This window comes from Phragmites australis, chromosome 3 (assembly GCF_958298935.1).
Source record: "Phragmites australis chromosome 3, lpPhrAust1.1, whole genome shotgun sequence".
NCBI lineage: Eukaryota > Viridiplantae > Streptophyta > Magnoliopsida > Poales > Poaceae > Phragmites > Phragmites australis.
The window spans coordinates 42,985,160-43,049,333 of NC_084923.1; the positions used below are offsets into that span (position 1 = coordinate 42,985,160).

The 64,174-nt window shown below is 40.8% G+C and overlaps 5 protein-coding genes across 6 annotated transcripts; 3 read left to right on the forward strand and 2 right to left on the reverse strand.

Annotated features, from left to right (window-relative positions):
- The first annotated feature begins 4,928 nt into the window (after positions 1-4,928).
- LOC133913205 (tubulin alpha-1 chain) lies at positions 4,929-7,958 on the forward strand. Its single transcript, XM_062356278.1, has 4 exons — positions 4,929-5,168; positions 6,317-6,551; positions 6,638-7,008; positions 7,089-7,958. The coding sequence occupies exons 1-4, from the start codon at positions 5,076-5,078 to the stop codon at positions 7,743-7,745; spliced, it is 1,356 nt and encodes a 451-aa protein (XP_062212262.1). The 5' UTR covers positions 4,929-5,075; the 3' UTR covers positions 7,746-7,958.
- Positions 7,959-12,563: 4,605 nt separating this feature from the next.
- Positions 12,564-23,288, forward strand: LOC133913206 (inositol-tetrakisphosphate 1-kinase 3-like). Its single transcript, XM_062356279.1, has 10 exons — positions 12,564-12,940; positions 14,875-14,956; positions 15,093-15,125; positions 15,227-15,347; positions 19,567-19,659; positions 21,738-21,845; positions 21,932-22,108; positions 22,211-22,266; positions 22,349-22,433; positions 22,956-23,288. The coding sequence occupies exons 1-10, from the start codon at positions 12,774-12,776 to the stop codon at positions 23,060-23,062; spliced, it is 1,029 nt and encodes a 342-aa protein (XP_062212263.1). The 5' UTR covers positions 12,564-12,773; the 3' UTR covers positions 23,063-23,288.
- Positions 23,289-31,978: 8,690 nt separating this feature from the next.
- LOC133911225 (CSC1-like protein RXW8) lies at positions 31,979-36,387 on the reverse strand. The gene is made up of 10 exons (XM_062353432.1): positions 36,039-36,387; positions 35,264-35,410; positions 34,907-34,970; positions 34,594-34,803; positions 34,101-34,292; positions 33,650-33,948; positions 33,290-33,566; positions 32,885-33,160; positions 32,546-32,779; positions 31,979-32,414 (listed from the first exon to the last, which is right to left on the reverse strand). The coding sequence occupies exons 1-10, from the start codon at positions 36,320-36,322 to the stop codon at positions 32,151-32,153; spliced, it is 2,247 nt and encodes a 748-aa protein (XP_062209416.1). The 5' UTR covers positions 36,323-36,387; the 3' UTR covers positions 31,979-32,150.
- A 5,877-nt stretch (positions 36,388-42,264) lies between these two features.
- LOC133913208 (uncharacterized) lies at positions 42,265-45,176 on the forward strand. 2 transcript variants are annotated; one of them, XM_062356282.1, is made up of 2 exons: positions 42,265-42,347; positions 43,446-45,176. In XM_062356282.1, exon 2 carries the CDS (start codon positions 43,526-43,528, stop codon positions 44,759-44,761), a length of 1,236 nt encoding a protein of 411 aa, XP_062212266.1. In that variant the 5' UTR covers positions 42,265-42,347; positions 43,446-43,525; the 3' UTR covers positions 44,762-45,176. The 2 variants fall into 2 exon arrangements, with proteins under 2 accessions (XP_062212266.1, XP_062212265.1); XM_062356281.1 differs by lacking the exon at positions 42,265-42,347 and adding an exon at positions 42,354-42,679.
- A 1,168-nt stretch (positions 45,177-46,344) lies between these two features.
- On the reverse strand, positions 46,345-56,916 carry LOC133913207 (sulfite exporter TauE/SafE family protein 4-like). The gene is made up of 12 exons (XM_062356280.1): positions 56,590-56,916; positions 56,333-56,492; positions 56,014-56,214; positions 55,811-55,872; positions 55,658-55,712; positions 55,508-55,575; positions 55,166-55,252; positions 54,760-54,810; positions 54,179-54,418; positions 47,526-47,619; positions 47,284-47,424; positions 46,345-46,937 (listed from the first exon to the last, which is right to left on the reverse strand). Exons 1-12 carry the CDS (start codon positions 56,782-56,784, stop codon positions 46,861-46,863), a joined length of 1,431 nt encoding a protein of 476 aa, XP_062212264.1. The 5' UTR covers positions 56,785-56,916; the 3' UTR covers positions 46,345-46,860.
- Positions 56,917-64,174: the final 7,258 nt, after the last annotated feature.

A 64,174-nucleotide genomic window follows, 5' to 3' on the forward strand; every position in this document is an offset into this window, starting at 1 on the left:
ATAATTGATGGGTAGGCATGAGCCGTCCAAAGAAATTTAGGAGGGGCTCTCCAAGATTCCGCACTTTCTGTTGGCTTTCCTTTGAAGTTGATGATGCTTTGGAGAAAAAGCTCATGATCGGTACAAGTTGGCTGTTGGCTAGGGAAATGACAAACACGAGGCTCCCATAAAGGTGAATAGACAAAGGCATGAAGGCATCAGGCACCTCTAAACATGTGCGCTTAAAGCATCGATTAGACTGTAGGTAACATGTCATTTACTCTAACTGCAGTGAGCAGACAGATATTCTAATTACAATATAAGCAGCATAGTTGTACTTCCATCTGCACCTCCCAATGGCAACATGCAGTGGTTTCCACTGGCCACTGAATGATGCATGGTGCCACCATCCGGGACAACCTGGATTAGCTTAAACTGCATTATCAAGGATCTTCAAATTCCCTCTGCGAGCCCAAGCGATTACAACAGATCCTGAAGATCTCTAGCAAAGTGCTGATTAAGAACGTCATTATTCATTAACCATTTTTTATGTGGCAACGTGGGTGCCAGATTTTCTTAATACCTACTTCAGCTGGAGCAAAATTTGTTGGAGTGTCAGTAGTTGTTTGGTGTGCTGTATATATAGTCAAATCCTCGCATTGTATCGGTAGCCTATATTCTAGTACTAACAATGAAATAGATTTCACTCAGATAACATAAACCTACAGATGGAACTATATTCATTTGTTAAAAAGATATATTCGTCGCCAATCTTGATGCCTGTGTCAGGCCAACTAAGATTCCTCACCAATTCAGTTTGGCAAGAAGGAGGCCTGTCAGAATGTCAGGTCGTCTTGTATATTAGCACGATGCTCGTTCGATTGAACCTAGTTGCAGCACTTCATTGCCATGTTTTTGCCCCAGTTGATAGACACCACATGAATACCTCATCACGAGGAGATCTAGGGGTAAGTGTGATCTGTGGATGGCAAGTGGGGAGCATGGCAACAGGCGTGCAAGGAGGATCAAACTGGCCCTCATGGTGATCACTCGCACAGTCCATGTGCCAAAAGAGAATCGATCGCCCCAGGTAGTTGATGTGCAAGTGTCACAGTACTTGAGAACGAGCTAGCGCTCATTTGGTTAGTGCGCTAGCTGCGCCCATGCCAACCGGCTTTAGAGCCCAGCTCGACCCAGGTTCTCACCTCCTCCCCTTCTTAATGATTTAGCAGTGCTCCTATTTTTCTTCGTGTGAATTTAATTTAAGAAAGTTTTAGCCCTGGTAGTATTACGTTGAACTGAGTTTGATAGTAAGTGTCACTTTGAACCAGATAATTTGTTCACCAATGTTTCACTTCATACCATGTTTATGCATTAGGGCTTTTGATTGTGTTCTTGTGGGTAGACTAAGCTAAAAAAATGCACATTGCTTCCCAATTAGGCGCCATATGAGGTAGACACCGGTAAAAACATTTGCATACTCACATACTAATCAGTTCCTCGAATCGACCAGAGGTAGTTCTTCGGATCAGCACGGATAGAATGATGGCATCCACTCAAGGCGGTGCCGGTGGTTGCGAGGAAGGCATGGCTGCAAAGGAGCGGCATCAGCAACGTGAGTTGGCCCACAGATGAAGGAGACGAGGAAGAATCGCCGGCTGACAATGACGAAGATTTTTCAGTGAGCATATGAGAAGCATTTACCCAACCAATTTGGGAAATTATGGTAGGATTTTGGATTGTAGGCGATTGTTGATTTGGGCGTTCTTTCCCTAAAATTGCATCGTCGTGGCATCATAATAACGCCAGGCTTTGTAATAATCTATACTTAGTAAGTTGGTCATACTAATAGCGTAGCTAGCCTCGCTATAATATTTTTATCACGATAACTTTAATTAAAAAATAGTCTTTAGCTTTTTTATGATGCTAGAGTTATTTAGTTACAAAACGTATGAAATTATAAGAAGAGATAAAAATATGATAGCGGTTTAGAAATTTTTTTATGCTTTAAATTTGTACCGAATCGTATATATATATATTGGTTTGATTCATATACGTTTTGATCAACTATCAAAATTATGCGTTAGTTATAGATAACCCAACCAAAATCAGCATAGGTTTGACTTACCTATTGCCTATTTGATGCAACGACCTTTAGTTACATGGTGCTTCTTTATTTATTATTTTAGTAAAAAATTTAAAAATTTTATTATTTTTATTATGAATTTTAGTTATTGATTACTTATATTTTACTACCTCTGCTTTCGTTTACTTATCACCGATTTTTATTATAGCAATTTTGACCTTATGTTTTTTCTACGGAAAATTTACAAATACTTAAAAGTATATAATACTAATAAAATAAATTTCACGATGAATTTAATGATATAAAATTTTTAGGTATCTATAAACTTTTTAAAAAAATATATATAAGATCAAACTTTCTATGACAAGTAAATGAAAATAAAGGAAGTACGTAGACTTTTTATTTAGGTATTTTATTTTTATAATAATTTGAATTTTAAGACTATAATTGATATAGATCCTTCTTTTTTCTATTTTAACCCTAATTTTAATTATTATTTATTTTATTTGGACTCTTTATTTAGATATTTTACTTCTCAAACCGTATGGAAATTGAATGGCTATTTTTTTCATAATTTTAATTTCAAATTTAACTATTTATTAATCATATTTGATGTGAACTTTTTAGTTTAATTTAGACCATTAGATATTCATAATAATAAATGCTCTAGATTATTTTCTTTTTTTATTAACATCAACATTTCGTGACTTTGAAAGCGAACATGGTGGATCTTTTTAACACTTAAATAATAATATAGTAGATTACTTATTGTTATACAATTTAATAGTAGTAAAATAAGCTTTTGGGAAGGCAAATGAATAAGTTAATACAATCGTATTTTTAGGGTAAAGTTAATACAGTCATTAAGACTTCAATTTAGATTGTTGGCGATCTTCTTTATTTTCTTTTGTTCAATTGAGTTCTACTCACTGTTAGGTTGTTCAGCTGAGTTCCTATGTAGGTCTTGTTTGGCATATTTTATTTTTGACTTCGGCTTCTCGGAAATCATAAGCTAAAATAAACAAAGTTTTAAAAACCTTATTTTTGAAAAGCTAAAAACCTAGCTTCTAATGAAATGAACTAAAATCTGATAACCTGGCTGTGAGCGACTTTTCTGATTTTAAGTGTACTGAGAATCTAAAAATTTCTCACAAAAACCAACAGCCAAAAGCCAAAAGTCATAAGCAGCTTTCAGTAAAAACTATTTTCAATAAAAACTCATAAATTTCAGTTATATCAAATAGGACTATAAGCTAAACAAAATGTTTTTGAAACTGAGGTTTGCATTGGTTTGGTTGGCAAGAGACAAAGGAAAGATGAAAGGAGATGGAGTGCAAGCACGTGAAGCGAAGCTGCGACGGTCCATCCACCATATGCTTAAAGACAGCCTAAAGTAGAAAATTTGTGTAAAGCATCTACTCGTTTGATCATAAATATTGATGTTTTAGATATTGACACGTTGTTAATAGAACACGGATTTCACCATCACCTTTGTAGTTCGTAATTTTGTATATACACATACGATTTCCCTTTTTTCTGATATAAATATTTATAAAGATATTAACAATCAAAGTTTATGAAGCATAACCACATATATGTCCAAAACACCGAGTTTTATTACTGAGGCAGTAGTTCAAAGTGACATCTTATCAAACCGGTTTGAAATGCGCCGCCCAGCTGAAGTGAAATGTATACATTATGTTTTTTTTAATAAAAACAATAACCGAACCAGGGTCTGAATGACAAATGTTCGGTGAGCGGATGTCTTTTTTAGATATTTTTAGATGAGAGAGGATGTCTTTTCTTGAAGGGTGACAGGGTGGACAGAGAAGATCTTTTTATTTTTATAATTCTTAAATCAAAAAAATTATAAAATTAGACGTCCGTTTTGGAAACACCTATTTTTCAAAACAGAGGGCTGCAACGGTAAGTCTTTTCTAGATGTCTAGTTGGACGCATATTTTTACAAATTTTCGATTTAAGAAGTATTAAAATAAAAAAGTTCGTACAGAGGACATGTAAGGCCCATCATGGCAAAGCAGAAAGGCTCGAGAAGATCGAGGCCCAACTGCTACATTCACCACTCCCTTTGCAATTCTGATCCGGATTCTAATACGCCGACGCGTCATACAAACTATGCAAGTAAAGTGGCCCAATAGTCCAAACCTGGTTTCTCACTAGCGGCCCATCGGCACGACCCAACCCGCCGAAATCCGGCAGACGAGAGCCCGCAGGACGAGCTGCCACAGAAAATCCGACGCGCAACGGCACTGCTACTGCTCTCCCGCTCCGACAATTCAAAATTCGAAAGTATCCAGCACGGCCGCCGGCGGAGGCAGAAACGGCGGAACCGCCCGTCCAAATCAACCCCCACCCCCCTCTCTCGTCTCACCTCTCCCACCTGCCAACGGGCCCGCCTGTCCTGTGGCCCACTTACAAGTGAGACGTCGCTCCGTGGTGTTCTCCGTCGCACCTAACGTGAAGCGAATGGGCCACCGACCGGTTTTCTTAGAGCAACGCAACTGGATCGTACCCAATTGCTTACACTCGCTAACCGCTTAAAAAAGAATTCACGGGCCCACTTGACAGCGGAGAAATTAGTGGCGTGTTGTCGCTACCCATGTACCAACAAAAAGCGATCTAGTTTCGAAATGTTTCGCTCCGAGGCCCCGTAACTTCTTTTATTTCTCATCCAGTACATGACAGCCTGGCCCAGGTCAACTGAGTTGGCGCAAGCCACCCGACCGTTGCGGGGCGGAGGAGGCCGAACCGCGTAAACGAACAAACTGCAGGGGCCTGAGCGGAAAAGCACCCATCCCTTCGCCTGCACTCCAGATCCAGGCTGTCCCGCTCAATAAAATGAGGTGAGTGTGGGGAGCGGAAGCCCTAAGCCGAGACCCGCAGATAGGCGTCTTCGTACTCGCCCCCCTCGCGCGACTCAAAGCTTTCCTCCCCTCATCTTCCCGTTTCCCCTAAGCAGCCGCCGCCGCCGCCTCACCCGCCAGACACCATGAGGGAGTGCATCTCTATCCACATCGGCCAGGCTGGTATCCAGGTCGGAAACGCGTGCTGGGAGCTTTACTGCCTCGAGCATGGCATTCAGGTACCGATCCGTCCGTTCCCCCATTTCTGTATGGCTCTGTAGCTATAGATCTGTTGTGGATCCGGGCGCTTCTGGGATTGATGTGTTCGGGACTCGGTGGATCTGAGCTGTGGGATGAAATGGCGTGTGGTGTCGGTGTATTTAGGGGTCTGGAATATTTTTTAGATAAGTGGCAAATCTGTTCATGCGGTTTGTGTAGTGGTAGATTTGCGTATGCGGGTGCTGTAGCTGTGGATCTCACTATTGATGTCTCGGAATTAGCCGAAATAGCTTACCATTTCCCTAGATCTGAGTTTGCTGTAGTTTATGTACCTGAAATTGTTCCTGTTTATGTGTGGTTCGTCCTCCATGTGGAAGATCTGGACAATGTAGGCTCTATATTTCGAATGCAGCCTCCTATGGTTAGGAACGCCATAAATTTTATGAAACGCTCTGTTAATTCATAGATCATCAAAATATTTAGTTCGTAAGTGATCTGCTTAGATCTGGACGTCTGCGATGCTGATCCGTATTTTCTAGATTGATTTGACGTTCATCCGCTAGTATTTTTATGCGATTTTGAATAATCTGTTTCGAGTTTTATTTCATAGGAAACTGCTGCTGGTTAGATCTGTTTATTTGACGTTTCTATGCATAGGAAACCATGAACAATCTGTTTCTATGCAACTTCCATCAATTTTAGGCTTCTATTTTTTCTGTTTCAATTTAGTTAGATCTAGTCGTCAAGGATTGTCTGCAATTTTTTGTTTTCTTTAGTTGATATCTTTGGATACGTAGGGTGCTCAGTCAATAGTTTATCAATCTGCCTAAAATGTATTATCATGGTTATATTATATGAAGCGGAAATGATGATTTGAAACAACGGTCAATTCACACATAATTAAGTTGCGATGCTTTTTAAGATGTTCCATATAATATTCCTTTATTTTGGGCGTAGCGTGTGTAGATCGATAAAATGGATATATATACCATGTGTAATTATAAATATGCACTGTTTATATGTTCACGCTAATCGTAGAAATAACAATCTGTTCTGTGTTACTGTTTTTTTTTTTGTGAACGCTTGTTTGTAATGTGTTACTTGCACTGAAATTTCTGTTGTTTGCTGTCGAGTGCATCTCTAACGCTGCTTTATTCGTCCCATTCAGGCTGATGGTCAGATGCCCGGTGACAAGACCGTTGGAGGAGGTGATGATGCTTTCAACACCTTCTTCAGTGAGACTGGCGCAGGGAAGCATGTCCCCCGTGCTGTGTTCGTTGACCTTGAACCCACTGTGATTGATGAGGTGAGGACCGGCACCTACCGCCAGCTCTTCCACCCTGAGCAGCTCATCAGTGGCAAGGAGGATGCTGCCAACAACTTTGCCCGTGGTCACTACACCAGTAAGTTATCTGCTCTTCACGTGATATTCTGGTGATAACAGCCTTGCTGAACTGCTGGTTGACGTTGGCCGTTGCTACTCTTGCAGTTGGCAAGGAGATTGTTGATTTGTGCCTTGACCGCATCAGGAAGCTTGCCGATAACTGCACTGGTCTCCAGGGCTTCCTCGTCTTCAACGCTGTTGGTGGAGGAACGGGCTCTGGCCTTGGTTCTCTCCTCCTTGAGCGGCTGTCTGTTGACTACGGCAAGAAGTCCAAGCTCGGGTTCACTGTGTACCCATCTCCCCAGGTCTCCACCTCGGTGGTTGAGCCATACAACAGTGTCCTGTCCACCCACTCCCTCCTCGAGCACACTGATGTCGCTGTCCTGCTTGACAACGAGGCCATCTACGACATCTGCCGCCGCTCCCTTGACATTGAGCGCCCAACCTACACCAACCTCAACAGGCTTGTGTCTCAGGTATTGGCTTGCTCCACTGAATCAATATTCTGTGTTCGTTGCACTGTCTTCACATGTGTGCTGTTTAAACTGTTGTGCAGGTCATTTCATCTCTGACTGCCTCCCTGAGGTTCGATGGTGCTCTGAACGTTGATGTGAACGAGTTCCAGACCAATCTTGTGCCCTACCCGAGGATCCACTTCATGCTTTCGTCCTACGCTCCAGTGATCTCCGCTGAGAAGGCCTACCACGAGCAGCTCTCCGTGGCTGAGATCACCAACAGCGCCTTCGAGCCTTCCTCCATGATGGCCAAGTGCGACCCCCGCCACGGCAAGTACATGGCCTGCTGCCTCATGTACCGTGGTGACGTGGTCCCCAAGGACGTGAACGCGGCTGTCGCCACCATCAAGACTAAGCGCACCATCCAGTTCGTGGACTGGTGCCCGACCGGCTTCAAGTGCGGCATCAACTACCAGCCACCCAGCGTGGTCCCCGGCGGGGACCTCGCCAAGGTGCAGAGGGCCGTGTGCATGATCTCCAATTCCACCAGCGTCGTGGAGGTGTTCTCCCGCATCGACCACAAGTTCGACCTCATGTACGCCAAGCGCGCCTTCGTGCACTGGTACGTGGGCGAGGGCATGGAGGAGGGCGAGTTCTCCGAGGCCCGTGAGGACCTGGCTGCGCTCGAGAAGGACTACGAGGAGGTCGGCGCTGAGTTCGACGAGGGCGAGGAAGGCGATGAGGGTGATGAGTACTAGATGATGCTTCCTGGTGCTCCGTCAGGCCAGTGCGCTGCTGCTATCCTATGATCTGCCCGTGGCTCTATCTTGTTATCGTGCCTGCTTGTTTGAACTATCCATCGTTGTGTGGTTTACAACACCTGATGTTGTAAGACTCGTTATGTTTGATCCCCCGCTTGGTACTCGTCTACATTGAAGTGTATAATTTTCCAGCACTGGGTTATTATTTTATCTGTCGTCTCAAGTTCTACTCTTCCGGCGACCGATCATCTCGCTGTCTTTGTGGTTATCCGTTTGTCCCCATGGTGTTCGGAGCCTGACAAATTCAGTGCTGCTTACCGCCTTGGTTACCGGTTCATTTGTCGCCTTGCTTCAGATATGCTTGGCTTGTTCGGAGTGGTGCATATCTCCTTGGTGTTTGACCTTATCACCTTAAGAAATTTCACCTGTGACTTTCCTCATCTTTGATTCAAATTGTGTTCATGCTAATCTTTAGTGATCACTCCATCTTGCTATCAACCTCAAGTGTGCTGTACCACCACTTCGTGTACTTCGTAGCGAGAGTGGCAGAAATATCTCTTCATGACTTGCTTGACCATAGCCATCCACGCCCAAGCAAGTAGTATAGTAGTACTCGTATTCATCTGTCTCATGAGTCATGATCTCATCCCCAAGCTGCCACGCAAGCCGATACCTCCACGGCCTGTTTCTATCGAAAAGGATCAATCGACGCGGCCTCAAGCTGCCGATCATATCCACTGACCCTAGCACTAGTAGACATTCCCATTGCTGTATTCCGCGTTCATGAAAAAATGGCAGCGAAAAACATGTGCTGCATGATTTGAGATGTTGAGAATAACCTACCATAAAGGATTTGTACCATTTTCTGGTTGTGCGTTTGTATCTTTCTCGAGATTCTGACGTTTCAGAAAATATCAAGAGGAGATTCTTGCTGTTGGTATGCCCATAAGTTTTTGAGCCTGAAAATATCAAGAGCAGATTCTTGCTGTTGTTATGCCCATAAGTTTACTGTCCATCAGGCTACCACGTGAAAAATTACTGGAGTATCCGGAGGCCACTTACACAGCAATCAGCTCTGGGCTAAGATGATATAATAAGTAACTCGGGTTGTATGCATTACCACATGCAAAAGGCCGGAGCAACTTCCATTTTCTAACAAAAATGTATTTAGTATTTGTGTTTAAAATGCCAAAACATGCAACTTGTGTTTTTTGATATGTAATGGGATATTCCATAAAGAACTAGTGAACAACTGACACTATCTGGAGTAAGTATTGGTTGCTATCTTTTTTATGGAACTACAAGTTGGTCCACGTCAATCGTAGCTAGTCTTGTTGTAATATTTTATTATAATAATATTTAATTAAAAATTAGTCTCTTAGTTTTGTTATGAGGTCAGTGTCATTTAGTTACATAACGCGTAAAATTAGAAGAAGAGATAAAAAAATATGTTAGTGGAAGAAAAATTATTTATACTTTAAATATGGATCCGAATCATATACATGTATTGGTTCGATTCATATATATTTTGGTCAACTGCCAAAATTATGTATCAGGTATAAGCAGTCTAACCAAAATTAGAATAAATTTGCCTTACTTGCTATCTACTTGATGCTTCGACCTTGAGCTATACAGTGCTTCATAATAATATTAGTAAGAATTTTGATTTTTTTTACTATAAATTTTAGCTATTGATTAATTGTATTTTACATGAACTCTTTATTTAGGTATTTGATTTTTATAATAATTTGATATTTTTTCTAAGACTATATCTGATATGGATCTTTTTTTTTTATTCTAACCCCAATTTCAATTATTATTTATTTTATATTATTGGGACTCTTTATTTAGATATTTTGCTTTCCAAACCATATGGAAATAGAACTGCTAATTTTCAATAATTTTTAATTCTAAATTTAGCTATTTATTAATCATATTTGATATGGACTGTTTAGTTTAATCTAGATCCTTAGATGTTCATAACAACCAGTGATGTAGATCTTTTTCTTTTTCCGATTAATGTGGTAATTTTGTGACTTTAGAAGTGAACATAGTAGCTCCTTTTAACACTTAAATAATACTATGATAGATTCTGTCCATGACAAATGAAAAGGTTTAGATAGGCAGGGGCCACGGGCAGTCATTTAATTTGGCTCGTTTGTTCATGCATATCTGAAAGCTAAGATAATACACTCGTGGATCCAAAATTTCCATCCATCTCCTTTATCTGATTGTGAAATGCTACTGTCCCATTCTTTTACCACAAAATTGGGTCATTTTTTGTCCAGCCATCTTCCCATCTCTGCAACTCTTTTTACGCGTAGCAAAGAATTTTAACTTGCTACGTAACGGTTTTCATGTTACACCTGACAGAGTGCAGAGGCCGGAACCTTATGCTTTATTCTTATTGGAATAAAGCTTCCACTATCTAAATAATACCTGACGGTGCAAACCGACAGAAGGATACATCTTTATGTATGAAAATTCAGGGTTTAATTAGCACTCGATGATTTATATTACTCAACAACTGCTCGTACTTCTCTTTTCTAGTGAAATGATGAAATAACGTGTAGTGATGTCAAGCACTCAGGTTACATGCACATTACAATGTGATACTGTATCATGCCAACTGACAGCGAACACGGCAGAATGCCACTCGTCCACTCGGAAGTAATTCCAGGGACCGGGAATTCTCTTCGAAATTTTCAGTTCAGGTTGAGCAAAAATGCCATGAAGTCTGAGCAGTATGGCAATAGGGAACCACTGCTGCAAAGTGCAGCAGATATGGGTCTGCACATTGCAGCGTCCACGGAGAAGCACCGCCGATGATTCTAGAATATTCCATGGCAGCTTCCTTGCCGGCATTCCACGAATTCTTCCTCACCATCTGGAGCACATCGGTCGGTGTGCCCAAGATCAGAAGCATGAAAAATGCAAGCATCGAATATTCCAAACAGGAAGGAGCATGTCAACGAATTCTCAAATCAGGCCACATATATATCGAGATCAAAACGTTTTGCCAATCTGGATACCCTTTCTTTTCAGCCATGAGCTTCATGGGCTACAAAAGTTCAGCCTGGTTTTCTGACTCAAAGTTCAGTGCACTTCTTAAAGGTGAAATCCATCGCAAGTAGCATGAGACTGAAATAATTTGAGACTGGGTTCGAGGGGACTTGATGGAGACATTCTTTCACCAAAAGGATAGATAAAGAGGACTTGGTTCTTACTCTTGGAGGAAATATAAAAAAGGAGGACTTGATGATAAAGACATATACGAGCTTATAATTTGTTTGGCTGTTCAGTACATTGTGCAAGGACGGCATGGGTCTTCATCATAGTGTCATACTTCACTAAGCTAATCAACACAGGATTAGTTGAGGACATGAAGAAAACTAGGATTAGGTTTTTAATCGAGCTGCCTCGGGCGACCAGCATCAGCAAAGAAAGCGGCCGCCGGCGCCCGGCAGCTAGACTGCCGGCCACAACAATCACGTAGCATCAAATAGCTTCAAAGAAATTGCTAGTCTTACGTGACTCGATGACGGCACACCCTTTCATGCACCAAGCGTTGTTAATTCTCGCATTATCTCGTTTATTTTATTCTCACGTACTAAATTAACATATTTAAGCTTTGCATAATGTAGGTCACCAGTAGTGTTCTGGCTCAGTCTGCTCTACTTTCCAGTGAGCCGGCCGCCAAGTTCAGATCAGCTACTGCAATTTTTGTCGCACTATATGTACTACTTGATATGTACTCCTACAGAGTTTGGAGTAGTAGTAACAAAATTAGATTGTCTCTGCTCGTATTTCCGGATGCTGGTTTGTCTATTTTTTTTAGTTTATTTATCTTAAAAAAACGTATGATCAAGAAACAATGTTAAAAAATATCTCTTTTACGGTGTCATGATTATTAGTGTTATTGTTAAATAGTATATCATAGTGACAATTGGCGCTATATAGCTGTTACTATATTAATTGTCACGACGCTGTGCTATTTAACCACGACCCAAATATTATGGCGATGTAAAAAGGATTAATTTTTAGAAATTATTTTCATAGGAGACTACTTATATAATATGTCTTTAAAAATATCAAAATGTAAAAATTCCACTGCAGCCACGCGAATACCGAATACGTTCGTGTCAGTTTTTATCTCCGCTCCCCGGGCTATATACGTGTACTATTCTAGGTACGATCATTACCCCAGTTCTTGTATATACGCCGTGCACGCATGCCACCCTCGCCTAAGTTGTCCAGCTCCGAACGCATCGGTGATGGCCATCACTCCATCAGCAAGCTAGCGGATTTATCATGCTAGCACGCTCGTTAGTAATGCAGCTCAAACGCTCATTGATTTGGGGTTGAGCTGTGTCGCACTGCACCGTTGATTTGGCTAGTTAATTAATTAATTAATTAATTATTGCAGCCTGGAGTTGCTCGTGCAGTGGAAAACAGACCGTAGCTTTGCTGGTTAGCGTTAATTTGCTGAGTCACGCGTTTAATCTGTTGCGGTTACGTGCATCCCATAATACAATCCCATAATACAGAGACTGGAATAATTGTATTCCTTATTGAAAAATCGTGTTTGATCCGTTTACTTCAGTAAAAAAATACACTTGCACTCAGACCTTGCGTTTTTGTAACTCCCAACTCAGACAAGAGGGTGACGGTACGTTTGAAACGCATAAAAAAATACAGTAAAAATTAATTTAAGAAAATGAAAAAGAGAAGAAGAGAAGGGCGAAACCGTAATCTGGCAGACACTTGGGTCCCCCAGAGGCAAAGTTGCCCCCGTCCTCCGGCTACAAACAAATACGCACGCGCCCCCACCTTTTCGTCTCTTCCCCTTCCTCTCTCTCCACTCGCCGCCCCGGCACACACCACCTGTCGCCGCTCCCCGCCTCCACTCCCGAGGCCTAGGGCTCCCGGCCACGCTCCCCGCATTCCCGATCTCTCGCCGCCGTCCTTGCTGCCTAGCCCTCCCGTGTCGGGGTCTGATTGGTTCGGTGCTGGTGGTGGGGCGAGATGGTGTCGGGTGGGTGCGTGGTGGCGGAGGGGGACGGGGATCCAGCGGCGTCGGCGGGGGAGGAGGAGGTGGCTCCGGGGCCTGCGAGGGAGCTGGTGGTAGGGTACGCGCTGACGTCCAAGAAGGCCAAGAGCTTCCTCCAGCCCAAGCTCCGGGGACTCGCCAGGTACACTCCGGGGATCATGTGTGAATTTGTTGCTTTACGCCTGAAACTGGTTTGGGTAGAGACGGAATCGGGCGGAAAGGTGTCCCTATTTTGCGATATTTTGGGGAGGTTAGGATCGTGTGCATTGGGGGCGACCGTGGTGCGGCCGTCCTTGATGTTGGCCTGATTGAGTTGGATACTTGGATGGAACAGTAGAATTTCCCCCCAGCTTTTGTGCGATACTTGGAGGATCGAATGAAACTCCGTGTGGGAGAGGAGTAGAGGAACTCGGCGTTCAGCGAGTAGAAATACCTCGTCCCTTATCATTACCACCTCGTTCATTGACCCCTGTCTCTGTCTTAGTATATTCTGGAGACATAGATTCCCCGCACCCTATTTTCTCAGGTTTGGGGAAGAAATGATTTATCTTCTGATTATTTCTATGGAATTGGAGGCTAGTTAACAGCTGAACTGGAGAAAATGTGAATTCTTTGTAGCTAATGAGAATAAAACGTGGGGAAAAGGTGATGCCTTTATGTGAAGTTTATGTTTTGGAGTCAGAGGGTGGTGAAAAGCGTTCTTGAGATTGAAAATTCTGACCGGATCTCTGCTTTCGATATGATTTGATTTTTCCTGGACGTTCGTGCCTTTTTGGTTTTTCCTGCCAAAGTGGAGGCATTCTTGCCGTCACTTTCCGATTAGCATTAAAAAATAGTAGAGAATCTTATAATGTTTATTCGCTTCCATTGGATTAGCTTCGTTTTGTAGATTCTAGAATCATCTTCCACAGTGACATATAATAGTACCCACACGAGCTCTATGGCAATTAAACAAGTCTCCATGTTGCTACTATTTTATTTTGAGATAAGAAGTGACATTGGTGCATTCCTTATCGTAATCTACTGTTATAATCCCTTCTGATAGCAACCCTTTCTTGACTTATCCAGTGACAGCGATCTGTTAAAAAATTTGTGCACTAGGGTTATTGTGTGTGCTTGACTGCTTCTGTTATTGGTAGATGGGACCAGGCATGGAAGCAAGTTTAGGGATCCAGGATGGCATAATACATCATAGATATAAAACATATCATCATTTAGAAATTGCACATGATCATTTTTAAGTATGTCACTTTTTTTACTTGACCCTATAATGTAATATTCGTTTGTGTCTGGAATCTTGGGTTGCAGTTAGGAATATATCCCTTTACGCACATCACCAGGATAAGGATTGAATGTTGAATATGGAAATAGTTTAGCTTCCACATGATAATATTATGGGAACACTTTAGTACCCACATGAGCATGTGTATTAATTTTTATGCTCGAACTGATCCGCATGCTTAAAGAAATTCTTAGCGTCGTATCTCCAGTCCATTAGATGATTATCTACCATGGAAACCTGTCGAGCTGTTTTTTTGTTTGATATTTCAGACAATGCACAAATCACAAAGTTCATAATCTTAGTGCTCTATGGCAAGCAAACATGCCACATCAGTGTAGCACCAGTGCCGTGTCATTACTGAAACAGTGCCTTTTGCTTTTTGCACCATGACCATGTGGACACATGCGTCTGTCCCATTCGATGCATGATCCAGATTCCTGTGACAGTTCATGAGGATTTATTTTGGATACAATGTGAAATTATTTATGAAATGATAAAAATTTGAAAACTATATAACTGTGTCAATACTTGGAGAAGGCTGTTTCGTGGAGAAAAGAGCTTAGAAAAGTTTACACAATTGGCACTCTCAAGGTACTGCAGATGGGAGGAATGCTTATAGTTTGCCTGTAGATTGTTTATACCATGGCGTAGTTGAGAGGTTGAACCTTGCGTTGCCTGCCAGTTTTGCTCTTACTTGGCAACGCTACCTACTTATTCTTCTGTTTAGTTTGTGACCCAGAGTTTGCAATTTTGTCCAGATTGTCAGTTTCTCATCCTTCTAAAACATACTGCAGGAGAAAAGGCATTCTATTTGTTGCTATTGATCAAAAACGTCCACTGTCAGATCAAGGCCCGTTTGACATTGTTCTGCATAAGGTTAGATAATATGGAGTAATCTAATAGCTTTCTATATTACAAGTCTGGAGAATATTGAAAATTTGTCTAGATTGTTGCTTGTCTAAGTTTTTCATTATTTCACTGACAACAATATGTTATAACTGTATTTCTACAGTTGACTGGAAAGGGATGGCATCAATTGCTGGAGGTCAGTAATCCAAAATGTGTTAAAACTACTGTTAAAATGTCCGGTCCATTTTATCTTTTTATGTTTAATGTTTTACCAATTAATTTTCTGCATTTCTATAGGAATATAAGGAGACACACCCAGAAGTTACTGTCCTTGATCCACCTGGTGCAATAGCACATTTGCTCGATCGCCAGTCTATGCTTCAAGAAGTTTCTGAGTTGGACCTCTCCGAGTGTTATGGTAATTTCTATGAAGTGTCTTTCTCATTAATTGTTTGGAAGGAACCTATCAGTTTTCCATGTGATACAACAGTTTTGATTCTTTTTATTTAGGAAAAAATATTGGCACGTTCAATGATAACACAAAACAAATTAAGTTCATCTGAAATAAGGAATATATTTCCTTTCAAAAAGAAGGCAAAATGTTTAATGTACCCCTGTCAGCTCTTGACTTGGTTTAGTTTTCAACCCACCCTTAACTTCAGCACTATATAATCTATATCCCTTATGTATGAAAAAAGGAGCACTTAGCTCCTCAATGGTGGTTTTAGGATACTTTTGCCACCTGGAATGTTACCTAACTTTGTCTAAGCAGCTGTCCAGTGAGCAAAACACATAACAAAAGTAAATGACATGGCTCACAGTTTATTGCCACTGTAGCAAAGATAGAGCCATGCCAGCTTGCTAGCAGGGCAAAACCACTGTTGAGTGGTGATTTGTGCCGACGATTGAGAGTTGTAAATTACATGGTATTGCGTTTGGGGGTGAAAACTAAACCGAGGCAGAGGGAGGTAGATTGGACTTTTCCTTAATTTGGGATACATTTATTCATAAGTTTTGAGCGCTTCCATTTTATATTTGAGTTGTACAAACAAAAAATGCTTTAAGCTGGAAACTCCTTTGGAATCTCTATACTGGTAGACCGAGTATGTTATACGTGTTAGATAGTGCATTTTGCTTAAGAAGGCACCGAACCACTGTTAATAGCAAATCATATAGGGTGTATTTGGTTCATGGGATGGGCATGGATGGGAGATGGCCATCCCAGTTTTCAGGGTGTTTGGTTGGATGGATAGGGTGGTTAGCAACAGGGAATATTCCTTGAGATGCTGGATGGGGAGATCCGGGAAACAAGAGTTGGACTGAGCCATCCAGGTTCTACTCGTTCATGCTTGTGTGTGTTCATGTTTTTCATTTAACTCTCGATTTTATTTGGGAGTACAAGAGTGGTCCGAAAATTCTAAACGTTTTCGTGAGCAAATTAGTATCACAACCCGAACACGGACCCACGCGACAGCCACTACATAATTATGATTAAAAACACATAACCATGTTAAGGCAAAAGTATAAGAAATATACTCAAATAAAATCAATGGTTTACAGAGCAACTAGTGGGAGCTTTATTTATATGAGAAGTCATAATTTACATAGTTAAGTGTCTACTTATACAACTTATTTTAATGAAAACAAAATATTAAACACTACACTATTGATATATCCCAAAATTTCCCGTGCATAGCATCTAGTTGTCAATATCTTAACCATGAGCTTGAGATTCCGCGTTTAACACCCAAGACAAGTATGAATATAAAATACTTAGCAAGATAAAGACATTGCATGTATAAATGAACTTGAATTATTCTGATATCAAATTTTCATTATTTATTTAACTCTGCAGAGATTGACTAATCACAAATATCACACCGTGTTTTGTACCATGATGGGGTCTGAGCTTTTTCCTATGGACAGTCCCAAATGATACTTTCAATGCACGTGCCACACCATACAGATGAATAAGATAGTTTCGGATACATGATTAGATCTTTCACTAGACACTCGTTGTAACTCAAAATGTATCAACTGTTCACGTTAGTATCCACTACCATTAGTGATCAACAACAATATGAATAATTAACTGAACATATGTATTTCTATTCTAGAAATACAAGTTTTAATTAAAATGTAACATCAAACTGTAATATTAATGGATAATAATGCGTAATAAAAGGGAAACAAAATATTGAAATATAAACAAAATATGTTACTCTAAGAGGGTGTGATGCAGTTTGCTGATAAAAACATGACATAAATAATAGAGGTGTTGACGCAACATGCCTCTTACTTAGAAAACCGAAATTATCTCGTTGACTAGATATAGCGTCTTTGCCCTGATATGGAACTTTGGCAGAACCTACACTTGAAAACCGATGTTTATATATCGCGATAGAAAACCCGGACTATAACTCGATAGAATACCCGCACTATAGTTTAACTATAGGCTATAGCACCCTAATGGTACAATATAGCTAGCTCTAGACTAATATATGGGAGTGCAAGAGTGTATGTGTGTGTTACAGATGAGACTTGCTTGTGTGTATGAATGACAACATCCAGTGACGCCCTCTATTTATAGGGCACGTAACGTAGCCCTTACGAAAAGTGAAATGCTAATTTAATCTTCCTATTCTAATCCAAAACTTTATTTATTGGTCTGTACTCCAAACAATGCACAACTGAATCCTTGTGCTCATGCAGTAAAAAGGAACCGACATACTGCTGGGTCCATTGGTCACACTGATCTTCCCACCGCTTCACTAAGTCCACACAGCTATAGATGGTTATTCCTATTGGCTCTACCGGTTTTGACTGCTTGGAGTAGTAATTAAATAATGAGTGCTGATAGGATTATGTGATATGGAGGATAAGGAATGGTCAAAGGAACTATGTGTTGTGTTAAAAGATTGGACTCTATCAGGATGAAAACAATGGGTGTTCTCACGTGGAGGATAGACCAGAGTAAAAATGTTGTGTGCTATTTCTTTCTACCATAGCATATGGTGCTTCTCAGATTTGAATAGAGTTTACTAGAAGGCATGGTCCACTTGTCAGCCTCTTTCTTTCTTCACTCTTTATTTAATATAAGTTTGATGCAAATGTTTCTAGCACAAAGATGGTGACGTGAGATACTAGAATAAGATGTGTCTTGTTTCACTAGTGTGCACGAGCAATTTAATATCAATATGACATGTGGGCCGTTGATTAATTATTTATTTGCAAAAAATACATACAATTTATTTGGCTAATCAAGTTTATTTTATTTATTCATTAATTGGTTCCTTACATTAACTTAAATATTAAATTAATTTATTAGCTAATTATCTAATAATCTTATTTCTAATTATCTGGTTTCTCAAAACTAGAGCTCACTAGCAATCCATTTTAATTAGTTTGATCCAAAAAGCCTGAGCCAATATTTAATTAAAATTCTCCAAATAAGTCTACTTTTATAACTTCTAGCAATTTTTAATGCCTCAAATAAATTCCCAAAAATCTGGGAAAATTCACTAATATTCGTCTCATTTGATATACTAATTTATAAAAATGTTTTCAACCCTAGGTTATTTGGTGAAAAAATGAATTCCTTTGTAATGCTCCATTTATATGCATTTTTATTATTTCATGTGATATTCTATTTTCAATTCAATTTGAATTCAAACAAATTCAAACATGCACAAATTCATCTAAATGCTGCACAATCAAGGGGTAAGTTCACCAAAAGATCACCATAACCAACTTAGCTCATCTAATTCATCCAATCAAACAGAAAACTGGCTCATCCTATTTATTTTAATCCCACCAACCAAACAGAAAACTAGCTCATCCTATCCATTCAAACCAAACAAAAAATTGGATCATTCTATCCTAAAAAGCAGGGATAGCCCTATGTTATCCAACGTCGCCCTCCAACCAAAAGCACCCATATTGGACATGCTCTTTTTCGCCAGCCATTTATTAGAAATCTGCACAAGCGTATTGTGCTTTCTCTAAAAAAATCAATTAATGTGACAATCTGTATTCAAGAAATTGATGTAAGTCAGTTCGCAACCTGTATTCAGGGTCAATTATTATTTGATTACGAATTTTTCAATTTTCTTGCTTGTGTATTGGTGTTGCCTATCCTGTCAATTATTATGAACACGGGGAAATAATAAAATATAAGTTGTTAGGTATGCATATCACATACCCCTGATTTATAGTTAACAGATGAAAATACGATGATACTCTGCTGGTTTATTTTACTTGCTTAACACATCTAAGTTATCTTGAGATTAAGCACATTGTACCGTCCAATTATTGCCATTGATACGATAATTGGTATTTTATATGCTAAGCCAAAATGTAGTGTATAAGCATCTGTTTTCACTCTGCTTTAGCATCCTTGGTAGACGAGCATCCTTTGGTCGGAACTAGGTTGTATAAGTATTATTCACTTTTACATGCTGCAGCTAAAGCGTGTGAACATTGTTTTACTTGTTTGTCCGTTTGCATCAGCCACAAACTCTAGTCATCTTCGTGCACCTCAAATTTCCTCCATTGTTCTGGAGTATGGATATGGATAGTTGGTTCTTGGAACCTTTCCAAAGCTGATTTCATCATTATGGTGCAGTTGTGTTTTGCAGGTAAAGTTGGTGTTCCTAAGCAACTGTTTGTTAATACAGATCCCTCGTCAATACCAGCTGCAGTGACGAGGGCTGGGCTATCTCTTCCATTAGGCAAGACTGCTCATTACCTGTTTTTGACTTGCTTTCTTTTACTTGTTTTCTTAGTGTTCAAGGGTCATCTCTAAGTTGTCTCTGCCAGATTTTAGCATTTAGTAATATACAAGTTTACATTCCATGTATATGTGAGTGGTTTTATGCATAAAAAGAAAAATAGATAGAAAACGTTGCTCCCTGCAGTCACAAATAAAAAAAACGTTGCTCCATGCAGTCACAAATAAGTGTTGTTTTATGCATCGACATGGTCTCCAAAACATAACATTTACTACCAATTTCTAATGTAATGTCTTTGCAACAGACTAACAGCTAACAAAATTGTAATATTGTGAAAGAATTTTGAGGCACAATTTCCCCTATTATTTTCATATGGAGGTTATATATTCATAGAGACATTGTAAGTCAAACGTAAAATAACTTGACTGCACGAATTTAACACTGATTCTTATTTTTTACTGGAGCAGGTAACATTATAACTATACACACAAAAAAGTGTTCTTGCTAAATCAGCTGAGAAATTTTGATAGCAGATCAATGTGGATCTATCTGTCTGGAAAGTGACATGGCCCATCACTCTTTAACTCTTATAAATGACTAAATAACAATAGTTGCCATCAACATGGTTCACCATTGATATGAATGGACATATTTCTCATCTCCATTTTTTGTGGAAATTATGTACCTTCTAGAGCAAGTTGGCAACTTTCTATAAATATCACCCCCATTTAGGTCCTTATTTCATATATTACATTAGATAAACTCAACTGATTTTTATTGTGTGGAAATGTGAACACTGTGAAGCTATCTATTGAGAAGTCCTTCAGCATTTTATTTGTTTGCTCTTTCATTTGGCTGTCATGTTGGCTGTTTGATACGGTTGTTTCTTTAAACGTCTTGTGTTGTACCCGTGTTACCGGGACACGTGATTCCAAAAAAATTTTGCCGCGTCGACACGCACTGTACTTTTCCGGCGGATCCAAGGGGCTGACTAGAGAAGGGAGGTGCTGCTATTTAGCTGGTTCGTGGAGATGCGCCATCGCAATCGGGAGCACGGAGATGAACCGCAGCAGCTGGATCCCTGTGCCTGCCATCCTTGGGATGGAGGAGAGAGAGCCTAGGGAGGCGGCCGGCGTCGGAGAAGAGCACAAAATACGAGGGTATTGGAGAGATGCGATGACCATGGGCTACCGATTTTGCTAGTTGGTCGTGTGAGATGGTGGCCGGCAGGAAGCAATGGCGGCGGTGAAGTTGTGTTGGGGAAGGGGAGCAAGAGAACAGTGAGGAAAGAAAGAAGAAACTGTGGCGGCTGCGTGCGTGCGGCTAAGTTACTTTAGGCCTTTAGATGGGCTGAATGGGCCACCAGCACATGGAAGCCCATCCCATTCATTTTTCTTCCCCCCCCCCCCCTCCTTTCATCTTGTGATGGATGTATTCAGTGTGAGTATTTCGAAGATGTGGAGCTCACTAGCTGCTTTGCTTTGTAGCGATAAACTTGAATTTCTATTTTCTGTATTTATGAATGTTTTTAAAAATGATATATATTAGACGATTCCCCAAATCATATTTTCTAGAGTTTGTCGAATCGGACACCCGCACCTGAGTCGGACTCTGACCCCCGCACCTGTATCTCGGTAACACTGGTCTGTACATTACATGGGTAGGGGAGCAGGTGACAGATGTCATAATATATGGGAAGACAATCTCTATAGTAACAAAATAGACAGAATTAAGTTACTATATCCATGTAAACTGAAAAATAGAGTGCAAGAAAATGTGTTTATTCGGCACATTGATACAATTACATGAATTATCTGTTTATTGGTTTTGTGTATGGCACTATGACTTGCTCATTCTGAGGCCTCTAGGCTCTTCTGTACATATAGTGCTTTTGGTTACTGTGTGAAGTATATGCTTATGGCATATTTTATGTAAATAAATGAGAACATTGACCATTTTTGTATATGTTGGAGTTGACTTAAGAAAATCTGGGCATCCTTTAAGGGACTAGAGTTGACATTACTTAATTCTGTTTTGAGGCTTTCATACATTACCTTTTAACCTTGTAAATTTTGCAGTGGCAAAACCCTTGGTGGCTAAGTCCCATGAGCTATCGCTTGCTTATGATCCAACTTCCTTGACCAAGCTTGAGCCCCCCTTGGTTCTTCAGGAATTTGTCAACCATGGTACATTCGTTGAGTCGTGCATGATCTTTCTTTTGAATACTCTACAATTCCATATTAATCTTTATTTTGGTTTTTGACATTTATAGGTGGCGTCATGTTTAAAGTCTACATTGTTGGGGATGCAATAAGGGTTGTACGTCGGTTTTCACTTCCTAATGTTGATGAAGGTGATCTATCAAATAATGCTGGGGTATTTCGGTTTCCAAGGGTCTCTTGTGCTGCAGCCAATGCAGATGATGCAGATCTTGACCCTTGTGTTGCTGGTAAGCTTGCATGTCCTGGTTACTGTCATTGCAATAAATATATCATTCATTATTGGTCTAGAAAACACTATTGACAACTGATTTTCTAACATACCCCATCAGAACTTCCTCCAAGACCATTGCTTGAGATATTGGCACGAGAGTTGCGCCAACGACTGGTAATAATGATCGTTGCCTCCTCTTTGTCCTGTTTCTTTGCGAATTATTCCCATATTGATTTTACTTTGACCTGATTTACAGGGTCTTAGATTATTCAACATTGATATGATCAGGGAGCATGGAACAAGAGATCGGTTTTATGTCATAGACATGAACTATTTTCCTGGTATGCGATCTGACATCCTTGAGTATGTCTAACCTATTCTTTCTTTTGTTAATCTAAGCTAACCTATGCACATCTTGGACATTATTGCTTGAAGAATCTCCTTAGTCGTTAAATCTTATTTTGTCAGCTAAAATTCTTCAAATAAATTCAGTGTATTGCTCTGACACTCGTATGAAATAGAAATACCAATATTGGATACCTCCCATATCGGCTCCTGTATCAGCATAGCTATTGGTGATGTCAAGGATACTGAATGATGGAAGCACTGAACGAGTATATGATGCTTGTGACATTTGTATCATTGTATCGTGTGTAAAGTTTATAGAAAGAGTTGAAGTCCAAAGACTGGCTAGAACCCGGCACAATGAAGTTATGCCTGCTCAGCCTTGCACCATTGCTTATGTATTCTTGTGGGTAGATTCTTTGATTTCATAAGCAATTAGCCATAACCCGTAACTTGTTTCCTCTTTTACGTATGGAGTTTCTTACTGACCAATCATGAAACGACTTCTATGCTCGCAGGGTATGGTAAAATGCCTGGGTACGAACACGTGTTCACCGACTTTCTGCTGAGTCTAACTCAGAAAGAGTACAAACGACGACCAAGCTATAGCTCAGGCGAAGGGTGAGAAGGCTGTGCGCCCAGGCCCCCCGTGTTGATATGTCTGTCATCCGCTGTGCGTACAGATGTGCTTGCCACGGAGATGATCGATGGTAGAATTGGCCATAAGTAGCGATAAAGCAGCGAGGCCTGTGTCAAGCTGTAAATTATTGGTTCACATTTGCTAACTGTTCATGGTCCAGAATAATTCTGTTTTGCCGAGTGATGAAATTAAGCAATCGCTTGTTGAGCAACGGAGTGAAAAATGTGCTTGCAGGCCGATCGCCCCTGGTCGCGTTTCATTAGCTCATGGGAAGTTGTCGATGATACCACCGGGGTTAAAAAACCGATAGTAATCGAGTAAAAATCGAGATAATTGGTCATCTCGGTCCGGTTCGGTTTCAGAAATCGAACAGTAACCGAATTTAAATTCAAAAAGTTTGAAAAAATAAAAATTTAAAAAAATAAAAAACAAATCTTAAAAAAAAAATACAATTCTAAGACTTTTTGTAAAAAAATAAATTAAAATAATGTCGTTTGCACCATATTCTATAAGAAGAAAGTATGAAAAAAATTGAAACTTACGGTTTAGTTATTAACTCATATTAAGGAAAAGTTTAATATGTAAACACATATTTTTCTTGTGTAGAACGTATATTAAGAGAATCTTTAAAATTAATTTCACTTTATTAAGAGTTTTATTAATTTCTCTATAATTTTTACAAAGTTCATAAGCATAAAGTGAATATGTTAAGAAACAGCACTGTAATTAACTTTTTATGTCTACTATTATTTTTTCTACATAAATCATAGTATAAATAAACTAATAAAAGTGGTTTCACTAATTTTTGAAGTGTGATATGTCAGTTATGAATTAATCTAGTCGCAACACATTTACACAATCCTGCATGTTACAATAACTAATTCATGAGTTCATATATTTTTAAAAGACATAAGATTATATAAGAAAACTAACAAAATTAGTTTCATGATTTTTGGATTAGCAAAGAGTAAACTATGCATTTAACTTGGTTTAACAAATATATTTTCTCACAGAAAATTTTGAACTTTTTTATGAGTATAAATACTTTTATCATGTAGATCATAGTTCAAGAAAACCAACAAAATTTGTTTCACTTTATTTGAAGCTCACATGAATTAGTTATTGATTTTACAAGTTTGAGATAATTTTTGGGTTTTTTTGGAACTTCACTAAAAATTGAGAAAACCGCTCGATAAATCGAGAAAACCGAGCGGTTACCGATAAAATCGAGCGGTTACCGACAATACGGATAATTCGAGAAAACCGCTCGATAAATCGCAAAAATCGCTGGAATTGGACCGGTTACCGAGCGGCTAAAATCGCGGTTTTTCCCCCAAATTTCGAATTTTCCCAAATAAATTTTGTCCGATTTTTTTTGAAATTTCGACCAGTTACCGCGGTAACCACGAAATTTCAGTTACCGCCGGAGGTCGGTAACCCGGTCGGTAAGCTAAACATTGGATACCACCCGTTATGGGTCATCTTCGTTGTCTATAACTTTATTTTTACTAGTCTTTATAACATGTGATATCACAATCATACAACAAAGCGGTAGTGAAGTAATTTTATCGAGCTAGTAATACATAAAAGATTATGCTAAGATCGGCAAAAAAATACCATTCATGACACCAGAGAACATAGCAGGGCTAGCATGGTGAACATGTTATTTTACAGGCAACTCGGGTGCGAACACGACTAAAACTATTCGTTAGTCTCATCGTTGGCGTTGGTGAAATCCGGATCTTTCTCTAGAATCATGAGCAAAGGTAAGTGTTATGAACCGACACCCTTTTGGGTTAAACATGTGATCAATTAAGTCATTAGCAGTTACAAATGGGACACCCATTCGGGTGGAACTGCCATCCAAATGGATATGTACTTGTCCCTTAAACATGTATATATGTGTGTAATCATCAATCAAAGGAGTGATTTTCTGATTCTCAAAAAACATTACCACAATCCCGGTGTCAATGATGCGAAAAATTATCTGCAGTTCAATTGGTCATGGCATAAATACTGCCAAATTCCCACAATCTTCGAATTTTGTATGCACCGTATGTGCCACAGGGAAATTAATTTTAAGACCCTCTTATCTCAAAATCAGAGCTGAACCACTCAAACTCCTTGAACGCATTCAAGGCGATATATGTGGTCTTATCCAACCATTAACTGGACCATTCAGGTACTTCATGGTTCTCATTGACGCATCTACACGATGGTCACATGTGTGTCTATTGTCCACACGAAACTATGCTTTTTCCAAAATAATTGCTCAAATTATTAAATTACAAGCACATTATCCTGAACATAGGATACAATCCATTCGAATGGACAATGCGGCTGAATTTACCTCATGTGCCTTCAATGATTATTGTATGGCCCTAGGAATTCAAATCCAGCATTCACTACCTTACGTCCATACTCAAAATGGTTTGGCCGAATCTCTCATCAAGAGAATCAAGCTCATTGCAAGACCATTATTACATAATTGCAACCTACCAACTTCATGTTAGGGTCACGCAGTCTTACACGCTACTGACTTAATTCAATTGCGACCAACTGCATATCACACTGCTTCCCCACTGCAGTTAGTACGTGGAAATCCTCCAAGCATTTCCCATTTGCAAAAGTTCGATTGCGATGTATACGTACCAATCTCACCACTGCAGCGTACATTAATGGGCCCACACAGGAAATTAGGGATCTATGTGGGGTATAACTCTCCGTTGATCATAAAATACCTCGAGCCCCTAACAGGGAACCTTCTTACAGCCCAGTACGCTAACTGTATATTTGATAAGGAATATTTCCCGGCATTAGGGGGAGATTTCAAGTACTAGAAAGAATGTCAGGAAATCAATTGGAATGCCATAGATATTTCCTCCTCAGATCCACGTACTCAAGAATCTGAACTCCAAGTTCAAAGAATTATAAATTTGTAAAATATTGCAAATAACCTGCCAAATGCATTTACTGACAATAAAGATGTCACTAAATCATATATTCCTGCTATGAATGTGCTGGAAAGAGTGGATGTACCAAATAAAACCACTCAACTCCGAAATCAAAATAAGTGGGGGAGAAGTACGGACATAAAGGATAAAGCTTCTTACAAGCTACCGCGAAAACAGAGGAATCCTTCTTCCAAAACAGTAAATGCAAATCAACGTCAAGTTGAAAGACACCCAAGGCCTAAGGATACTATACATCCAATGGATGCTCAACATCCACATCTCAGCTCAACTGTACACACAAATACTGATGCTGGGACATCGGAACACCCAAACTCAATCGAAATGGGAAATCACGGTGAGTCAGAAAGGGTAGATGAAATTTCCATCAACTATATTGATTCTGGAGAATCATTTGACAGAAAGACTACAATTGTCGACACATACTTCTCCTCAAAGATTGCAAATGACCTTCTTAATGATCTAGATCCAAAAACCATGGCAGAGTGCCGCAAGCGCTCGGACTGGAAATAATGGAAGGATGCAATCCAGGCTGAATTACACTCGCTCTCCAAAAGAAAGGTATTCACATCAGTAATACCTACTCCTCGTAATATTTTTCCTGTGGGATACAAGTGGGTTTTTGTCCGCAAACGGAATGAAAACAACGAGGTGGTGAGATATAAAGCGAGGCTTGTAGCACAAGGGTTCACACAGAGACCCAGCATTGATTTCAATGAGACTTATTCTCCAGTAATGAATGGAATCACGTTCCGATATCTAATTTGATTGGCAATTCAAAATAATCTATCTATGCAATTGATGGATGTAGTGACCGCATGAAAGTCCCCGAAGGACTTAACATTCTGAATCCAAACGCAAACCGCAACATGTACTGTGTAAAACTTAAAAAATTATTATATGGTTTAAAACAGTCGGGAAGAATGTGGTATAACCGACTAAAAGAATTCCTTTTACAAAAGTGATATTCCAACAATGATGATTGCCCATGTGTCTTCATAAAGAAATCCTCAACAGAATTTTGTATTATCTCTGTGTATATTGATGATCTCAATATCATCAGAAATACAGAAGATATAGATGAAGCACGCAATCATCTAAAGACGGAATTTGAAATGAAGGATTTGGGTAAAACCAAATTTTGCTTAGGAATACAACTCGAGCATCATCCTTCAGGTATTCTACTACACCAAGCCGCATATACTCAGAAAATATTGGAGAAATTCAATATGGAAAAATCATACCCTTCCAAGACTCCCATGGTTGTTCGATTTCTTGATATTGAGAAAGATCTATTTAGACCATGGGAGGAAGGAGAAGAGATACTGGGACCCGAGGTTCCTTATCTTAGTGCCATTGGAGCGCTTATATATCTTGCAAATTGAACCAGAGCTGATATCGTATTTGCAGTAAACTTACTAGCTAGGCATAACGCTACTCCAACTAAATGTCATTGGATATGAGTTAAGAATATCTTACAATATCTCCAAGGTACTATAGATCTTGGTCTTTTCTTTCAAACAAATCAAGATATGAATATGATTGGATACACTGACGCTGGTTACTTATCAGATCCCCATAATGCCAGGTCGCAAACAGGCTTTGTGTTCTTAAATGGTGGAACAGTCATTTCATGGAAGTCTTAAAAATAGACTCTAGTGGCTACATCCACTAATCATTCTGAAATAATTGCATTATATGAAGCATCACGTGAATGCGTAGGGCTACGTAGAATGATAAACCACATATAACAATCATATGGTATTGGTTCTATTCAATCACCAATAATTATCTATGAAGATAATTCTGTAGGCATTGCTCAAATGCAAACAGGTTACATAAAGAGCAATATAACTAAACATATTGCCCCTAAAATGTTCTATTCTCATGAATTACAAAATAATGGGGAAATAGAAATCTTGCAAGTAAAATTATTTGATAATCTCGCTAATTTGTTCATCAAGTCCTTACCGACTTCTACATTCCAAAAATATATTAATGGAATTGGTACGCAATGACTGCGAGATTTGCAAGGTTCAGGGGAGTTGATCCCTGAATAAATAACATGTTCTATTATATTGCACTCTTTTCCTTTATAAGTTTTTCCTATACAGTTTCTCATATAAGGTTTTTAATGAGGCAATATCTACTTTGTTCCTCCCATTTTCCCAAATGGTTTTCGGAGGTTTTAAATATGATCCAAAGATCATAGTTATTGCTCTCTAAGCTCACCAATGAGTTTTCTCATATGACCTTACAATGAGGCAATAACTGATATATACTATATCATTTTCTCCTTATATTTTTTCATTGGGTTTAAAAGAGTTTTAATGGTATATCAACATATAACATATTATTTCTCCTCATATTTTTTCCACAGGGTTTTTAGAGGAGTTTTCAACAAAAGGTTTACATACAAGATAATTGATCAAGGGGGAGTGTTATGAACAGACACCCTTTTGGGTTAAACATGTGATCAATTAAGTCATTAGCAGTTACAAATGGGACACCCATTCAGGTGGAACTGCCACCCGAATAGACATGTACTTGTCCCTTGAACATGTATATATGTGTGTAATCATCAATTAAAGGAGTGATTTTCTGATTCTCAAAAAACATTACTCAAAACTGTAAGTATAAACAAACTCAACAAGTCTTAACTCTTGCCCTACATAAAGGCTATAATTATATATATACAGTAATGACAAGGGTGAGACAATATATTTATTTTTTACAAAAAAACCAAACTTACACATACAAAGGTTTATTTTTATAAGACGGGTTTTGTGAAAATATCATATCATCAATATTATAGGGGGTTTGCCTGTTGTGGAAAGTCATCAGAGCTTCGGTTTTAATGTTGTCAGACACTTCGTCCATAACAACTCATAGCAAACTGTTGGACCTATTTCCCCCAAAAACAGGCACACCTTGCCCACCCTCATTCCAAGAAAAATGCACACAACCCATACTAGTTATTGTGATCGAACCATAGTTCGTCCATGATCGTGGACACGACTATTTGAATAGTTTTTACCTCTGCAGAGTGGTACATTTTACCTATAAATTGAGTTTGGCAACATACCACCGTCGTAGCGGTGCGACTCAACAAAGCATTACCCACTACAACATCATCTCATTAGCCGCATATGAGAGATAACCAGGGGTTCCTGAACTTTACTAGGCCTCTAACCGAGTCGACAAGCACACACCTAATTGCACCTGCTCCATAGTCTCTCGTTACGCTCCTGCCTCCGCACGACCAATAGACTAGATGGTAGGGTTTAGACTAAGTCCTACCACATACAGGGTCGAGTGGTTGTATGATGAAGACTATATAGAATGTCACACCAACTCGATCTTTAATCGAGCACTTAAACTCCCAAGGAATTCCCGATGGAAATCCTGATTTACCCGAGCTCTAATAGGTTATCTCTTATTAACATTATCGGATAAGCACTCCCATCCTAATAACTCACACACAACACCAATTCACTGTTTTCACACATTTCTCAAAACTAATTAAAATTAAGCATGAAGTAACTATAAGATGCACAATCCTAAGTATACTAGTAACAAGGTGTTTGTCTAGCATAATAAAAGTTACCGAGACCACTGTCATAGGGTTACCAAGGTTATATTTCAAGTCAACAGTAATCGGGCTGGCTATTCTAAACAGGTCATAACTAGCTCAACATTTCAAATTATGCTGATAAATAATATTTTATGCAATTATCTAGTGGGAAAATGGCTGCTATGGGTTGTGGTGATAAAATATGGGTTCAAAATAATCAACGGGGCAACGGATTGAGACTTGCCTTCGTTAAAGTCCTCGAGGTGGTCCTGCTCGAAGTCTTACGTTCCTGACTCTTCCTCCTCCTTGAACTCTCCAATCTCTAAAAGCGTAGCACACAAGCAACATAAACACACAAATAAATACAGACAAATACAAATAAAATTGAAATAATTATGAAATTGATATAAATAGATAGGACTTGAATTTAGATGAATATCGGTGGAAGAATCATCTAAATGAGAGTTAAAATGGAGGAGATATGAGCTTTGGAAGTTAGTCTGCAAAATCAGTTCGAGAAAAAGAAGAGGAAAGAATATTCCCTAGAATATTATTTGGAAAAGGATTTTTAGGAAAAAGAAAAATGCTACTGTATTGTAGATTGGGTTCATGGATCTTGTGGACCGACTGAACTCTAGCATGTGGTCCATGGTGGATCGGGGGCGTGGACACGCTGACGTGGGTGCTGACTGGGCTAACAGGGGTTGGGTCGCTAAGGTGGCGATCGATGTGGTGGACATGTGTCGAAAGCGGGTGAGAGTTCGTTGGGGCGGCGCTAGGATAGTGGCACCAAGGGGTCCATGGCGAGAGCTCGCCGGAAAGCTCGCCGCTGCCGCTCCTGGCCTCAGATTGGTCCGAGAGCTGGTCCAAGGGACCAACACAGCATGGTGGAGTCAGGGGGGTGGGTATCTCGACGACGAACGGCGGTCGGATCAGAGCCAATCGCTCGCCAGAATTGGAGCAATGACGGTCTATAGGGGAAACACACGGAGATACGGTTTGTGTCGGGTTTTGGGATGTTGGGAGCGTGTATGGGGTGCGGGGAAACGATTTCCGCACTCGGCTTGGAATAGAGAGGGGGGCCGACGAGGGCACGGAATAGAGAGGGAGAGGCTAGGCAGAGGGGTGAGGGAGGTATAGGGCGGTCGGGTGGAGCTCTCCGCATACCCAATTGGCCAGCGGTGGCTTCTGGAGGTGGTTCGACGACGAGCGTCGTTGATGGAGGGGAAAAGGACAGTGAGAGAGGGAAGGAGAGAAGCACCTCCAGTTCGAATTGGCTCCGGTGGAGTGTGGCGAGAGCTCAAGCGGGTCCTTTTATAGGCAGGGGGAGATAGTCACGGCAGCGACCGACAAGCATGGCGGACGCCAGGCCATGGCGTGCGGCTTTGGCTCTGTGGCAGGGCCGGCGTCAACTGGGCCAATGACCACGTGTTCGAGCACACAGGGAGCGGGAGAGAGAGGGCAGCGGTGACTTGCTATTTGTCATACGCTACTTGGTCCGCGCGCATGTTGTGCGCTCATTGCTGGCTTCTGTGCACGGTGACTTCGAAGAGATGAGAGGGGGACATGGCAGCAGAGGCGGAGGTGGCACAGTGGTACCAGAGGGTTAGACGATTGGCATGTGGTTAGGCAGGTGGCAGGTAGCTAGACGGTACAGAGGAAAGGTTTTGAAATTGATCCTTTTGCAAAAGATTTTTTTTTATTTCAAAAATTTCTAAAAATTTGGGATGTTACTGTCTTCTCCGTTCCGCCGCCTCCGTGCAGTGGTTCGTGCAGAGCTGTGGTGCCCCACGGTGCCGCATCTAGGAATGGCAACTCCATAAAGGCTATGGATATACGAGCTATCTCAGCCGTCCATATCTCTCACCTGATATTCTCCTATCTATTAATTCTCTCATATATTTTATAATACTTTAACACGAATTTTAACGTAAATAAATCATATCATATGTGCCTAGCGTAATTTTCCCTTCTGCCGCACCCATGCGCGAGGCCGCGGTGCGGTTGTGGAATTGGTACAACGCACGGGCGCGCTGTGCAGCGCCGAAGTCGTTGCGATGGGCGGGAGCGGAGGGTTCCGCGCCTGCGATCGTGCGGATTGCTGGACCGCGAGTCCCCGGGGCAGCGGCCGGCACGGTGACTCGCTGGGCGCAGCAGTCGCCGGAAGATTTCGCTGTGCGCCGCGGCAAAATTGTGCCGTGCTATTTCATTTACGCTGTGTTTAGGTTGAAGGGAATCGGGTGAAGTATGCCAAGATGAACTACGAAACAGCTGTCTTACGTAAGAAACCTGGAGAGTAATCAGTAATCACTGCAGCGCGTATCTCAAGTGTAAACAGTTTATCTTGAGTCCGTTACATACGCCACAAACGTGTCAGGTAACGTCACGTATATCCGAGACACGGGAAAACGGGAGTCATTTCTGATCTTCACAGTTAGCTCCCCTAGTAGTATCTACGTACACCACCGAAGCAGCCATCCCCGGCTAGCTCAGTCAGCTGCTACTTGGCCTAAACAAGCACACCGACCTACACGCTGTGCGGCTTGTCTTCAACAATGTGTTCCTGGATCGAGTCGGACACCTCCTGCACGGTGTCGCAGAGCTCCTGGCTCGAGTTGGACGCCTCCTGCGCCGGGTCCTCCAGGATCAGCTCGATCGGGGCCTGGCTGATGCTGGCAGACCCGGGTGAGCCGTCGCTCGGCGGGGACTGGCTGTAGGCGTCCAGGAGGTGCTGGTGGATCTCCTGCATCCTCCCGGACTGCTCGTCGTCCCTGTCCAGCTCTATCAGGTCCTGCACCAAACAAAACATGCATATAGCGTTCACATTTCAAGAAAAGGAAACGAAAAGAGAAAGAAAAGAATGAACAATGTTCAGGAGAGCATAGGAAAAGGATGATCTGATCTTGTCATGTATGTAGTAACCTGAGCAGAGTAAGCGTCGAAAATGCGGGAGAAACGGTGCCTGCAGTACTCGTTGAAGAGGACCGTGCCGACGAGGAGCAGGATGGTGAACCCTGTAGCCACCGGGGAGTGCTTTATTGTGAAGCAACCGAGAGCTATGATCTGTGTCAAAACTAGGGCAAACACCAAGGTGTTGTGCATGATCGGCCATAGTTTCCCTCCCATTTCGTACTTTGGGTAGTACACGTTTAGGATCTGCAGATAAGGAAACAACAGAGTTGACTATAACATAACAATCTACAGCTTATGTATCAAGCAAACAATCCATAAAAACAGAGAGAAAGATGCCAATGTGCTCACCTGATTCCGATACACCAGGTAGCCGAGGCAGAAGTACACGAGCAAAAAGGGCAGTATGAGAGGTGCCATTATCGAAAATGTGAAGCCAAGCAGGTTGAACAGGAGAACTTTTGGGACTTCAGTATGGTATGGAAAAGAGTAGACATATTCCGGATCGTTCTGGCAGCAAAATATACATTTGCTGAAGAAGTTATATACTAAGTTGTACACTTGCAGTATCTCCGAGCACAAACTTGCCCAGCCTGATGTTAGGACATACGTGATGAAAAATGTAGCCTGCGATTAGAAAATAATCCGTTAAAGGGACAATTCTGCACTAACATGAGCAAAAGAACTTACCAGAGTGATTTCAAGCTATAGGATAAACGTAAAACGAAAAAGCAATTTAGCTGTAAGCATCATTACCTGCTTTGGTACAAGTTCAGCTAGCATAGATGGCATATCCTTTGGTCTGGTGAAGACATTCAGCTGATTAAGTACGGATCCTGATAGGACATTAACAAAGAAGACATTCCAGATGGTAAAGAACAAAATTTTGCAGCATGCACTTTTTTTCCTGCCACTGCGAGAAATCGTTCCTTCAATTGAAGAGAAGAGCATCATCAATGGAGGGACAGTGTACAAGGACAGCAACAAAACAACACTAGGGAGGTACCCCGTTATAACCCTGGCAAAAAAGGACCTAAACAAGAAAATCAGGCAGGATTTCAGTCACTTTAAACTTCAAATTAGAACAGGTGAACTAATGTTCCTTTCTGCACTTACTTCTTTAGTACGCCTTTGAGGCTTGGAAAAATTTTCTGAAGCTGCTCCAGTTGCATCATGCTTTGAACAAATGCGACTGGGATAATGAACACAAACATGAAAACAACACTAGCTGCAAGTGTTGCTATTTTCCGTAGCCAGATTTGTCTGTAGGGGATCCAGAGATTTGACCAATATACATCACGTGGCTCAGGAGCCAAATCAGTTACCCATAACATAGGGTTTGAAGATTGAAGCACCCGTGAAGCCACAATTGCTGCATACCGAGTCTTGAAAAATACTATAGCACCTGGACATTCCTGTTCAATAATATAACAACATTTATGCTGATGCACAGAAAGCAGAGTTATGATACTTTCCTATATGGAATATAGAGAAAATAATCAGATCACGTAATGCGCTGGTAAGAAGATGCAATTTCGTAATATCAAATGACAGTGGGGATGAAGACCTTTTGAGCTTCAACTACTTGTGGATTACTGAGGTCTGACTTCTTGGCTTCAATGAACTTATTACGGTAAAGCTGAAATGAGGAAGCTCTTACTCCACAAAGACCACATCTGGACAAGTTAGACCTTCCATTCTGATCAAATACAGAAAGTTTTACCCTTACAAATTTCCTACAAGCCCTCCCTGCATTATCCTGCAGAAAGAAACTTACATTCCTGAGCAAATAATCTCAACACAGTTTGTGCAGAGATGAAACCATTTGACATCAACCTGATTTTCAATTGCAAGTTCAACATAGTTTTTCTCCATATGCCGGACACTAAAATTAAACCAAAGAATTAAACTTAACTCTGAGATTTTCGAAAAACTTAACTCTAAAGTGTAGACAGGATTTTTTCCTAGTGGGAAGAAACTTTACGTGATTTGTTAGAAATATCAATTTCCCATAATATTTGCAAAACATCATAATTTCTGCCACTGAAATGAATTCTTACCACAAATTTCTGAAAAATTCCTTTCCTATAGATCATTTGATGTGACAAGTAACTTGAGCCATGATAGTTAACAAAGAAATTTCTGATTGTGTCGTCAAGCAGCTCGTTGTCTGACTTCGGAATTGAACGAACAAGCACAGAAAAATGGCCAGGATTTGGTGGCGATCCAGTAATATGTGCTAATCTCTTCCTTGAAATATACTTGTACTCCTGTAACATAATGAGTTAAAATCAGTTGCACTAATGTTTGTTTGAACTCGGAGAAACTTTGAGATAAACCATGAGTAACAATAGCATCGTGGAAAGATCGTACATAGTAAAGAAGAATACAAGCCGAGAGTGTTATAACATATAAAGAAACACAGTGCACCCAAAGCCTGCAAAAAGAACCATAGATATCATCAGATAATGGTACATAGCCTTGGATGAAATGTATCATATATTCATATCTTACGACAAATAGCGATAGACAAATCATTAATCTACTACAATGCAAAGACTAAAGAATGCACTGGTAACTGAACTTTAGTTGCTAATCAAATTCGGGAGAAGTGTAAGGTTTGCTGTTTGTAACTTAACGTATCTTGTTTCCTTACTCTTGACTCAGTTACATCAATTTTCATATATAAACAGTGCATTATCCCGTAAATGTCAAAGTTGCAGATCTTACATTCGTGATCCTTCTTTGACATTGGCAATAGTAAAAACGTTCAGTGACTCTGCCGGAATATGTTTGTGAGTCATTTCTTGCCCATGATAATTAACGGGGAGCACTCCAAGTATACAAACAAGAGAAGTGATCGAGAAGATACGAATGCTGCAGACAAGTAACATAGTATTGTAAGTTGTCAACAGAAACAAAAAAAACACATGTACCACAATGGGCATATGTGCTCGAACTATTGACATATTCTACTTAGGGTATGTTTGGTTCCTTTTCCCACCTTTGGCTAGCCTTGCCTAGCAAGACTAGAGAACAAGCAAGCATGTTTGGTTTGAATTTGGGCAAGGCGGGTAAGGATTTTCTTGCTTTTGAGAGAGAGCCAAATTGGCTCTCCTATTCAAGCGAGGTTTGCCTTGCCAAGCAAGGCTAGTGGGCAAGGGTGCGCAAAGAAACCAAACATACCATTAGTGTGGCAAACCGAGCAATAGCTTGGTTGGTAGAGCCTCCAGTTGAGAGAACGTCCACCTAGGCTCAAACCCTGGTGCGCCCACTCAGGCTCGAACCTGGGTGCTCGCAAGTCGTGTGAGTACCTCCTTAAAGATTTTGGTACTCCTCTCTTTTCAGACAAAATTCAGGGGATATTTTCTCCCCGTGGTCGAGTATTTTTTATTTCCACTTAGTGCCCTCAATGCCACATGATAATTATAGAAGTTGAAAACATGAACAAAATTCATTGATAAAAAAACCCTTAGAAGACTACATCATTTTCGATGCGAAAAACCTGAAAATGAAGAGGCGTAGGAACACAACTGAGTCCAAGCCAGCAACTTGCCGAATCTCTTCTTCGGTGCACCAGTATGCTTTTACAATCCAACCAGCAGTAGGCAGTAGCCTCTCAAATGAGAAGTAATCGTCCTGCTTCTGGAATTTCTCTTCAGCAAGCCGCCTTCCAAAGTAGACACTGAAGTTGTGAGGTTGCTTCCTCAGGACTGAATAGAGGGACAAGAAAAGCGCGCAGACACCGATGTTTATCCCCGCCGAAGTCAGAAGGGCAGAAAATTCCATCCCCAGCCTCTACCAGTTGGAAATCCTGACCATTTACCCATGAAAGAACTGCAACTCGACAAGAGAAAATCCAGTCATGTTCTTATCAACAGGATTATCATGCACTGACATTTAGAAGGTAATATAATCTCGTTGCATTTGACTGTGATAATACCAGATTTCTCAGAAGAAACCAGCTACCAAGTATATAACCGAACAGACTCAAGTATGATGCTGACAATCAGACTAGCCATCTTACTATCGTTCGGTTGTACGTTGCGACGCCGCCACTCTCTCAGGTCCCTATCATTACAAGGCAACACGGCAATTGCAAATCCAAAGCACTATTGTTGGCTAAACAAATTTCTTTATTAAAAAAACAGATGTCCAATCCTTAGCAAATGTGTCAACTGAAATTAAAAAAAAGTCTAATTAATTACATCATCCTTGCATTTGGAATGATAAGGCCTTCATAATTGAAATGCACATCAAATTAACCAAACCCGGAAGTTACGGCATCAAAAAATGAGGAACGAATTCTCAATTTGGATGGCTGGAACCTGGCCAGATCGGACGGAAAAATCCCGGCCAGCGGACAACAAATCTCCAACCCGGGAAAAAACAATCCCAGTCGTTCCTGCACACCCCCCGCACATTAAATCGACGACGCGCAATCACAGGATCCAGCTGCCGCTCGCGCGCTGCATGCGGCATCACGATCCCGCAGGAGGACCCGGGCTAAGCGTGACGGACCGAATGCGGCATTGCGGCCACAGGGTTCGGACGAGTACCTCGGGATCGTCGATCGCGCGGCGGAAGGGCGCCTGCGACGGCTGGAGGCGGAGGTCCGGTTGGTCCCCGGCGCACGCCCCGTGATGAGGTGCGCGGCGACGGCGGAGGAGAGGCGAAGGGGCGAGGCGGAGAGGGAAGTTGGCGCGGTTTCCTTGCCGAAACAGCCGTTGCGTCCGAGATGATGGGGCCGCTGCGTTTGTGCGCGCGGCGCTAGAGACGAGGGGCTGACAGGTGGCGCCGCGCAACTCTCTGGGCCCGTGACCCTGGGCCTGTTCTGTTGGAAACGGGAGCTGGGCCGGCACTCCGCTTTCTTTATGGGCCGGCCAGAAATTGTTGCTCGGCTGGATCACGTCCGGACCGGCCCAGTCAACAAGTGCTTATTAGTACTATTCATTTACGTTGATATCTAATCAACAGATATATAAATATCAGTTAAAATGATGAATGATCGAGATAGACTATACATATATAACACATTGTGAAGTGACAGAGTGCTATTTCCTTGCAGGCTACCTGCGACGTTTGGTTCTGTACACTGAGAAACAAAACATTTTCTTTTGACATACGGTCGGCTTGGGAGTTTTTTTTTTTTGCAAGGAAAAAAGGAATATATTAACCAAGGCTAAAAAAATATAACCGTGATGGATTAAACTAGCTACAATATTCTCCTCCCACTCTATCTAAATTCTATTGGTATCATAGATACAAGCATAATTCATTAACTCATAGATTGTGAGTTGACCAGTTTGATTGAGTCCATGTCATCTTTATCTAGAATCCTACCTTTCCCATCCCGGCATCTTAATTTTTCCACGGTCACTCTCAGGTCCGCGCATGTCGATCTATCCAGGATTAGGCCGTGACGCGTTTCCGTGTGTGCATCCACCCGTCCTACCCTGCCGTAGCAGAGCAAAAGTTTGACCACCCCTAGGTCCACACGTGTGGCCGTTTTCACCATAATTCGATAAAAAAAACTCCATCAAAAAATGCTCAGAACTGATTAAAAATCTATTAAAAAGCGTTAACGGATGCACCTAGTGGTGGATATATAATAAAAATAATCGGTGTCCTAAATTAGTCTATTAAGGGTTCGAATATCCTATCTATTAAGATAGGAGATGTCACATGATTACTACATATAATATATTATTTTAAAAAAATAACGGTATCCTATACTTTGCTATCCACCCTTGCACCGTATATCCACCAACTACTGCTGCGACGCATCACTGCTCTACTTTCGTTTCCACAGATTGATGGGGTCGTACCGCGTGTAACATGTAGTTTGGATGGTGCATTAACAATAGGTGAAGAAAACTTTTATCAGTAATTTATTTATATTGATTATATAATTTATATATATTGTTAGATGTATAGTAAAATATCATTTGGATTATTTTGGCTGAGTTGATTTGACCACCACTGCACTGTGCAGTTTAAGAAATGGACACGCACGGCGCTAAAAAATTTGTAAATACAGATTCAGTTTGTGAATCGTGATTAGTGTGCTGTCCCCACCCCCTATAAAATGAGAGGAAATGTTAAGCTTGTTTCCAAGGTATATGTTCTCGCATGTTTTTCTTCTTCTTCTTCTGATCACAGCTTATTATTAGAGGCTTTTTGTTTGCCTGCTTCAGCACCAATCTGGCCTCACGCGTGTAACCCTGACGTGTTTGGTTGCCCGTGCGCTGGAGTAGGCCTAGCCTTATACGTGTAAAATCGGTGAGCGAACCTAACTTAGTGGAAACGGATTTTGAATGTGTTTTTGTCAAGATAGATCGGTGGGATGTCAGCTAATGATATGATTAGCGTATAATTAGTTAATATTAACATATATTATTATAGTTTAAATTAGATTAAGATTTAATATAATAGATTAAATACTATAAAATGTATTTATGTAAAATAAATATCTTTAATTTTTACTTTTTCATTTCAATCATATACAACATATACTCATACGAACAATCAAATATAATCTATTTTTAATCAGATTGATCACATACAATCAATCAAATAAATAGAAATACATGTATCCAATCCTACTCAAATAAACCTGACTCACCAAATACGGACAGGCCAAGTCGTGCATACAACAAACAGCCTTAGCGTCCGTTTGGTTGGGAGACAAAGTGGGATAGGATAGGGCCGTTCCTGTTTTTAGGGATGGGATGATCCTGTTTTTTGTTTGGTTGGTTGAATGGGATGACTCTCTTTTTTGTTTGGTTGGAGGGACGAAGACGGATGAGGATGAGAATTATCAACTAATTATATTTTTTAATTTTAAATAATAATTATTAATAATACACTAATCAACATGCACCAACATGTATTTACGTTACTCTTGCCATAATCATTACTAATTAACAATAAAATATACTAATTAACCATAATCATACTCTAATTAGCTCATTAATTAGCAATAATTAGTACATTAACCCTTACAAATTCTAATCTCGTAGTAATATGTACTAATAAGTAATACAAGTATACTAATATCATTAATTATTTTACTAATGTGTATGATTAGCAAAGGTGGATGGCTTCATCACATATATTTTGAAGGATATCTTCATCCAGCATATTGAGAGAATATTCTTCAGGAGGGATCATCTCATCCCTGCTGCCCCTGAACCAAACAACACAAAAACAGGGATCGCCCCATCCCATCCCACCTCATCCCTTAAACCAAACGGACCCTTAGTGTCGCCATACTGTTACAAGGGAAAACTCGACCAGGTTGGGCCCACCATCCTACCCTATGCCTAACACTTGATAGAGTGTGCAACAACACCTCGTTGCAAGTGCAACGCCTTCGGACTAAACGCGGGTGCAAGAAAGTCAACGCGAGTTGCACCCAACGTGAAGCCGTGGACTGCACAACCGCCCGTGAGAGTTGAGACACACACATCGCCCTTTTCCGTTTCTACGACCGGCGCCCAAAAGAGATTCAGGACATGTCTATTTGGGTTTTTAACGATTTCTATTTTTCAAAAGTTAGAAGTTAAAACAAGCTGTTTATTTTTATTGGCAAAGGTTATTGTTTCTGAAAGGTAAAAATAGTTTTTGCTAATACAGGAGACTAACAAGCTAGAATAAAAAGACTGACAAGCTAGAATAAGTCTGAATGTACTGGTATTAGAAATAGGCTTCTAGAAAAGCAGACATTAGAACTTGTTTGTTTAGTTTTCTATAAACGGTAGCTTCTCTATAAACTTGTTGCTGGTAGAAGCTAACAAAAAATTATTTTTGACTTATATGACTCTGTAATAGTAAAGACTATTTTTAATTTAAAATACCATAGCTAGAAGCCAACAAAAAGCAAGCTATTTATTTGGGTTTCTGATTTTTAAGAAGCAAAAGCTTAAATAAATATATCTCTAAGGATCCGTTTAGATAGACTATGTCTTTAACTAAGAAATAACAGTTTTTATAATAAATTTTTAGCTTCTTAACATATTTAAAAGCCAAAAAAACCAATCAAAATCTACTTCTCAACTTTTATTTTATTTCAGCCACAGCTGCTTTCTCAGGCAGCCAAAAACCGAGACTAAAAGTCAACCGTTTGGATAGCTTCTAACTTTTTCAAGAAAAAAATAAAAAAAAAACTATCCAAACAGGGGATAGTTGGTTGTCCAGAGTCTTTTAAAAAATCTAATTTTAATTAGTTTTTAATATAAATGAAACGTATAATATATGTAATATAATATTCCTGTCTTTGTTTTCCGTTTACTTTGTCGACATTAATTTACTGTAGCATTTTGACCTTATATTTTTTTAAAAATTTACAAATACTTATAAATATACAATACTAATGAAATACATTTCACAACAAATCTAATAATATATTTATATATCTATAAATTTTTTATAAAAAATGTAAGATCAAAATTGCTATAGTAAATCAATGGGGATAAATAACCGAAAACAGACGTAGTATTCGGTAGAAGCTATAAAAGCTTCGTCAGATCACTTTTAGCTTTTAATAATAATACTAGGTTTTATTTAGAAAATATTTTTAAAAATAAACTATTTAATTTAACTTTTACTTCTGAATAATAAAAAATAGCAGAAGCTAAACCATACATAGCTGAAGGTCCGAGGTGTACTAGAGAGACTTTTCCACCATGTCTTCTCTACACGTGTCAATTGATTGGCTATTAAGCACGATTAAACTTGGCAAAAAAAAAAACTCATATATGCTTTGCCTTTTACGGAACAACTACACTGGTAATAAATCTTATCCTAGAAAACAAATAAAAAATTAATCATCCATTTAGAAATGTAGTATGTATGATTCTTGCAGTATTATTTGTCGTTGAGGCGTGCATTTAGATTTAATAATTTCTCTTACTCTCTTGCCCTCTGAGTGACACATGCATACTTACTATTCTCTCTCTATTATTACCAAGATATTAAGATCCATAAGTAAAAGCATATACCACGACCATTTGCCCCTATATCTTCTTTTGTTTCACGACCTCTTTAATTTCATGCTTGTCCAAAACACGGCTTGTAAAATCAAAAGGTAGATATGTTTGTAAGATAGTGGTGCTCTAGTGGGTCTATTGGTTGGGGAGCGAAGATCTCACCCAACCCACCCGGGTTCAAGCATCACACCTAACATTATCAAACGCTGAGGGGACGTCTTCCCCTAATGTCTTCTCATCTTGTTTGTTTCTAAGAAAGTAGAGATCTTTATCAAGAAAAGACGGCCATGTCCCTTTCGTTTGTGTGTCTCCTCTAAACAAATGCAATGCCAGGAAACAAAACCGACAATGAGGCGAGTGACAAACCGATCTGATGTAAAATAAAATTTATAAGATTCGATCCTATACAAGATTCTTTCTCTTTGATGATATATATTTATTCTCTCATCTTCAATTTAATCGTTAGATCAGAAGATAGATGATATAGATATAATCTCAAAAAGATTTTTAAATAAGATACTATAAAATTTAGTTCTAAACTTTTGCGACGAAGATAGATGATATAGATATAATTTAATTTTTTTAAATAAGATACTATAAAATTTAGTTCCAAATTTTTACGGCGAGTCCTCCAAAGCTCGCTGCCCGGCCGTTGCCAAACTCCAACCACGCCGAGCCAACCCCAAACACAAGAAGGTCAAGTTCTCAGAGGAGGGAAAAATACTAAAAAAGCGGGTCAGAAAACACACACACGAAGCTCACCATTTCCTTCTCTTCTCCTCCCTCTTCTTGTGACTGTGAAGCTGCCTCTCCGTCCACATCAGGTCATAAATCCCCCTCCCAACCTAGCACCTACCACCGCCATTCCAATCCCCAATCGCATCGCGCACGAACCCCGAATCCGCTGTCGCATTTGCTGGCGAGCTCCCGCTCCCTTTCCATTTCAGAGAGGCGGTCTAGGGCCCTGTATTTAGATCCGGTCTTGCCTTGCACTGGTGGGGGAGCGGATTTAGGTGAACGAGCACCTTGATTTTTGACCAATCTTTGCTCTACCCACCTTGTGGTGTTCGTCTTTTAAACCTTCGGGGCCTGGGAAGAGGAGGCGAAGCCGCAGCAAGAACTGCGGTTTCAAGCATCCTGCCGCTGGCGTCCGAAGGTGAGCTCATTCCGGCCCTGCTCTGCGCCAAAGCTTGTTTGATTTTGTGGGTGGTGATTGTTGAGCTGGGATTTGAGGTTTATTACCTGGAGTCTTGGCAAAGAAATCCCAAGAATCAAGTTATGCTTGTTGCGGAATACCTTGCCTGACGAAACCGGAATCTTTTCTTTGATAATCGCGTGTTTGCAGCAGATGTTTGCGCTGTCGGGTGATTGGAGTTCTCACTGATTAGGCCATTTCAAGTGAAGTCTGATACCTATGAACCTTCGGACTTGATTAGCCTTTTCTGCATCTATTTCCAGTGTCAAATATGGTATTTTCAACATCTCCTAATGCGATTGGAGCCTGTGTGTCCTTTCCTTCATGAAAGGATGGGTTTTTACTCGTTTCTTGGGGGTTTCTTGGCCTTGATTTGAGCTATTTATGGCGAGTAGAAATGTAGCGCACGCTTCGTGCTTGTTCCGTTTTCAGTTACCCTAATTAAATTACTATAGATTTTGTTTGGTTAGAGGTACCTATTAGGAGATGTTGAAGCGTTGGAGGTAGTTCAGATGTCAAATGCATTGTTTGTATTTATATGATCAGTAAGATTTTACACATATATTGCCCTTTTTTGGCCTTTTCTCCGCTATGGCTTAGACGAGTAAATTGAAACAGACGAATATAGCACTATTTTGTTCATTCAAGTAATTAATCTTCTCCCTTACCCTTCCTTTGCCATAAGTATCAAGAAGGATGCTTACATGTTCGTAACATCTTATTTCAGGAACCATAAAGTGTTCAAGTGGAGGTATTGGGAACGAATAAGGTTTTTAAAGGTTGTTGTTTTACCTCTGTAGCCTGACAATGTTGAGGCAGAGCTCCAGTAGAAATCACAGATCCAAAGGTCTGAAGCTAAAGAAAGCTCTCCAGATAAGTCTCGTGGTTCTGGTTTCTGTTTGGTTGCTCTACCAAGTTAAGCATTCCTACGAAAAGAAGGCTTATAGCGAAGATGAAGCTAATGATTTGCTTAAAGATGACAAGAACCAGGAAGAGGCAATCAGGTTAGGCAGGAAGGACCTGCCTACAAAGATGGATGCTGATTCGTCTACATTGGATGAACGGATTGAGGACGGAGAGAATGATGAAATGGAGCAAGAAATGAAGCACGATGAGAATGATGAGGATCCCATTGACGAGCAAGACCTGGACAAGGATGATGATCTTCCAGAGCCTGGTGAACATTCTTCTGACAAGGATGGAGATGATGTGGGTGTGTTTGAGGACGAAGAGCAGAAGGAACGGTCTCAGGAGGATCAGGAGAAGACCTTCCATGGTGATAATGTTTCTAGTGCTGTTACTCATGACCCTCCATCATCTGAGCAAGATGATCTGTCCCATCATGCCCAAGAGAAGATCTTATACGTGGATGATGCTTCAACTGCAGTGTCTCATGAAAACCAGGAGGCTGGACTCAAGGAGGATGAAGTGCGCAAGGCTAGGGAGAAGAGTTTCAGAGGTGATGATGTGTCAAGTTCTGTGGACCATGATGCCAAGGTGACAAAACCTCTCCCAGAAGAACAATTGAATAGCATGGATAGGATATTTGAAGGCACCACAAATTTGTCCAATGGAATTTCATTTCGTGGTCCTGGAGTACATGGATCAAATGCTACAGGAGAACACATGGCTACTCTGATGAATGCATCTTCCCATCAGAATGCAAAAATACCTAGCGTGGACTCAGAAAGCAAGACCCATCCAACTCTAGTGAATTTGACCAGCAACCATGAGCAAACTAATTCAACTTTGAAAAGTCAACCAGAGCAGCAAGTAAATTCAACGGTGGTGCTGGACAACCAATTACAGCTCTTGTCTGACCAGACAACTTCTGTTGAGTTGCATTCTCCACCAAATGGCACCTTAGCTTTGGTTACGGATAGCCAAAAGTTCACATCTGGAGCTGGAGATAATAACACTGAATCATCCTCGACCCCGGTGAAGAACAAGGTCGAGGTCCAAGATGCTAACAAAGAGGACGTAGATGTATCCACAAAAATAATGAACAGCGCAATGAGTGAAGATGAAGTTCTTCTGGAATGATAAGATCTCTCTTGTTAGCTTCTGGTGTAACCTGTAAGTTTGTAGGACTTCAAGTAACTTGTTGTCTTTATCTCCTAAACTTGGAGATGCAATGCAGGCAGGCTATCTCTATCGCCCCCCTTTTTGTATAAGTTTGATAGATATCTGCTTTGTATTGCCTAGTACATCATCGTCAGGGGCAGGTGATGAACAAGAAGCAGTATCCACAGAAATATACTGATCCCGCAGCTCCGAAGCTTTGCTGCTGGAATCATATGCCAACTAATAATGAGATGTCCATCTAGTGCATGTTTGTGTCTGAATCTGAATATGTGTAGCTATGAACTGTAATGTTAGCTATCTGAATCTGAATATGTGTAGCTATGAACTGTAATGTTAGCTAAGTGTAGCTTGCTGATGAGTTTCGATGTTTTAAGTCTTTTTTTTAGATGGGATGTTCTAACTTCAAAGCCTTTTTATGTTGGTAGTATGGCAACATGGGGTGCTTTAGACACCGAAATTTCATCACTATGTGCTCTCCAATGCGCCCTACTCCTATGTTTCATATGAAGATGTTGTAGAATCCATGGACTTTTAGAAATCATGATTCCTTGCATTACAAATTGTGGTGGATCTAATCCTCAAGACCTGGAGTGCTCAAATCTTTAGTACGATCCTTGTTTTCCCCTTGAAATGTAAAATGATGCTGTTATCAAATTGGTTTTTGTTTTTCTGTTTCACATATTTTCCATTGACAACCAAGGACTTGGGGCTGTGGCCATCTCAGTGCTGGCAACTTTGGCATGCCATCCGATGTGTGACTGGCTTAGTTCAGGACTTCAGGTTCTGAAGATGGCACTTCGTTCCTTTTTTATTTTTGGTTCAGAAAGAAGAACATCTGTTTCTTCTCTTTGAAAGAGTGAGATTGACACAAATATATGAAATGTGGTGTATCCTTGACAGTACACAAACAATACCATACGACCGTGGCCATACGCTGCCTCGACTGCAATGCAAAAACAACGCAAGGATAGGAGTACTAGTAAATTGGCTGTGCTGGCTTTCAGGGCTGTGTGCCGCCTGAATCATTTATACAGCCTTCATACTGGAGACCTCAGGACCCTCTTACGGGTAGCGAATAGCTGAATACAATGTTCATTTGACCTGGGTTTGGTTCGTGTCTACAGTGTGCCGAGCCAAAATTTAGCCACAATCAAAATCTAGGCATGGCCAAATATTAGTAAAGTTTAAAATGTTTAGATTGCTATCATGCCAAATACTAGAAACACGGCCAAAGCTGATTCATTTGTGAATATGACATGTGGACTCCATATGGCAATAAAAATATTTTAGCACTAAAACATAGTCAATATGTCAACATAGGGCCTCAAACCAAACAGCTCTAGGCTGCAGATTGTAACGGATATTGACCACCCGTTTAGCCTCATCTGCCTATTCTAGGTTGTAGGTTTGTAAGAACAACTGCCACCGGTCTACGCTCGGTTCATGAATGTTCCTGCATATTCTAGGCCAAAATACAAATTGGCTGATATTTACAATTCGACTGATGCAGACAATTCAAATTGCAAATACAAATATCGCAGTTCAGCATGGCTGGAAGCCTGTAAACGCACTAAGCCATACTGACAGAATGGCAATTGGCTGATATTTACAATGTTCCATAAGACACATTTGCACTTTGCAGGCTAGCCCTGAAGCTAGCGCAAGAATGAATGACATAGCTGCGACTCTCCCTAGGACGGATACTGCTGGTTAGCCAGGAGCTAACGCAGGCATGACAAAACCTTACCCTCACAAGACCAACACACATATTTGCAGGTTAGCCAGGAGCTAACACATGCATGACAAAAAAATTGCACACTCCCACGACACCAATGCATACAACTTGCCGGTTAGCCAGAAGCTAACAAGCGCATGACTTGAGCTGAACTCACTACGAGTCTACGACTCTGTCGTGCAAAATACGTGCAGATCAGCCAGGAGCGAACGCCTGCACGCACCTCACGACCTTTTATTGTTCATATTTTGGGGAGAGGTGAGGTCAATTAGGTATTGGCCTGGATTCTCCCTGAAATATCAACAATCTGATCGATTCTGAGTTACTCGCAGAAGTTGAGAAACCCCATGTATTCATGGTTGTTTATCATCGAAATGCTCTTCTTAGTTCCAACAACGCCTGAAATTTAAGGAAACATGTCAGGAACGACCATGGGTTTTTTTAGTATGTCAAGGAGGAGTATGAGAAAACAAAACATGGATTTTAAGCAAATATAAGTAAACAACTTAACAAGAAAAACTAGCTTTGAAGAAGTAAAACTGGTATGAGATTCTTGAAACTTATTCCCCAAGGATTCATGTTGCTTGCATATACTAATGCTATGTTTAATTTTTTTCAGGAAAATCTATTATAGGCTGTCTACTGTTTCTTGGCTGAATTTTAACTAGACTGATAGGAAATTAGTGATTTGTTAAATCATATCAAATCAAAGTAACAAATCAGCGAGCTTGTCAATAGTCCATACCCATTGTAAGAGCACTGGCGAAGATGACAGAGGAGAGGATGAAGACAATCAGCGATGCTCTCTTGAGCACGTGCACAAGCTTCCTAACCAAACACTGGCCCCAAAATCCAGCCAATATGGAAACAAAGATGAGGTAGGCAGCTGCAGATAGAGGAAACAGTGCATGTCGTTACTATGGGACAATCATACACTTCAAAAAGTTTCAGAGATTTTTAAACAGAACTTGGCAGCCATGGATTTACCAAAAGGGATAGGGAATCTGTGCAGGAAGTGGAACTCCACCACAGAGAGGGAGGAGGAGAACATCATCACGAATGTCGCTGTTGCACTTGCAACCTGCGAGACAACACAATAATTGTTCTTAGCACTATTTAGTAATTTATGAACACAACGATCAAATAACGTGGTGAAATTATGGCTCTAGTAGATTCAAAAAATTACACAGTTTTGATCAAAGGTATTTCTACTACATAACAGAGAGCAAATAAGCACGTGGATTGTGCACAGTACACTACAGTAGATTAAACCATTGATGAATCAACGGGGCTTTTCAGCTTGGCCCAACTCCGTTTCTCAGTAAATGCTCACTTTCATAAGTTTCCAGTTGCAAGAAAGAAAGGATTTCGTTTCAATCTGTCGAGAACACAGGACTTCAAGTAGGACTCCCTCGGGGATTTCAGCGGATGTAAGTTTCAATCTGCCTCCCTCGTTGATCATATTGAACATAAGTTTTATCATCATAACTCGTATTAACCATTTCCACTAAATAATTATATGAAGTATTATTTATCGGTATAATTTGAATTGTTGATCTAGTTATGTCCTATTTTAGATTAGTCAGCCTGATTGCTATTGACTTGAATATAACCTTGGTAATCCTAGGACATTCATCTCAGCAATTTTAATTACCCTAAGACGAACACTTTGTTACTAGTATGCTTAGGACTATATACTTTACTATTATTTCATGCTTAATTATAATTAGTTTTGCAAAATATGTGAAACTCGGTGCTTTGGTGTTGTGTGAGTCGTTAGGATGGGAAGACTTACCGGATAATGATGACAAAAAAGAACCTATTAGAGCTGGGCAAATCAGGGTTCCCGCCGAGAATACCTTGGGAGTTTAAGTGATACTTGTGTGGCAGGTTTAGTGTGGAGATATTTGCCTTGGCTCGATTAACCGAGTTTGTGTGACATCTGTATGCGGTAGGGCTTAGTCTAAACCGTACTAACTAGTCTACTAGTCGTCCAGAGACAGGAGTGCAATGAGAGACCAAGGAGCAGGTGCAGACTTGTCAACCCGGTTGGAGACTTGGTTTGAATGTCATGAACCCTTATGCGAATAAGCACGTATGCGACTAATAGGGTGATGCTGAGGTGGGTAATGGCTTCGTTGAGTTACACTGCCGCGATGGTGATATGCTGCCAAACTCAGTTTGTGGGTAAAGTATACCACACTGCAAAGGTAAAACTACGGTTCGATCACAATAACTAGTATGGGTTGCGTGCGTTTCCTTAAAGTGTGAGTGGGCAAGGTGTACCCGTTTTTGAAAATAGGTCCGATAGTATACCGTATGTTGCTTTGGACGGAGTATCCGATAACATTAAAACTTGAACCCTAGTGACCTTCCACCACGACCAAACCCTTCATTTAATATTGATGATATTGTTTTCACAAACTTGCCTTATGAAAATAAACTCTTGCATTGTATACTTGGCATTTCCACAAAAATTTAAACTTATAACCGTAACTTGTCAATATTGTATGCATGTATTTATATCCCTTGATGTGGGGCAAGAGTTGGGACTTGGTGAGTACGTCTGTACTCACTCTTCCTTATGATTTCAGAGGAAGATCCGGACTTCACCAGCACCGACGATGAGGCTGACGAATAAATCTTGGTCACGTCCGCACCCGAATTACCTATGGAGGGGCATGTTCCCATACTGATCCTGCTGTGCCCTCTGGTGTTGTGGACTATGCTGCTCGCAAATCTTTGTGGAACCTTTTAAGGTGAATTTATTTAACCACCCCTTTGTTATATGACTGTGATATCACTTGTTGTAAGATTTATATTTACTAACGATTGATCTAAGGACTGGTATAATAAAATTTTAGGCACCCGAGGATGACCTGGGGCGCTTCATGTAACCATGTAGGCAATTAAACAATAAAGATCACATGGGGTTCGTACCAAGTCCCAGCTAAACATGAATAAATTGATGATTTTTCATTGAAAAGGTTGACCATTTGATTAATACATCACTCATATCAATGAAATGTAAGACCATCTGAGTCAATGATTGTGTCCAAGTAACAAATAAGAGAAGCCACTTCTTGGCAATGGCATTAAATCAATTGGCTCACTACATGTCCCCAAGCAAAGTATCAAACCCTATCTGCTTTCTTTATGGGTAACAAGCCTTTGTCTTTTGGTAAATTATAGGGGTGCAGTGTGCATTGTGGACCATGTCAATGAGTTAGGTCATTTTATCATTAATGGAAGGGCATTCTACTTCCTCAAAATTGCACCTGAAAAGCTTTCTGGATGAGATCCAAGTCCATGTAAGAACAAATAACCAAATGGGCATTCATCACAAAAATATCAAGGGCAACAGTGGAAGTCCAATTGTAATATTCACATAACACAATACGTCAAAATGATTATGGGTTCTAAGCTCCTTTATGGAACCAACTTAGGCATAGGTTGAGAATTGAAATTATATTCCTACATCAGTATGGTGCAAAGTGCACCTAATGCATGTCTTATCTGAAATCAGCATCTTAGATTTTTGTTATGCGGTTTTATTAAGTCCCGTCAATGATACAATGATCCAATGTAACATCCCAGTTTTCAAAACATTTTCAAAAGAAATCATTTTAAATCAATTCAAACTAAAATCTCAAAACCTTTTTTTTTTCTCCTCCTCTTGGGCTCAATCTCTGTCGGCCCGGCCGCCCTCTCTCTCTCTCTCTCTCTCTCTCTCTCTCTCTCTCTCTCTCTCTCTCTCTCTCTCTCTCTCTCTCTTCCCGGTCCGACCTAGCTTCCTTTCTTTTCCCTTCGGCCCATCTCCTTCTCTCCCTCTCTTTTTTCTCCCGCGGCCCGCACGCACGCACACCAGCCCGCATGTCGTTCCTTTCTTCCTCCTCCCGCTCCAGTCACCTGGGTGTGCATGCCGAGCTCGTGCTGTTGGACCCTGCCGAGCCCGACCGCCGCTGCCACCCCGGTAGGTTGTTGTACCGCCCTCGCCTACCCTGACCCCTCTCCCTGCTCTGCAAGGTCACCGCGCACAGCGCCGGCGATGAGCGCACAGCACGCACGCGAACCATGTAGAGTACAACACAGATCGCATCGCTGCCAACCAACACCATGCCTCCCTCTCTTGTTCTCTTTGTGCTCCCATGTGCACGCCGACAGGAGTTTTTCTTTCCCTCCCTTTCTCCCTCTCTCGCTGTTTTTCCTCTCCGTCGACGGTGCTTACCGTCAATCTCATCTCCAGAGGCCGTCGCCGGTCAATTAGACCTCACGACGAGCTTCACCCAACCTCACTCCACCTCCCTAGCCCCCATGTCCAGTCTCTCCCCCTCTCTCACGAGCTACCACCGTGTAGCCATAGCCGTCATGCCCTTTTCCCATCATTGGCCGCTGTTGATGCATCACCGGCCAAGCCGAGCACCGACGTGTATTCCCTGCACCCCATACATGCTTCCAGTACCCAAAAACCCGACCCTAAGCCATCTCTCTGTGGTTTCCGACCTCGGTCGCTGCCTTTCCCAACTCTGGCGAGCAATAGGCCATGTTTGGACCACTGCCCGTCAACGTTATGCCCCTCACCAGCTCCGTCATGCCATGCCGATCACCCTGATCTCTCGCCCCATTCTGAGGCCGAGAGATGCCGACGGTGAGCTCTACGGCGAGCCCACACCGCGAACGTCTTAGCCCCACCGTCCCCGTTGTCTCCCTCTCTATGTGTGTGTGTTAATCCGACACGCAGGCCCGACTACCGACGTCATCCATCCCCGCCTCCACCTCCCCCTAAGGCCAGAATGGGCCACCTAGGCCCACAGGTCAGCTCAGTAGCCGTAGAGCCCAGCCAAAGCCCATCACAGTGCAAGCCCATATAAGCACAGTAACATTTCTCTTTTTCTCGAAATCCAATTTCCAGAGAATATTCTAAGGAACATTCTCCCTTTTTTTCCGAATTAAATTGCCGACCAACTTCTAAAGCCCATATCTCCTCTGTTTCAACTCCGATTTCGACGATTCTTCCACCGATATTCATCTAAAATCAAACTCTATCTATTTCTACCAGTTTCATATTTATTTTAAATTTATTAATTTTTATTTGTATTTACTTGTGTGTTTGTGTTGTTTGTGTTCCGCGTTTTAGAAACCGGAGTTCGAGGAGCCGAGAATACATGATTTCGAGCATGACCCTCTTGAGGACTTCAACAAAGGCAAGTCTCAATTCGTTTCTCTCGTTAATCATATTGAACCCAGTTTTATCACCATAATCCATAACAACCTTTTTCGACCAAATGATTGCATGAAATATTATTTAATGGCATATTTTAAACTGTTGAGGTAGTTATGTCCTATTGTAGATTAGCCAGTCTATTTGTGATTAACCTGAATATAATCTTGGTAACCCTAGGACTTTCGTCTCGGCTACTTTGTTCATGCTAAGACGATCACCTTGCTACCAGTATGCTTAGGACAATAATCTTTATCATTACTTCATGCTTAATCATATTTAGTTTGTGAAATATGTGAAACTTGGTGCTTCAGTGTTGCATGGGTTGCGGGATGGGAAGACTGAGTGGATAATGTTAACAACTGAGAACATGTTAGAGCTGAGACAAATCAGGATTCTCGTAGGGCATACTTTGGGAGTTTAAGTGTCGCCTGTGTGGCAGACTTAATGTGAAAATGTTTGCCTTGGCTCGATTAAGGACCGAGTTGGTGTGACATCCTACATAATCTTCACCGTATAGCCACTCAACTTTGTATGTGGCAGGGCTTAGTCTAAACGCCGCTAGCTAATCTACTGGTCGTCCAGAGGCAGAAGTACAACAGGAGGCCATGGAGCAAGTGCAAGCAGGTGCAGGCTTAACGACCCGGTTGAAGACCTAGTTAAAGCTCAGGAACCCTTGGTTAGCTCTCGTAGGCGGCTAGTGAGATGATACTTGGGCGGGTAATGGCTTTGTTAAGTCGCACTACCACGATGGTGGTATGTTGTAAAACTCAGCTTATGGGTAAAATGTACCACTCCATAGAGGTAAAACTATTCGAATAGTTGTGTTCATGGTCATAGACGAACTACGGTTCAATCATAGTAACTAGCATGGGTTGTGCGTGTTTTATTGGAGTGTGAGTAGGCAAGGTGTGCCTATTTTTGGAAAATAAATCTGGCAGTGTGCGGTGAGTTGCCGTGAACGGGGTGTCCAACAACATTAAGATTTGGGCTCTGGTGACTTTCCACCATGGTCGAACCCCCTTCTTATAATAACAATGAGATGATGTTTTCACAAAACCTGCTATATAGAAATAAACCCTTGCATGTGTAAACTCAGTATTTTCGCAAAAGTTAACTTTATAGCTCTACCCTTGTCAATATCATATGCATATTTTATCCCTTTCTATAGGATAAAAGTTGTGTCTTCCTGAGTACATTTGTACTCACCATTGCTTATACTTTCAAAGGACGATCCAGACTTCACCAGCACCGATGGTGAGGCTGGCGAGTAGGCTTAGTCGCGTCCGCACCCGAGTTGCCTGTGGAGTGACGTGTTCATCATGTTATCCCTATTGTGCTCTCTGATGTCGTGGACTATGTTGTTCGTGCACTTTTGTATAGTGCTATATGTTTTACTAGCATGGTGGGGTTATTTCACCACTCCTTTTATTGTATGACTGTGATATCATTTGTTGTAAGACTCTTATTTACCAGCGACTGATCTAAGAGTTAGTATAATAAAGATTTTAAGCACCGAGGATAACATGGGGCGCTTCATCCAATGAGTATGTCACCGATAATATCTAACAAATTATGTAAATAGTGCTATAGACATCTATCATCAATGAATAGCTTGGTTCAGGTAGCAAGATGCTTCTTAGAATAAAAGTTACAGTTGCTGTAAAGGAATCTGAGAAACTAGTACTGGAAGATATTAGACACACAGCAACAACCGAAATAATTAAAAAAAAACTGATGTAATATATCAGAAGCAATCTTTTTAGCCTGCCAAAATAGTGATTTGATTGTAAATACTGCAATATTTTATTTCATTCTAAACCTCTAACACGTACATCAAATTAACAGATTTGCATATGCTCAGCATTGGCTACTTTCAATTTATATGTTGCAAGTGTGGTTTTGATCCTACCAAATAATGATATCATTCAGTACGTGTTTCATGTGCAGAAAGCGCACAGAGTAGCGATTTTGTATCCTGATTGATCTCTTTGATAGGGATGCTTACATACAGCAACCTAAACATGGACAAGGACAAGGACAAGGCACATTTTAATCTTTCACCTTTGGTCTTGTCCACTGCCCTGGCCCATGCCTCAGTCTCAAATGCATTGCAGCGGTCCACATAATATAATGCGGCAAGCCGACACATGCAGAGGCGGTAGTGTAAACTTATAGGAGTTAACTTCTCTCTCTATGGTGTTCCCTGTAATAATTGGACTCCTATTGGTGATAAAAGGTACGCTCCTATTGGTGAATGCTAGAGAAATTTCTCGTGTAGTTGTGTGTTGCATTTGCAACAAGATAACAACCCTCAAATACGTCGTATGGATTTATGCCAACAAAATTCAGCTTGATACCATTTGAAAGGAACTGCAAGAAATGAAAATTTCACATAAAATTGAAGCGATTCAAATACCTGGGGTATGCACCCAAGCTCAAGAAGAAGTGGGCCGAGGATGAACCCACCACCAGATCCAAGAAGACCACCAACGGTCCCGCCAAGCAGGCCACAGGAGGCGCAGACGATGAGCTGTGCTGGTGACCACTCGATAGAGGCCTCACACACACACTCCAAGTTTCCATTCACACGTCGAGCATGGCTCTCCTTGCATAGCTGCACAGCCTCCCACAGGAACACACTCACTGCAACTGGGACCTAAATATTTAGCACAATGTTAGAAAGTACGAACTGGAAGGGAAAGGGGATGCACATGTCTGATCTGTACGATGTGTAACAGAATTAACACCCAGCTTTCAGTGCGCAACAGAAAAAGGGTTTATTACAATGAGTTAAAAGGTGCTCAAAAAGTGGCTGATGGATAGGCCAACAGCCCAACATCTATGCCTAACGTAGCTTGTGTTCTGAAAAGACATACTACGTTCATGGGAAACATATTTGCTCAAACTGCAACAGAACAGGATAGGTTTACTATGACAACTTGAAAGACAGGGCCCAGCGGATACAAGTGGAAAGTGCAAGGCATAGTTATTCATCACCTGCAGAACGTTGATCACCCAGTAGAAATTGCTGCATGATTTCGAATTATTCTGCAAGCAAACAAAAACTTACTGCAGTTAGTGACAACTTCCATCGAAAGTTGGCCAAGAAAGGACCATCCGCAAAGGCAGAATTGTTATCAGAAGAGCAGAAACCTTGTTGGCCATGTGATAGTAATAAAAACTGACAAATAGTCTTATATGTACACGTGCTCAAGAATAACTGAGCTGTGGTCTGTGGATAGTCAGCATAGACAAATTATCTCGATGTCCATTGTACTAATGGGAGAAAGGGGTCACAGAGTCACAGTTGATTTATCATTTTGAGGCGTCAATAATTGTTAAGCTGGTTGAACGTTTTCAAATAGGCCCAGATTAAATTACGTTACATGCGAAAGAAGGGGACCTTGAGAACTTGCAGCACCAAGAAAGATGACCAGACAGACATTAGCACTAGGATATTCTTCCATCTCAAATTGAACAGAAAAGTTTCCTGAAATAAAATAAAAAACAGGAAGTCAGCGATTATTCTTGTTGCTTTCCTGCATGTTCAGAGCATCTACCACCTTCCCTCTAACCATGTATACATATGTAGCTGAATCACTGATGAAATTAAATTTCATTCATCAACCAATCCTAACATGGCTTCAAATGTGGATCTAAGCCGATTTATATTATATGATAATGAGGTAAGCGCTACTGTTGCTTATTAAGTCACGAATGAATCTGATAGGTACCCGTGGCTTACCAATGCAGACTTCTCCTTGGGCTGAGGCAGAGGCAGGAGGGGCTCTTCATAACTCGGGTCAATAACCACTGCGCCAGTTAAAATTGGATAGCGTTAATCGCTATCAACAAAGCATGTCTAAATATCATGCAAAGCTGTAAAATTTCTTACCATCACTTGCGGCACAAGCAGACTCGGATTGCTCTTCTCGCTCGCGTGTTTCCATCTGCAGCCGTTCACCGCAGGGGACAGGGGGTTATAAAAGGGAGCTTGTCAGGACACGGTAATTAGACAGCAAACAATGTAAATGTGACAAGAACCAACCAGAATCCTCGTCTCCTCCCTCCACATGAGAATTCCCTTGTAGAACGACCTCGACGAAGTGCCTGCAACGAGTCCATCAAACCAAACACGCCTCCATATCAGTGATCACACCAGACACACAAAGTGGTAGGACCAAACACAAGTGTACGGCTTGCTTTTGACAACATAAATTTGGTAGCATGCTGAAGGAAAGCACTGAATACCTATGAAGAGGATTATGATTAGGACGGTGATGAGCCAGTAGGGGAAGATTACGCTGAGCTCGACGCCGATGGTGATTCCGAGCATGAGCATCGGCTGGAAGAGTAGCGCGAGCTTGTAGTCGATGACGGGCGCTTCCTTGGTCGGGTGCGACACCTGGAGGTTGTACCACACCGACGACGCCGACGCTCCCATGATCATGCCTGCGCGCCCAAACCGAACAAGCAAGCAAGCACGCGTGTCAGCGAGCAAATTGACAGATGCATGCATCTGCACCAGGCGGTGCCGGTATTAGTGACCGGTGAGCAGGAGCTAGCTTACATTTGGAGAGCGCAGCGGCGGACTTGGTGTCGAAGCCGACGACGAGGTTGAGCATGGGCACGAAGATCCCGCCGCCGCCAACGCCGCCGACGGTGCCGAACGCGGAGCCGAGGAACCCGACGACGGTGATCACAACCACGCGCCAGTTGAACGCGAGTTCCTAAGGAGAAACCACAACGACCCGCGAGGTCAGCACTCAGCAGAACTCGACCGCACGGGGGAGGGGAGGGGAGGGGGCAAAAGAGCGAGCAGCTTACGGGCCAGACGCGCGCCGTGCGCGAGGACAGGCGAAGAGCTCCATCGTTGGACGCGGAGCCGGCTGGGCCCGCGGTGGGGACGACGAAGTAGGCGAGGACGGCGGCGCAGGCGGCCCCCGCGGCGACGTAGGCGAGGAAGCCCCGCGTGCTGCTCCTGTTGAGGCGGCCGTACAGTGAGCCCGTGTTGCCCTCCATGCAGGAGGCGACGGCGGCGATAGTACGCTACACCGCCACGAGTGGAAGAAGCGAGGAGAGGAGACCGGGAGGAGGAAGACGGAGCGGGTGTAGGAGAGAGAGGATTGGCGTGCGACCGCCTCCGCCTCGCGCTTTTATAGGCGGCGGCCCGGCCTGGAGGAGGGCAGGCGAGGGAGGGGGAGGCGGGTGCGGATGAGATCGATCGGGGCCCGTGGAGGGGGAGGCGGGTGCGGATGAGATCGATCGGGGCCCGTGGAGGGGGAGGCGGGTGCGGATGAGATCGATCGGGGCCCGTGGAGGGGGAGGCGGGTGCGGATGAGATCGATCGGGGCCCGTGGAGGGGGAGGCGGGTGCGGAGGAGGCGCGTTTCGATTTTGGCATCGCCTCTCTTCGCGAGTCGTGACCAACTCCGCAAACCGCAAACGCTTGTGGGCTCGTCTGGCTTACTGGCCTGCCTGCCTGCCGCCAGCCGACCGGTCAATTCCTGGTGCCGTCCAGTTCTACCGCTGCAAGCGTCTTTGGTTGTTGGAATATATCTAATTTGATAAATACATATAATTTTAAGAATAATTATATTTTATTGTTTATATTTATTGTTTCAGTTTATTTCGACGGATACAAATATACATATTCAGTCTGACTCAGGAGTAAAATTCAATTTAAGCTTCACTCTACAATTTGATCTAGTGAGACTGTAATCGCTCATACACGAGCTCACTGTTAATATCGTAAAATTATTTTTATATAAATAATCAATCATAATCTTATATAGCATCGAGTTCGTTCAACCAATTAGAAACTCGATTTAATCTATCCAAATATATATAAACAACTAAAACCCTCTTCTCTTTAATAAATATAACTTTATTTAATCTATTTCTACTCAACCAAACTCTCCAATAAAACTCTACCGCACACCATCTAGTAAACTAAGCACACCCCCTAGTGAATCATGGCGCAGTGATTTTCGCAGGTGTAATTTGCCATGGTCTCCAACGCATTGCGTGCGCATCGCCCATCGCTGTCGCTTTCTTTCTCCAGACACGCCCGTTGAACGGATGGATGGATGGATGAGCCGTCCGTGGGTGACTGAAACTTGGCAAGTGCCGGATCACACGCATTCCTGCGTGTCCCGGGCCCCGGCGCGCTTTGGTAAACGGGCGATTCATTTTCCTTCCAACAGAGTGCAAACCGACAAACGTGTCAAGTTGGGATCGCGAGGGTGCTGGTAAAATTATCAGTGACAGATAGGGCGAACAAGTGAGGCATGTGAAGCATGTGCAAGTGACTGCTGGTCAGGTCTGACCTTGATTAGCGCACAGGACGCAGCTCCCTTCTCGTTATTGTGGTAGCGGGACTCGAGGTCTCGACCAGGTTTCGCCAATTTGTTTGACATTCGAATATTGGACCCTAACGAATTTCCAAAATTCAAGAATATTGCGAAAATTGCTCAAAATTTGGTGAAAATTCACTTAGTCAAATTTGTAAATCGAAGAAAAATCGACCTAATCGACATTTGGTAACCACTGGATTTGGACCGAAAACCGACCGTATTTTCTATTGAACGCATTTCAAACGAATTTATTGAAAACCGTTCAGTTTTACTGATTATAAGATTAGTTTTTGATATGAATAAAATGTATTATATATATATATATGAGAATCAAAAGTTGGTTTTATATATATATATATATATATATATATATATATATATATATATATATATATATATAATCTTATTGTCAGTCTTATAACATCATATATCACCTTCAGATCAACTTTTGGATGCTATTTGTAAAACCAACTTTTGATTCTCATAATCGCTTTCCAGAATCAGCATATTTGTTTCAGCTTTTGATTCTAGAGGCATAATACAGAATCAAAAGCTAAAATAAACAAGACATTAGTTTCCACTTTTCTAATAATTTGTGGTCTTTTTGATTTGACATATATAGTGATTTTGAGGTAATAACCTATAATGCGCCTACATGTCATCTATAGACAAGACTATTAGCAACTTATACTTTAAGGTGTGCATGGTTGTCTGTAATGGAACCTTAGAGTGTCTCTAACCATCCATATCAGTTAACTATAAGGATGTTCATATCGTATTTTTATCTATACAAAAAAGAAAGAAAAATAGCTGCTAACATATAGTCAGTCTATAATGTATTTTAAGACGCACATAAACTTGTAATGCCCTATTACAGGTGGACCCACATTAAATTTGGAGAAAACGGTATAGTTAGTTTATTAGAATGGTTGGCTATTGTGTCATCTATAGATGGAATGTATAATTTTTATAATTAGTAATTGATTATATTGTTAGAGACGCTCTTCGGCCACTCCCAATGCTCCATGGTGTATATATCTTATGCATTAATTAGGTGGTCATGTAGGACAAAAGATGACGTAGCATGTAATTAAATGAAGAAATAGAATGAGCTAGTTGTCTTCTATAAGACATTAGCTAGACTCAAAATTCAAGAGATGGATATAGCATAAACATGCATTGGGGTACCTTATGTTTTATATGATGTGAGGTGAGGGAAGAGAATGTGTATTAATTATGTAGATTCTATTTTAAATATAATGCATTGGGATAGTTTATATCTACTTATATGTCTATACGATACGGCAGCTTTTAGACATTATCAGTGATATCGCATTTGAAGTAGCCTTATACAACTAATGGGTTGTCTATGCAATGCTATGGATGACCACAAGACATCTTTTTTCTCTCCTCTCGTTTGTTCCTTCACATCATCCAAAATAGTACCTAAAAATGATAACTTTCGTAGACAGATCTACTGTACATGCTCTAAGATAAATACTGTCTTCATCTTAAGAAGACATATATGTGTGGTGTTTCACTCTTATGATGTCAATTTTGCAACTTATATTAAATAAATTATATGACTTTGGTGGAAGTTTTGCCTTTTCTAACCAATTAAATCCCTTTAATCTACTCAAGCAACATATGAAAATCACCAATAAAAAGTTTTGCACCCGAAAGTTGAAGACTAGCAAGTAGATGGCCTCAAGGGGAAAGATGTTTGTAGAACGAATCCACCACAGGCAAGAGATAAATGAACAAACACAGAACACATTACTACAGAAATAATTTAGTGGGACAGTCTTATACAGACGATTTTATAAATTTTTTTACATTTTTTTATAGACAATTTACAATCTGTCTATATAAATGTACAACTTTTTACAAACGGTTCGAAAATTTTTTGTATGATATTTTTAACTGTCTGTACAAATGTTTTTTCTAGTAGTGACAAGTACTGCAAGTCTGCAATCACATCCCAACTACAATAGATGGCATGGAAGGGATTAAATTTTAAGACGAGTGGCATTGAAGGGATATCCGAGTTTTCAGTGACGGGTCAGAGATAGAAGTTTACCCCAATATTCTTTATTAGTTTAAAAAGGATTTGTCATGCACGGTACCCTGGCGCCTAAATTATTCATCTTACTGAATGAGCACTGCTAGTCACTAATTACCATTTTTCTTACTCCAGTTTAGAAGAATCACCACAGATATCATATTACATATCTACTGTAGGTGCTGGTTTGTCCAAGATGTTTTGTACTGGTTTGTCCAAGATGTTTTGTTCCTTATGTTTCTTTCAAGAGTAAAAGTGGTTTCTACTTTTATGAAGACAATTCGCTGCTTGTACTAAGCAATCCATATCGCATATTCAATAATTCTAGTTCCGCATAAAAAAGAACACTCGACTCTATATCCAATTAGAAAAGTTTAGTGGAGATTTCACCTTTTCTAGCCAATTCAATCCCTTTCATCTTCTCTAAATAAATGGAGAAAGTCCAATAAAAAAATTGCGCATGAAAGTGTACGTCTAGTAGTGAGTAGATGGCCTCAAGTTAAAAGACATCTATAGAACGAGTCAATCATAGGCACGAGAAAGATGAACAAACACGAAACAAGAACTACAGTCACGTCCCAACTAAAACAAAGCATTTTTGTCGCAGTTGTGGTCTCCACTACTTTTTCTTTTTCTACAAGGTCCACACGCTCAGCACAGAGGACTAAGAACGCTTCGAAAGACACGGCCGCAAAAACGTGACACCCCAACGTATCCGCTCCTCGCTAGGAGACGGTACACTACTCTATCATGCACTTTTTTTTAATACATTACGAGTACACAACGAACAAATTACGTCGATCCTAAAAATAATAAGCAGCGATGACGTTGATTTATCCTCCAAACGTTTGTTTGCCATACAAAGAACAAATTAGAGTCTAAGTGCCATGATTAGTCGGAAAAGTTTACCGGTAAACGATTGGGGTGAGACACATTGGGCAAGTGATTCTAGTAGGCTTGTCGCCTTCCAGGTCGATGCTTCAAATGAAATGATCAGAACACAACATTACTCTACGCTTGTCTCCGGATGTAAGGGCCTGTTTGGCTTCCTAACTTGAATTGAATCAGATTAAAAAGATGTAATAGATACTGGTTGGTTGTATATGCTTAGCTTAGTTAAGAATATATTATGTTTAGTTACTCGTAGGAGTATATATTATATTATAAAGTAATTTATTTTTTACCAAATAATCTAGGATTAAAAATATTTTATAAATTAGTATATCATATGATAAGAATATTAGTGATTTTTTTTCTTCTGATTTTAAAATTTTATTTAAGATATAAAAAATTACTAGAAGTATAAACGTAAGATTTTAAAAGAATTTTAATTAAATATTGGTTTAGGGTTTTTGGATCAAATTAATTAAAATAAGTTGCCAGTGGTCTCTAATTTATTTATAAAAATATTTAGAAATTTTTTACCACTCTAACTAGTGGTCTCTAATCTTTTCTACTTAAAACTTTTACTAATTTTCTATCGTCGTACGTGGTCTGTCGCCAGTCCGTCCGTCCTGCGCTCGCGTCTCCTATGTGGGTCCACGTCCTGTGCCTCCACGCGTGCTCCGGCGCCCTCCCGCCGCGTGCAAAGCACGAGAAAAAAATAGTCTGCTCATAAAAATATTTAGAAATTTCTTTATCACTCTTATATCCATAAATAAAATTAAAAGTTAAATAAAAAATATACGCATTCACAGGTTGACCGATCGAGTCAGAGTGTCAGACTCACGATAAACACGGTAGAAGTCCGTTTCCGGCGAAGCTCGCTGGCACAGGATTGGTGCACACACGAGATCTAACACCAGCGCTCGGCCTCGCTGAGCGGGCTAGACAACCAAACGCGTTCTAAGTTGACTAAAACCCCACTTGCTTCGGATTCCCTGTCGAGCTGGTCTGGCAGAGTCAGATGGTTGTGCCTACTGGCAGATCACGGACCACAATGCAGCACGCACATGCCTGACAGTAGCTTCGTGCTCGACGGAGTAATGCCATGTGCTGTCCGGATGTGATCGAAATCTCACTCCGATCATATATATATTTATCGATTTTAATAGTTAATATCTTTTAAATTTTAAAATATAAAAATCATATTTATGTGCCCGTCTTTCGCTTATCTTTAGTTTGGTTCAAATCATATTTATGCGCTCGTCTTTAGTTTGGTCGTTTAAAGGTTGTTTTGGTTTTTTTTATTGACGTGGTGTGTCTTTTGATTTTCTAGAGGTTGTGTAGAGTTGATGTTCTATTTTGATGTGAATTTATTGGCTGTCAGCTAAATTTATTCTGTCTATAAGTTGTAAAAATCCTTATATGTTCACTTAATTCTCCTAACCAGAGCTATATACTTTCTAAAAAGCAGAATCAATACATTTGATCTATAAAAATCATATTTATATATTTATCTTAAAAAACTTTCATACTATTATATTTTTATTATATATTATAACTATGTTATAATAAAAAATAATGGTTAAAATTATATATATAAACTGTAAAAAATAAAAAACAATAAGTATTTATAGCCAAAGAGAGCAACAAATAAGTAGGCAGTTCTTACTAGTTAGCGTTAAAAAAAATGGATAGTGGATCATTCTCTTCAGCCACATCGTCCAACAATACGAGTCCAGATGTTCACAGGAAAAAAACGTGTTTCTGAATTACTAGGAAAAAACAATTCTATTACTGGTGTTATCCTTTCGGATATTCGACGGGATATCATTTTCCGTAACTCATTTTCAATCACCGTACATTGATTATTTTGGCCCTGATGACTGATGTCTGGTGACCAGTACTCCAGCAGTAAAGAGAGAGGGAGAGGGAGGGAGGTGGTATTCGAATTCTCCTCTGCTCAGGTAGCTAGCCTGTCGATGGACGTCGACGCACCGGTCGTCGGCCGTCCGGGCCGGACCAACTACTACGACCCCTATGATATCTATCCACTATCCACATCCTCCGTGGCCCAACAGAGTGGAGGGCCGAGCGCCACCTCACGCAGCCACGGCCACCACCCTCCGAATTCTTCTTGCTTGCGAATTTCGCCTGCCGCATAAAAACCCCTCACGGCGAGCATGGAATCTTCGCTTCGCAATCACAAATCCGGCTCCCGGATCGCTGGTTGGAAATTCTCTTCCTCTGCATTCCAACCACCGAGCCCGGCCAATCGCGTGGCATTCACTACTGCACAAACGGAGACGGATTGAAAGAAAACGATCGGGATGTTACGTTTGTCTACGTTTGCGTGTGCGACTCGAGTTGTACTATTATAGCTGTACCGGATGCTATTTGTACTTGCCTACTAGTAAGATTTTCTTTTGAGTTGACTTTCTCATATAACTTGACAGCAGGGGCCACGTTACGGTAAACAATCTGAGTGCACTGGTATTAAGAATAAATATATCAGTTATTAGTAATTATTTTCACTTTTCATACACTATCTAATCATAAACATATACTCTGCTGAAGGGTGTATAGTGAAGTGTGTATTTAGATCTTTAAAACTCTAGGTTCACCTCTGCTGAACAGTTTTAATAATGGAAACAGAGATTTAACCCCTCCTATATCGAAAAGAAAAGATGCTACTTGTACTTCGCGCGCTCGCCTGGGCAAGGCTGGCCACGACGGTCTCGCACACGGCACATGTACATGGTGCTGGACCATGTTAAAATTCACGTGAACAAGCGAGAGAAAATGGGGTCAAATGCAGGTTTTTTTTAATATTATCTTTTTACGCAAATTTCAAAATATTACACAAATTCAAAAAATTACGAAAATAATCCAATGTCACAAGATGGTTTAGCGAAGTCTAGTTTCGCACGTCCAAATTTTTCACTTATTAAAATATAGAATACTGGAGTTTTCGCATAACCTTGAGTAAAAATGGGTACGGATGAACCGTACCCGATAGATTCTAATTTTTTTTAATTTTCTCTTTATCTATTGGGACAGTGGGGTTATCGTGCTCTAAAATTTAATAAATTTTTTCTATAGGCCCTATAATT

What these genes read in the sequence shown, in the direction of transcription:
- LOC133913205 (XM_062356278.1), top strand. Translation starts at nt 5,076, where the DNA reads ATGAGGGAGTGCATCTCTATCCACATCGGCCAGGCTGGTATCCAGGTC. An exon ending in GCCTCGAGCATGGCATTCAG is followed by an intron (nt 5,169 to 6,316) that starts GTACCGATCCGT and finishes CGTCCCATTCAG; the next exon opens with GCTGATGGTCAGATGCCCGG. An exon ending in TGCCCGTGGTCACTACACCA is followed by an intron (nt 6,552 to 6,637) that starts GTAAGTTATCTG and finishes CTACTCTTGCAG; the next exon opens with TTGGCAAGGAGATTGTTGAT.
- LOC133913206 (XM_062356279.1), top strand. Translation starts at nt 12,774, where the DNA reads ATGGTGTCGGGTGGGTGCGTGGTGGCGGAGGGGGACGGGGATCCAGCG. An exon ending in GAGAGTTGCGCCAACGACTG is followed by an intron (nt 22,267 to 22,348) that starts GTAATAATGATC and finishes CCTGATTTACAG; the next exon opens with GGTCTTAGATTATTCAACAT. An exon ending in AGACATGAACTATTTTCCTG is followed by an intron (nt 22,434 to 22,955) that starts GTATGCGATCTG and finishes CTATGCTCGCAG; the next exon opens with GGTATGGTAAAATGCCTGGG.
- LOC133911225 (XM_062353432.1), bottom strand. Translation starts at nt 36,322, where the DNA reads ATGGAATTTTCTGCCCTTCTGACTTCGGCGGGGATAAACATCGGTGTC. An exon ending in GTCAAAGAAGGATCACGAAT is followed by an intron (nt 34,971 to 35,263) that starts GTAAGATCTGCA and finishes TTCTTTTTGCAG; the next exon opens with GCTTTGGGTGCACTGTGTTT. An exon ending in AAGTAGTTGAAGCTCAAAAG is followed by an intron (nt 33,949 to 34,100) that starts GTCTTCATCCCC and finishes ATTATTGAACAG; the next exon opens with GAATGTCCAGGTGCTATAGT.
- LOC133913208 (XM_062356282.1), top strand. Translation starts at nt 43,526, where the DNA reads ATGTTGAGGCAGAGCTCCAGTAGAAATCACAGATCCAAAGGTCTGAAG.
- LOC133913207 (XM_062356280.1), bottom strand. Translation starts at nt 56,784, where the DNA reads ATGGAGGGCAACACGGGCTCACTGTACGGCCGCCTCAACAGGAGCAGC. An exon ending in GCACGGCGCGCGTCTGGCCC is followed by an intron (nt 56,493 to 56,589) that starts GTAAGCTGCTCG and finishes GTTTCTCCTTAG; the next exon opens with GAACTCGCGTTCAACTGGCG. An exon ending in CCAAGGAGAAGTCTGCATTG is followed by an intron (nt 55,253 to 55,507) that starts GTAAGCCACGGG and finishes ATTTTATTTCAG; the next exon opens with GAAACTTTTCTGTTCAATTT.